A 72,089-nucleotide genomic window follows, 5' to 3' on the forward strand; every position below is an offset into this window, starting at 1 on the left:
TATTTTATGTAATCACTGAAGATGAATAGGGAAGAAAAAGCTTAGTTAATACATCCCTCCAGTGTTCGTTTTTAATAGCACCCTTGCAGACTAAACCTAATTTCTAAATATATTTCCACTCAAATTGATTTAAATATTTTTCTTGCTCACGTAAAAACAGTACAGCCTTTACAATTTCCATTTATAAATGCACTCTAATGTATATTTTGTTAAGCACCTAAATGTTAGTTGCTATTCAGTGCTGATTAAGAGCTCAGCTCAGTAGCCACAACTATAGTAGCAATTCACCAAGTTCTACTGATACGCCATTTGTAGATATCAACAGAACCAGAAGATTGACCATGTTATTACATGAGTGGTTTTATATAGTTTAAAAAGAAAGTGAACGCACAAACATTTATTTTTAATTAGGTGTTTTATACATGGCATGCATCTGAAAAGAATTGCTTCGTCACATGTATAACAGTATCACTCAAGTTTCCTGATCAAAGGTATACAATCTCAGACATGAATAAAAGGGCACCATCACCTTTTACACTGGTATATACAGAGATATAAAAATATACACAACAGTTAATTTTACAAAGCAACAGAGCTGAGTGAATAGTGTGCACACTGCACTCTCTCTGAGTTTGGATAGCTGAATATCCCAACTGCAAAGGCAATAATCAGGAACACTGCAGAGATCATTTAAGAGTCAGAAGAAACAGCAATCAGAACTCTGACACAGTGTAAAAATATAAGGCAGAAGCCGCTTTCTTCTGAATTCTGGAGAATATATTTTGAAAACCACATCTATCTTGTTTTTAAAAGGTAATTCCAGCAATGAGTTGTACATGCAAAGCATAACCAATTTGCATCAACAGTGCAACAACAAAAAAGCTCAACAGTAGCTCATCATACAAACTTAAAAAAAAATGTAACATGTATTTTATGCATCTCTGCTCACAAAATATTTAGGATTTGTCAGTGCATTAGTGTTAAAGTGGCATTAAAAAATTTCTGCTATTATAACAGATGCAGAATATCTTGGAAATGCATAGCATCTACATTTTTTTATTGTCTTTGTAAATATTTAATTGGCATAGGCACCATTATAGTCACACCAGTGTTAAGAATTCTTGGTGGAAACAGCCATTCCACTGAATTTCCTATCAATTCACACACAGCTATTTTTGACTGCTTGTCTCAATTTTGATTTCAACAAATGCTTTTTAAAATTCAAAAATATACCCTATGAATATTAAAAGAATTATATACAGCATATCTAAGACACAGTTAGCTGACTGCCATAGATGTAACACACTAAAGAGAAACATTCAAGTTTGACAGATTTTGAGATGAAAGGCCTTTGGGTTGGAAGCATATCAAAAACAACAGTGCGGTAGGCTGAGAATTCCTTTAGCTCAGTTTAGAACTAAGGCATTGTATGATAAAATATACATTTATATTTGGTGCAACACTACATCAATTTTAGAACCTAGATCATGTCAAATACTATATTTGTGTCATTCCAGTAAACGTGTTAATATTTATCATTTTATTGTATCACAAACTGAAACCTCTAAGGAAAAAGTTCAATATTAAACTGTATTGTTTTTATACTTTAAAACAATAATTTTATTTTCTACTTCCAGAATTTGAAAAAAATTCCTAAACCAAAACTTCATATTTAATTGCCAAGAAACTTAATGCTAGGACTAGGAGTTCGTTTCCCCCTAGGCCTTACTTTGAGGTTACAACTGTACCCTACCTTAAAACAAAACAAAAAACTGGGAAGATTTTAGAAGTTTCTCCTTGAAATTTGTATTGGCATTTGAAACTTTCTAGTAAGACATGCTTATGCTAGATGCCCCCTCTGATTATCTCCCATGATTGCCCTCCTTCTATCATTTCTATATGGCCTCCCTCTAAAATTTCGGTGATACTGGTAACCTTCATCTCTGCTTCTGTTAGGTGGTCCTTTCCAGGCTTCTTCATTTCTTGAGTACTGGTATCCTCCCCTACTAGACGGGTAGCCCCATTCATTTCTTGGCCTTCTGCCGCCGCCATAAGTCTGATTATAAAATTGCTTGGATCTACCACTTCTCAGCATATCAGACACCTCATTTTCATCTTCAGAGCTCTCTTCCCTTGTTCTTTGTGCCCTGCTTTCTACCAAGTTGGCCTGTAAATTATCAGTAGCCTTGGAATCTCTGGCTTTCTCTGGCTTTTCCTTATGAGCAGGAATATTACTTTTCATTTCATTTTTTGGTGGCTCTGTTACTGACGGTGAAGCATGTGACACCACTGTCTGCCTCTCGATCCCCTGCATCTGTGTAGAACGATTTTGTAGTGCAGCCTTCGCTTGTTTAGCAGGAGAAACATCAGTACATATTTGCTCGGTCTTAGGCATCCTGGTTGAGGTTTCATTCAGTACATCACATTTGCTGCTCAAACTAGCCATAGGGAGAGGTATGGCACTGGAGTTACTTTCACTCTCTACCTTCTGAAGATGCTCCACACAGCTTGCTACTGGAACTGGAGAACTGCATTCTTTAGCCAGATATACATTTGCTGAGGGGCTAACAGCTGCCCCTTTGTCCTCAGGTGACATAACATTAGGTCTCACTACTGAATTTTCCATAAAACCCTGAAATGGGTACCCATACCAAAAGTGAGGGAAAAAAGGAGGTGCTATTGGAACAGCTCCTAAAAATTGATTGTGTCCAAATGGTGGGTGCAGGAACATGTTTTTTCCTCTCACTGACTCATCTTGATCGGACTGAAGAGCTTGCACTGGATTCTCAGATTCTACACAGACCTGTCCTTGACTTTCTGACACCTGAGCTGTAGATATAAACAGAGGCAATGATGGAGACCTAGTGTCAACTTGCAGACTCTGATCATCAGATCTGGCCTCATTCTGCATAGAAAAGTGTCTGTCTGTTTGTGCAGTTTCATTTTCATTCTCAGTTGGTGGCGCCTCTTGGAACCAAGGGTTGTGAGGATATACAGGAACAGAAACTTTTGGGTACATTCTACAAGAAGCTAGATAGGCCTGATGCAGAGGGTACAAATAAGAGTGTGGTGCCCACATGGGACAGCTGTATGCCTGTAAAACAAAGATGTTTCAGTCTACTAAGGAATTAAAACAGATATAAAATATCACACTGTAAAGTCATTTGTCAACTTGAAACCCGGTTAATTTATTTTAAAAGAGATAAAAGTAATTTGATATACAATATCTGCCCTCAAGTCCCTTGACCTATTTTTATGGTTTTACAATCATTTAAAAAAAAAATCCCTATTGCTATGTGAAAGGGGAAACAGTTTAACTATACAGAAAGAACACTGTCAAAATGCTTAAACACAGACCAACAGAAAGCATAATAGAGCAAGTTAAGTTGTAGCTATGCTTTTTAAGTGTGTTCAGGTTTTCTAGATACTCTTGAATCATAGGTGTTAAAAGGACACTTAACCCACATATCCATTCTCTCAAAATCCTGAGGAAAAAACAGTGTTACCTCATCTTGAAACATGCACATACAGATCTGCAGACATCTGAAATGAGGCTCATTCCCACAAAATTCAAAAGCCATATTTAAGTGAGGTCACATTTTGCAGCCCATTAACTGAATTTATGTCACCACCTAATATGCACTAACAGAAAATAGACAGTTTGCACTTACTGCAAGTACGTATTCTCCTTTGGTCTGGGAGCTGCTGGATTATCATGTCCACTATAGGTGCTGATGTTTTCCAGGCCTATATGGAAGGAGCCTATAGGACACCAAGAATTTTACCAGTGGCTACTTCTGTGGCATTAGTGGGCATGGTAACCCAACAGCCAGTTTCCAGACCAGGAGATTCTCTATATGAGAGAAAGACGTATCTGTCCTCAAAGGTTGTCAGCAATTCTACTCTTTGGTTAGTAATCTATGGTACTTCAGCCAGTAGATAGTTCTTACGCAGAAGATGACAGACGACATCCTAAACAATGCACACTGCCAGCAATGGAAATCATATCATGAGCCACAAAGTGAGTTTCAAACTTGGGTCTATGAAATGAAAGCATATTTTGAACATACATAGCAACAACATTGACTAATGGCCAGCTAATTTTCTGTTAGCCAAACCAGAGACTTTGACTAGTTATACAAAGTTATCAAAACCACTAACTTCTCTCTTTTCATTCTTTAAATTATGATAGCCAAAGAGATCTTTTTTCCAGATTTGGTAATTAAAAACCCCCACAAACCATCTGTGGAGTAAAATGAAGTCAGGTGTACCAAGTTTGAGACCAGAGCTAATTTTTTTACAATAAAGTTTGAAAAATTACCTTCCCTAAAATTTTAAGTGCAGAATGGAAATGCTTATATAGCACTTACTACAATGGTATACATGGTGCTTCTCTAGTTAAACAAAAATCTTTATTTAAACTGGATTTAAAATTGAGAGAATATGTCATTAACTTAAACTGGGTAGAATAGGCAGGCGTGGGGGTGATTTAAGGTTTGAATATATGGGAAAATTTACTGAGATAAACAGATTAGATAGCGCTGTATAATTTCCCATGTGGGCACTTATTCCAGAACAATACTGCCTTTTTCTGGTTTAATTTAAAGCACTTCCAAAGTGAAAGGCTAAACCGGAAAAAGGCAGTCTTATTCCAGAACAAATGTGTTCACATGGGCAGTTATACTGGTATACAATTATGCTAATAAATTTCCCCATTTAGACTAGCCCTTACAAGAATGCTCCAGTTAAACAACCACAGTCAGAAACCCAAGAATATTTTAGAGTATGGAAAGAATAAGTTATGGTCACACAGCATTGTTAAATCTGTCCCAATAGCACCACCAGTCTCCTATCTTCCCTTCTTTGTTTCTTTCAAACCTAAGTTTCATTATTTTTGAATCATGAATTTTTCTAAAGGATTTGGAAGTCTGCAGCCTATGGCTGTAGATATTGGGAAAGTCCACTGTACTGGTACAGTGACAGTAGAGTCATAAACATCCTCCCATTTCCCCATAGACATCCTTTTTCATAATAGCTTAAAGTACTTTGCAGACAACAACTAGAGACATCTTAAATTTGTAGATGCACTACACTTAAAATGCTTGCAGATGAACTATTGAATGTATCTCAACAGAGAGCACTGGTTTTATACATATATATATATATATCTGATATCATGCTTCACCACCACCCTCACTTTTGCTCTTTTATGCAAGTATTATGATTTCCTGATCTTGGCCTATGATATTTGCATATATTGACACACTAACATGTAATGACACTGATATAACTGGTAGCATGTGCAATCTTAATGAAGAGTGGGGAATGACTGCCTTTTCAGTAGGATACTGGTGTAACTGTCAATTTGTAAAGAATGTCTTCTGTGGGCAGTTTATGGCCATGATAAAAAACTAGAGCAAGTTCAACCAATGCAGTATTCAAATCAAAACTTTCTAGTGTTTGTGGACACCAACAAGATGAATCAGTTTTTTGAGGGATACAGTTCAGAATTTTTGGTTGTTCCTCAATACAGGAACTGAATTTTGTTTGGATGTCTTACCTGCGCATGTCTAAATTTTAAAAACATTTTAAATTCTTTTAATTTAAGATTAAAGTTTAAATTCCCTTTGTTTCTAACAATTGCTTTTTAATAAATGGGACCCCAATTCAGATTCATGCCACTGCAATACAAATCGTCAACAACGTTCTTATAACGTGTTTTACTTGTAAGTTACTGGCACATACTTGCAGTCTTAACTTCAGCTAAAAGATAGACTTTGAAAAGAAAGAGAAAAAGAGCTCATGTCTTCAGTCTTTTGGTTCCCTTTTCATGTTCAGCACCAAATGGATTATTCTGACACATTTAATTGACCAAGAATTAATTTCCCAAATATAACTTCTCCGGTCTCTAAAGTGGAGCTGTGCATGAGATCTCAACAAAATCTTTCAAACTATTTGATATAAAATTTGAGATAAGAGAAAAGTTTTCAAAACATGGTAAAGGAGAGAGAGTAGCCTATTCTTATTTGAGGCTTACTTTCAATTATATGCCTGATTTTGGAGTCACCATTAAAAACCTCAGTGAACACCCCTTTTACTTCCAAATTTTGCACATGTAGCCTGCTGCCAGCAGAGAACATCTTGCTCAAATTTGAATGATTTCAGCTAGCCATTTGTGAGATAATAGAATTCAAACAAACAACTAGCAGAGGCAGAAACCTGAACATTAGTCTTGTGTGCTACATCTCATTCACCAAAATCTTTTGAATAAATCTTAGCTGAAGTTTCTAAGAAGTTATATTTGAGATAAGACATCCAAAATCAAACAAAAACACCTTTCAAAACATGATTAACACCTATTTCTCCCACCCCCCAGTCCCGTATTTAAGAACAGCTTGTCCAGGTCATTTCTAATTTAGGTAAAAATAGAGTCTGTTGCCCAGAGACAACTTGAAGAGGAAAGGACTGAGACTTTTAGAAGTGGGGGCATGTGCAAAAGAAAAAGCACATAATGGAGAGCAAAATCTTAGCCTTACTTATGGATAGAATATAGCACTTTCATAACAGAGGGCCCATCCCCCTCCCCCCAAATTAACAACTTGAACAAGTTGTAGCGTTCCATATCGATTTTATATATCTGTAAGAATTTTGTTTGCTTATGAAGGATTTCCAGTTGACAATCCTAAAGACTGAAATCCTCTAACCACACAAATGGTACAGCATAAACAGCAGCAGCACAGCTTTCCTCCATGCTGCCCTGTCAATATGTCTCACCATTGACATAGATGGACCAGTTCTAGGAGTGTCAGAGCTCCATCCCCATGATCTATTCAATCTTTGGTCTCTCAGCTGCCAGCCAAAAAAGTCACAATTATTGTGAATTGTGATGGTGGTGACTTGTGACATGAACATCTGTCCTCCAAGAACTGTCCACCAAGCTCCTTTCCACACAGGTCACCAAACAGCCATACAATGGTAATGCTATTTAGTCACTTTTGATTTGGACTGGTTTTAAACCAGCAACTCAGGGATAGCAGATCTATGTTTTTCATTACCAGTACCCTGAGCCACTCAATCCCCATATAAAGTAGTATCATTACTATTAATTAAAAAAAAAAAATTAATCAGTTTTTGATTTTCCCCTACTTAAGTTACCATTTTGGGATGTGGGAGATGGAAATTAAGTAAAAAAAAATCTCACTGATGAGAGTTTGGATAATTACCTTCACACCAAGATTAAAGAAAAATCGAAGAATACTTTTATCTAGAGAAGAAAGAAAAAAAGTCAATTAAAACTTTAAGAAAAATGCACATGCACGCACACACACAGAAGGGTGACCAGACAGCAAGTGTGAAAAATCGGGACAGGGGATGGGTGGTAATAGAAGCCTATATAAGAAAAAGACCCAAAATTCGGGACTGTCTCTATAACATTCAGGACATCTGGTCACCCTAACACACACTTTTTCCTCCCATCCAGAAATCAATCTCATCCTGTGCAAATTTTCAGCTACAGTTCTAGGAGAGCAAAATTCAACACTTTATATTGCTACTTCAGCTGGTTCAACTCTCCTTGGACTGAGATAAGATGATCTGAAACTCAACTGCAGTTTTAAATTCCAGTTTTAATAGCTCAAGGAACCAAACTCAGTTTATAAATGTAAGAGAGAACGTTACCAAAATGAACACACCATTCAGTCAGGTGTGGTACGTTCTACATGAACTCCTTGTATTTTTCTTTTTTAAATGCTAAAATATGCTTTTTCCCAGACCAGTAAGAAAATTGCTGATTAAAATAACATGAGATTCCATCTGCTATTTTTCACTACCATAACAGGGAACAAATGTCTATAATATGGTCAAGGAAATCTTATTTTTTTTAAATATATGCTACATAAAACAAAACTCTCTCTTATGCAAGAAAGTGAATTGGTGAATCAGACTATGAGTGATGAAAAGTTCACAATAGAGTTATGAATATCACCACTTAAAATAATTACCATTAGCAGCACAAGCTAAAAATGAACAGTACAATCTACTTATTTTTTATTCAAAGAATGGTAGCACAGCAACTGTTAAATCTTTCCACACTTATAGAAATAAATTAAAGGAATACATTTAATTCTCCTTCATCCAGATTTTAAACAAAGACATTCCATTAGAAAGAATGTAAAATATAAAGGTTTCCTACCTTTAGGCAGATCATCCCCAGTATTACACAGGGAATAAGGTGGTGCAATGGCTCTCTCCCCCTTTTCATTAAAAGGGAATCCAGGGAACAATGGGTCCTGATAAGGATTCAGTGTCTGAGGCAAAGGCATCAAAGGCTGGTTAACTGCTTGTATTGACACAGGAACTCCGGCAACTGGAGCAGATGTTGCCTGGGATACAACAGAATCAGGTCCAGTTGTCAGGGCCGGCATCAATGAAGAAACAGGTATTTGGGTTGGAATACCTAAGAAAGAGGGAAGAGTGAAAGAAATGAATGCACAGAATTTGGCTAAAGTACATTATAGAGAGAGATGAGAGCAAGTAACTGAAGGATTAAATCATCAGGAAGATGAATTATGTAGCGTGATACAGAAGGGTAGGAGTCCAGAAATGAAGCTGAAGGAAAATGAAGGCTCAATTCAAAGAAAAATTTTCAGAAAGGGACTGAGTCTATCCAAAAGTGGTAACAAAAATCTTATCACTTGCATTAGTTAAAAATACCCTTACAGAAGACAAAAGGGAATTGAATCTTACAGCTGAATCTCTAAGTGACCCAGGCTGGAATGGAATAGTAATACTCCCCCAACCCTCTACCCCTTAAGAGGCAAAGGGTCATGTGAACTATTTTAATTAGCAATGACACATTTATACGGATGACTGAAGCTAACTGGGATTTTCAAAAGCAACTAGGAGAGATGAGTATCTAATTATCTTTCAATGTCTGCTTTTCAAAATCCCACCCACAGACAATTTGAAGTCATTTTTATACACAGACTGTTCTGAACATGGTACGATAAGTCTCTGAAGTAGACCAAAGAAGATTTCTTCAAACCTGTTGGTCGATAAGTTGGCTCATTTTGCCAAGCTGGCACAATGGCTGGAATAGAAGGCACTGTAGGAGGCAAATGCACCTCAGAGAAGGGAGGAGGGGGAGTTGGATTTACACATGGTAAGTGTTCTGTCAGTTTCTATAAAGCAAAGAGACAAGTGAAGTTAGTACGGCTCACAGATATGCTTACTTTGCCTAGATCTACGCTACCCGCCTGAATCGGCGGGTAGAAATCGATCTCTCGGGGATCGAATTATCGCGTCTCGTCAGGACGCGACAATTGATCCCCGAATCGACGTGCTTACTCCGCCAGCGGAGGTAGGAGTAAGCGTCGTCGACGGGGAGCCACAGAGGTAGATTTTGCCGCCGGCCTCACAGCGGGGTAAGTCGGCTCCGATACGTCGAATTCAGCTACGCTATTCGCGTAGCTGAATTTGCGTATCTTAAATCGAGTCCCCTCTGTAGTGAAGGCCTGCCCTTAGAATAAGAGCCTAAATTCTATTCCATTCACAAAGGTTTAACAATCTAGACTTAACCAGGCTGCCACTGTCACAGTAGCAAAACACCATCTAGTAACATTAGCTAACAAGCTACTGGCAAAATAGGAATCCTAATTGCATAGCCACCTTTGGTCTTATTCACTGAATGTGCATAGACACTGAACTACCCTCTCATCCTAGGGGTGACCTCTTCAGAAAAGGTTGTACTGATACCATGAATAAATATCAGGCTTCTGTCTCCAAGCAGTAAATTCAGCAACTCTCAGAACTATAAATGGATTTACTGTTTTTCACCTCCAAAAAGAAAAGCCACTGACTAAATGAAGCAAGTGGGCCTGCTCAGATACTCATCTTGTATGATACTGTGCTACAATAGCACAGATCAGAGGATGGTAACAACCACAAAGCCTGTTGGTGCTATCAAAACATAACCAAGGTTGTTTAAACAATTTTCTAGACCAGCAGGAGCTGGGAATATTGTAGAAGGAAGGATACTGGTCTCTGGGAAAGTCCCAGAAGGTGAAATAGCTGGAGGGGAAAAAAAGAAAGTGTTTAACCCAAGCAGCATTAACTTAAAAGGTGGATGTGGATTAACCCCTTACTCAAACTCCTGGAATGACCCTTACAATTAAATTGCAAGATCTTTCGGATACAGACGAGGTTTCATATAGCACCTAGCATAATGGGTTTCCAATACTAACTGGGGGGCTTTGGGCATTACCACAATACAAAGTAATTATCTTCAATAGCTACATGGCTGTGATGGCAAGAATGCACTGAGGCCTCATGACTGAAAAACTCAAAGGTTAAACAAACATTCCTTACTTGTTCAGCAGGAGACTGAGATTGTGTCTTTCCTTGTTTCAAAGGAGATGAAGCTTTTGGATACTTGTCATCTCCACCATTCACCTATTACAAAGTTAAAATGAAGAGTCAGTGCTATTCTGTTTTTTTTTTTTTTTCCACTTTTTTTTAATGCCATTAAAGATATTAAGCACATAACACTTTGTTAAAAGGTGGGCTGGCCATCAGATGAGTGTTTGTCAGATTGCTACTATGGCAAGCCTACTGTGATGCCTGTTGATGACCTGTTGGCAGCAGGGATCACAGTGAGAACCTCTAGATCCTAAACCATGCAGACTCAAACCTGTGAAGTACAACCACTAGAGGGGAACAGAAACCCACACTGCGAACATATGGGGTACACTAGCAAATAGAGTTCCAGGTTCAGAAGCACTTTTAATAGCCCAAGTTGTGGAATTTACATTGCAGAGAGAGACTACATACACAGACGTTTAAAGGTTCTAAGGAAGGTTGAAAATAAGACAAGTCTCCCTCCTACAATAATCTAAAAAAGTACTAAAGCAGCAGCAGCCTTGGCTCTGAAGACATCTACCTCTCTGCTAGCCACCTTATGCTGTGCTGCTTACTGCATATACGGAAGGGAGGGAGACAGGGCAAGAGAGGGAGAAAGAATTGGTTTGGTCTTTTCTTTAAATTACCTCAGATGAATTTGACTCAAACTTCTGACTGAAGTGGACCTGCCTGGAATTTGAATCTGTAATACCAAAAGATATAACATTGTAAATGAAGCATCAAATCATTTATAATAGTCACAACTTCTGTCAATATAACAAGTTGTCTTTCCAAAGTTAAATCTTCAGATTTATCATGACCTTTCTACTTCAGCTCAATTATACGTTACTTCAAAATAGCATAAACGTGGAAAACAGAATAAGCCAAAATAAGTAGGGCTGGCCAGAAAACAAAATTTCTGTTTCACAAACATTTTCAAGGTTTCGGAATCTGTTTTCATTCTGCATTGGGATGAAAGCGAGACCTTATGAAAATTTTCACAAAAAAGAGAGAGACCAACTCAGCTTAGAAAAGCCAATAGTCCAGTGGTTAGGTCACTCACCTTGGATGTGGGAGACCTAAGTTCAGGTCCCTGCTCTGCCTGATGCAGGGACTTTCAAAAAATGTGAATCAGATGTAGGCGCTTCAATGCCTATTTGTCTTTATCAGAGCAGAGGAGAAAAGGGGACAGAGGTGAAAAGAGGCAAAAATAGGTACATGGGGAAGGATAGATTCTTGAAGGCAAGACCAAGGAGCTTCAACATGATGCAGTAAAGAAGAGGTAAGCAGGGAAAAGACTGACAGGCAGAAAGCAGATTAGCAGATGCATTTTGTGTTGACGCAACAGTTGCCTGCTCTCCCACTAGACAACTGCAACCTTCTTCCCCCTCGCCACCACAAAATGAACCTCACCAGAAGTAGGAGAGCTTAGTTACCCTATCTTTCTTCCAGGAGATATCTTACAAATATGCAAAGAATTGTGAGGAATATGGGAGAAGGAAATCTCACACCTCTCACCCTTCTCCAGCACTACTGAATTGCAAACATACTTTTAAATTAAATCTCTCACTCACACACTTTTCTTCCAATTTCTTTCCCTGCCCTTACAATTTTATTAGATAAAGTCACTTTAGGCACCAACCCCTTTTACTTGCTTTTTCTTAGATTAACCCTCTTTCCACTTGAGCAAGTATCTCAGGCATTTCTCGCTCAGCAGTTTCTGCAATGCTAATCTGGCACTAATTTCAGTATGAGCCGGCACCTAATTACTTTGATGTGGATCAGAAGACCTAGCTTTTCAGCAGTTAACTCCTGTTGTGTGCCCTCCCACATAATTTGAAAATTCCTATAAAGTTGTTTGACCCAAAGACCACACCCATAAATCAAGAAAACAAGCACCTTCTCCCCCAAAGCATACAACTACATTGCACTTGACCACTGTCACAAAACTTACCCTCATGTACCCAGTCAGGTGCATAAATCCACATATAGGCACATCCCCAGCTTTGAAAATCCCAGACTTGGTTACTTAATATAAAAGCTAATAATGCTTAGTCCAGAAAACATTTTCTTTTACCCTACCTTTATCCTTTCGCTCTTCCATATTTCCCTTCCACCTGCTGTTTCTTTTCTCAGTAACAGCTTGGAGCTTTACGCAAGTATCAGCAGTCTGCGTAGCAGCCTGACAAACCAAATGGTTCTAAAGAAATTAAGAGAAACAAAATTCAGCATTTCACATAAAAAGGCTTGGCTATAGAAATGTATAAAACAATGTGCCATCATCTAAAATTACCACACTTGGCCTCCATGAATGCAAGCTTATTTTCAGCAGGCGGCAGAGGAAAGAATTCTAATCTCAAATTTTCTACCCACCCAATTCACTGTTGCATTCTGAGAGGGTGGGGCTCACCTTTGAGTCAAGAGCTCAGGTTATTAGGCTACATGGACAAACTTTGGAGTTTTATTCCACTTCTAGAATCTATAAATTCTTCCATTTTAAATTCTTAATATTCCTCCATATTTGAGCAGGAGCATCACAGCATTTGCCACACTGCAACGAAGAGATGATGGTCTCCTCCAGTCTAGTTCTGCTCTTTACTCACCAGGAGGTTCCAGAAAGCTCTCCTGGGCCTGAGTCTCTTCTCATGAATAACGATGGAAGTCAGGAATAACTAGGGTTACATCTTTTAGTTTTTAAAAAGGAGGACACTCCATGGGGACCCGGCCCCGCCCCTTCCCCGCCCTCAGCCTCGCCCCAACTCTGTCCCTCCCCTGAACGCTCCGCCCCCTGCTCCTCCCCCTCCCCTGCTTCCCACGAATCAAATGTTGGCGGGAAGCCTGAAACAGGGAGGCTGGGGCGGGGTGCGGCGCGGCTCAGTCCGGCCCTCCTGCCTGAGCGGCTCCCTGCGGCAGCCGGCCCCGGCCAAGAGGCTCTGGCCCCGGCGTCTCCCACCCGGCTTGGCTCGGGCCCTGGGCCACTGGCTCCCGGCCCGGCCTCGCGACCCCGGCTCCCGGCTCGGACCCCAGCTCCTGGCCCGGCCCCCGGCCCCGCAACCCCGGCTCCCGGCCTGGCCCCGTGACCCCGGCTCCCAGCTCCCTGCCCCGCAACCCTGGACCCCGGCTCGGCACCGCGCCCCCGGCTCCCGGACCGGCACTGTGCCCCCGGCTCAGCACCGTGCCGCCGGCTCCCGGCCCGGCACCGCGCCCGGCCCGGCACTGCGACCCCGGCTCCTGGCCCGGCCTGGCCCCCGGCCCGGCACCGCGGCCCCGGCCCCAGCCCCGCACCGCCAACCCTAGCCCCAGAGGCCCCGGCCGAGCACCGCCGAGCCCTCCCTCCCTCCCGATTTTCCCGGACATGTCTGGCTTTTGGGGATTTCCCCCCGGACGGGGATTTGAGCCCCAAAAAGCCGGACATGTCCGGGAAAATCCGGACGTATGGTAACCCTAGGAATAACACCATTGAAAAGTTTAAGATAAGCAGAATCAGGCCCTCTGCCTGGAAATTGTCGCCCCAAAGAGCAAGACACTCAAGGTCTCTCTCAAATCCCATTACCCTCACAATCTAACACCTATTAGTATTTCAGCCTGTCTCCCCTACTTCTGTTTTCTGCAGGACTGAAATACAAAAAAAATCAAACTACAAACTCCAAGGACTGATTATGTGAAGACAACAGCTTCTTATCCAGCAGATCTGTTCCCTGTATGTATTAAGAGTTATATCTGCTTACTTTAGAAAGCAAAGCATGTTTTTTATACTCCTATTAGTTCAGCAGAGGCAACAAGCTACTGGAGATGAGGCTGAATTCCATCCTGACTTATACATCAACAGAAGGGACAACCAAATTTCAAATGAAGGACTAAAATCCACACTCAGTTAAACCTATTCAACTCCTCTGAAGATAATTGAGTTCCTCGTAAGTAAGAGCAGAATTCAACCTAAGGAATCTTCATTACTCATGACGATACATGAACAAGTTAGAGCTCTGCTTGATTTTCAGATCCCAGCTTCAGTTTGCAGAACTGGCAGTTAGGAAACCCACTGTTTTACTTCTAAGTAAACAGATTTCACTTGGACAAATTGAGACAGACAGTCTTATAACCCACACTGATATTTTTATATTCAGAGTAGAACTGTACTTCAGAACAAATCCTGCTCCCACCTCTGTCTGTACAGAGGGCCCATAACAGCAGAACTAGAGTAGTTCTACACAAAGGAAAGGCAGGATTTGGGTAATTGTACAGGGGATGTACAAATTCCTTGCAGGAAACTGAGCTGAGCCTCAAGGGTCTGCTGGAACACGGTTCGTTTCTACATGGATGGAGCAAGGAGCTCTCTGGCTTCAGTGACCACTCTAGTCATTGGTTTCAGAGTAGCAGCCGTGTTAGTCTGTATCCGCAAAAAGAACAGGAGTACTTGTGGCACCTTAGAGACTAACAAGCATAAGCTTTCGTGGACTACAGCCCACTTCTTCGGATGTAGTGGGCTGTAGTCCACAAAAGCTTATGCTCTAATAAATTTGTTAGTCTCTAAGGTGCCACAAGTACTCCTACTCTAGTCATTACATCCCAATGCTTATATCTGTAATTCTCTAAGGAAAACTGCTAAGTGTCTTGATCTATGATCTACAGTTCTATATATTGTACTTATTTAACTTTATACAGAAGAGATGCAAGACAAGACATTTAACTTTTCAACAGTAATAAGAAAAGTTCACAAGTGCAGAGAACTAAATTTCAAATTTATAATTCACTGGCAGGTTGTAAATACTACACTAAAAATACCTTATTACCTACAATTACTGAAGCATACATACAGAAAGAGCAGGAAAAGCTTGTTCATCCCTTTGCTGAATCTCATAAAGTGAGCGAGATTCTTCTATGGCCTGCTTCTCTCTGCGTTCCTCTGGAGACAGGCCAAAGTAGTTACAATCTCTGCTAATGTAGTCCAGATCTTCAGCTCTCTCCCGGTCTGGTTTTCTGTAGGGGAAGATGACCAAAAAATTGTCACCGAAATAGTCAAATGGATACCAAGTGTGAGAGTCCAGCTACCCCAGAATTACAATTGGGGAAAGCTGAGAGAATACAGCATACTGTACTAGCTATTCAGGTCCCATGAAGCCTATAGTAAAATAGTAACTGCAAATATCAGGATTAAGAGAAAAAAGTGTGTTCCATCTACAACATATTCCATTTTAGTTTCTTCCTAGGTAGTACTATAACAGAAGTTTGGATCATGTGCATTTTCTCTTATAATTTATAAGGTGTTCTCCCTTTGTTATTTCACATGGTATTATTATACATCCTAACATAGGGCAAATATATACATTCAAGTGCTAATAAATGCATTTCAATAAAAGAATACACAACATGTTTTTCTTCTTCATGCTATTAAATTTATTTTGCATTATTCTGAACTTCTGATGAAGCCATATAAACAAAATATACTCCATCTCTCTGTGAAATGCCAGATAGTAAAAGACTAAGTACTCTTAAAAGACATAAAACCCTCATAACTTTTCTTTCTTGATTAAGTCTTCCAAATTTTCCATAGTCACTGCGACACCACAGCAAACATAATGGCCAAGAACATGTGATCTGTTGGTGCCTCAAGACAATGGCAAATCCACAGGAGAATGCAGAATGTTTGTCTGAGAGACAATTTCAGAGACACTGTAAAGCTGGGGTTCTCAACCTTTTTCTTTCTGAGGCTCCCCAGACATGCTATAAAAACTCCATGGCCCACCTATGCCACAATAACTGGTTTTCTGCATATAAAAGGCAGGTCCGCGTTAGGAGGTAGCAAGCAGGGCAATTGCCCAGGGCCCCATGGTACAGGAGGCACTGTGAAGCTAAGTTGTTCAGGGCTCCAGGCTTCAGCCCCAAGTGGCAAGGCTCAGGGCCCCTGGCTTCAGCCCCATGCAGTGGGACGTCGGCTTTCTGCCCTGGGCCCCAGCAAGTCTAACCCCGGTCCTGCTTGGCAGACCCCTTGAAACCTGCCCCGGACCCCTGGTTGAGAACCACTGCTATAGAGGATGCTTTGGTTCTTTCTTATAGTGGTTCTGCACTTATACTGGGATAGATATTACTCAACTATTATTGTGCAACATGTGGAAGTTAAGTGACTTGTGAACAGCTCTGTAAACCTGTTCTTGGCTAAAAACTTGAATACTTGATAAAATATAAAGGTTGTGATCATATATGATTGAATATGACCATTTATATCATTGATTTTACCAATTGTTATACAATAGCTACAAGTCTTGTACAACATATGTCATGCATGGTGTCAATGGAAAAAAGTTATGATTTTCTAATTAGGATTATCCTATTTATATGCCTGTTTCATTTTCATATCTGAAGTTATTAATATTGGCTATATACAGGCATCATACATATGTGCTGTATTCCTGGGTAACACCCACCAGGTAAAATTTAAGGCCAGACAGCTATCTATTGATGGCCCATCAAGGACACTTAGCTCTCACTATAGGCCATAGAAGAAACTCTTTTTGCCCAGATAGCTCTTCCTGTGGATGCCTCAGCAAGAACGTGGGCAATGGCTGCCCTGTGAGTCAAAGCATGTAATGACATGTGATATGCTCATGTGACTCTGGACTCCATCTTGGGACAGTAACTTTCCATACGCAGGGGCTCTGGGCTTTGTTTGGGACAGTACATTTCCAGGCACATGCCAGAGGCTAGAGATGACCCCTGAGATACACCTCTACCTCAATATAACACTACCCGATATAACATGAATTCATATATAACGCGGTAAAGCAGTGCACCGGGGTGAGGGGGGGCTGTGCACTCCGGTGGATCAAAGCAAGTTCAATATATCGGGGTTTCACCTATAACGCAGTAAGATTTTTTGGCTCCCTAGGACAGTGTTATATCGAGGTAGAGGTGTATCTCCATTTTGCCTCTTTCCTGTCTTGATTCTCTGGACTGTGGATTTACAACTAAAAGGAACATTTTGAACTATGGACTGAGGACCTTCTAATCTTTTGGAAGTTATCAGAGACACTTTACAAGCCAGCAGTCTATTCAATCACTGCTACAAACCTGATATAAGGACTTTGCAATTATTTGTATGTATATGATTAACAGTTTAATTCTTTTTTCTTTTATTATTAAACCTTTAGTTTTTAGTTACTAAAAGGATTGGCCTCAGCATGATTATTGGATAAAATCTGGGCTAAATATTGATGTGGCTATGTGGCTGATCTCTTGGGATTAGAAGAACCCTATGTTTGATTAAATTGGTTTTCAGTAACCACTCAGAGTCTAATGTCTGGGTGGTGAGACAAGGGCTGGAAGGCCTAAGGAGACTGCATCTTTAGCTTCTTGTGTGGTGAGACAGAAATTTTACTTTTATTACTGGCTTCGTATAATCAAATGATAGAATAACCACCAGGCTAGGGTGAGGGTGAATTTCTCCACAGTTGGTCCTGAATCTGGCATCCTCAGCTGTGACCCACCAAGGCACGGTGACACAGGTAAAGTAGATTAAGAAGTCCACCAAGAGGAAAGAATTAATGGCTATTGGAGTCTAAGTTTTGACTGGCCCCATTAACAATTTTATTTCTACACCTAATAAGCTACTTTAGATGGTCATAAGTGCCTAATCCAAACTGAATATTATAGCCCTGAATATCCTGACAAACTGCTTCCAGTTCAACAGGCCCAATTTCCTCTGTTCATCCAGGGACACAAAATGGGGGAGGGGAGGGGAGTACCTCTCTGTTAATATGTGGGCCGTAGCTTTCACCATTCTGAGAAATGAAAAACACTTACTTCATATTTTGAGTTGATTAAATGTTTTTACTTTTAGATTGGTCAGAAAACATTGAGGACAACTAAGGAAAAGCAACTGAGCACTCCCATATTTGAGAAAAGCTTCATATTAAGCCCTTATTTGATGGTCATGAACAGTAAGAGAATATTAGTTTGTTTTTCGGTAATGCCTACCACCTGCTACATTTCTGGCCAATCTGTGCTGTGTGCTTTTAAAAGAGGATGACTTCTCTCTCAGATACCAAAATCAAAACCCATAGAATCACAGACATTAGAAATTCAAAAGGTGGATTAGATTTATTAAATCTCAATGCCAACTCAGAATGGTCTTTTGCCCTTCAGTATTTTTGGGAATCCCACATTGTCAGCCAATGCAAGTTACATAAGATTGCTGGCAAAAGCAGAGCAAGATTGAAAGAGATTCAGTAAAGCTGAAGGACTAGACTCACTTTGACAATTCTGATAGTGAGGATAAATATAAAATTAATTGAGAAGGTCATTGGACTACAACACTACTCAAGTCCAACTTTTAAATGGAGAAAACTTAAGAATCTTGGAGAAAGAGGGCTTCAAAATATTTTCTAAATTATTCTGAAATGATGCAATACCAAAGGCTTGTCCTAGATGCACTGCTATCTAGGCACTGATAGAAATGAATGCCCCTCCACTGCCTAAATAACTCCCATCCTCCCCCAACTCATTTCCCCTTGAAAAAAAACATCTGTTTCTGCTCAATCATATGCAAGAAGTGCCTATAATTCCCAAATATTCATCTGAGTGCTTTGCTGTAGCTGCAGTTGTGCTCCAAAGAGGGTACCAAGAGAGAAAGAACAAAGGATTCTGGGGCATATCTGTGACTAAAAGCTACCCACTATATCCAAGTGAGAAAAAAAGGTGAGCAGAAACTCTGCTGTAGAAGAGTGGTTCAGAGCTGGCCTGCTGGTGAGTGTCCCCTGCGGCTGAAATGCTAGTTTCACATCCCCTAAGAAGGGTGGAGGTATATACTATCCTTTATTTAAGATAAAGGCAGCACCGGAAATGCTATTTATTAGTGTGATGTACTTTTCTTCACTATATAAAAGATACAGAAACCTTCTTTTCCAGACTACTGCATAAAAATGTAACATAGCAAACATTTCACCATGTCAAAGCTCTGTGATGAACCTGCACACAAGATTCGCTTTAGAGCAGTGATTCCCAAACTGGGGTTCGTGAACCCCTGGGGGTTCGTGAAATGTTACAGGGGGTTCTCGGGAAAAAATTCCCTAATGGTGGACAGAGCTGTCCCTAGGGACCCGGACCCCAGGCACCATGGGGCCAGCAGCCCGCAGCCCCTGGACTTGAAAGAGCTAAGCATATCAAAGCAAGCATATCTATCACACTGAGGAGATTTAAACTTCAAGACTCCTTATAAGAAATGGAAAGGGAGGTGGATATTTTTTGCTGTTTTTAAAATTAAATAGGCAGCTAGTATAGTTTTTAAAATTATTATGAAGAACAAGTTTAAGCTTTATTGTAACGTGCATTGTTTGTCTGGACTGGTCAAGACCTGAATGCTTGTGTAGGAGAAACTCTAAGTTGGCTTCTTAAATACCTTCTTGCTGGTTTCACATCTGATACTCCTTGATGAAACATAGCAGCCTTGTCTTATAACAGGCTTATTCAAAGTGATACAAGCTACGAAAGTGAGATCTTGGAAGATGTAATAAATGTAATAAAAATACTGTAATGATTAATAATAATAAATAGTGTGTAATAAGCATAGCATCAAAACAAAATTTTATATTTCCAAGATCACTGCTTTGATAATTTATACTCAGGTAAAGGAGAAAATCCCTGGAAATATTCATATTTAGGAGGGGGTTCACGAGAGTTGACATTTTAGTGAAAGGGATTCACAGGTTGTTAAGGTTTGGGATCCACTGCTTTAAAGCAAGATTTCGTAACCTAATAAATTCAGTCAAATAAAGATGAATAATAGTATACAGAACCAAAAGTTAGAAGTGCTTCTAAAAAGATTCTGTATTTTGCAGTTTGACAACACTATCAAATTAAGAATTTTTACATTTAAGAATCTGAATCAATGTCATAAGAACCGGGGGGAAAAAAAATCTTCAGGAAACAAAGCCACATTTCCTATTAATTCTTTCCATATGTTAAGATTTATATGCGTCCTTGCTTAAGTATACGCATGTACAGTTTGACAGTTACAAGCTTATTTTTACTTCTCGGTAACAGAGTACTGCTCGGAAACAATATTGACAAATGCAGAATATTTTCTAAAGATTGTTTTATCCTTTGCACTTTTTGAATTCATCAAGTGAAACTGCTATTTAATTACAAAATAAAATCTGTATGTCTTGTCTCTGGATAACATCTGAAAACAGTCGTCATAACCCAAAAGAAATTATCTGCCAAGTACCTAAATCTATAGCTAGAGTGTGATTTTAGACATTTGCTGTCAAAAACAAAAGCAGATCTGGGGATAGTACATGTGCTCCTCCACACAGTAGCAAAATCAAAAGACCAGGACAGCAAACAATACACAAGTTAAGGAACTGAAAACAACTTATGTAAATGCCATTAATCATTTTATTACTGTTTATATCTTCCCCTACCCTGTGTCAGTCTTGTCCTATTTAGATTGTAAGCTCTTTGGGGCAGGAACAGTCTACTGCTCTGTGTTTGTACAGCATCTAGCACAATGAGACCCCACGCTTGATTGGCCCTTAGCACTACCATAAACTTTTAATAAAATAATAATAAAAGTGCCAGCAAAAACAAAACAAAACAAAAATAAAAATAAAAACACTAGCATCCTCTTGAATTCTTTGCCTTAATTAACATAGATTCCATGCAATGGGTTCTGAAACTGACACACTATATTCCCTCCCAGCCCATGGTCCTCCAAGGGCAGCCATTTTAGGCTTCCAGTTCCCGGCCATCACCCCTATATGGTGGAGACCCACATCTCATTTCCCCTTGACCAGAGATTTTAAGGCTACACAGCTCCCTGCCTTACACTGTGATGTCCCCAGCAAGCCAGACAGCCTAAAAAAGCCAGCACCTGTGCTCTGCTTTCTCTCTGAGGGCTATGACCACTATATTGCCTGCAGTTATACGATACCACACTTCTTCTCCTAAGCAAACAAATTTATTCTTAAGGTAAATGCATTACAGAGAAAACAATAAAAGAGCCTGCACGCATGCTAAAAAGTTTACCAGACATCACACCCAGCTCCAACACAGGGATCTGGTTGGTTTCAGTCCTTCAAAACCCACAACTGGATTTTCCCCATGATTACAAGCCCATCTATTTTAGATCCAGAAACAGATCCCAGACTGAGCAGATCAGCCATTTCTTTATGCAGCTCAGGCCTTTGATCTTGGCCTTCTGTAACAGGTAATCAGCAGATAATCACCCTCTCCTCAGGAAGTAACTTCAAAAGGCTACATTTTTGCATAATCAGAGTTGGGGAATTTGCATTAACCTCTTTAGAGGTTCCCCGGAAAATCCACTTAACACTTATTGTCCCAAAAGTCCATACTTGCCTGGCACAATTTCAGTATAGTCTGTTGAACTCCCAACATCTCCCCTCTAAAGAAGTTACATACAATTCCGGCCCACAGTAATAAATATATATATTTTTTAAACTTAATACAGTAAGGTCTTTCAAGGATATTGCCATATCTGTCACACTTGATATTGAACATCAGCTGGGATGCACAAGAAACAAGCCTTTGAGCTGTAAATGGCCAAGGCTCAAGATAATGGAGATCTTATTTCTCATTTTACCTTACAGACTGGGAGGGATTCCTGCCCGGAGTTTTGTGCTCAGTAGATGTCTGCTGAGACTGTGAGAACTGATGCAGTCTGGTTCCCACAGCATACTGTTGTCGAGGAGGTAGCACTGACTGGGTTTTTATTGGCTTGCTTTGATTCTTTGGCCCTCTGCAGTCTGCATCTGTGTCACAGAAGCAGAAACATTTCATAATATTTTTCTCACAATTACTAGAGACAATGTTTCTGCAATTAGAAGAGGGAAGAATCCTACCAGGCTGAATATTTTGCCCACATGCTGTAGAGAACTTTTTTATCTTCTTCCCTGACACAGTATTCCAGCCCTCCATAGGGGATGCCTGTGGAAGTGGTTTAAGGCTTTTCAGTGAGACAGCATGCCTGCATAACAGAAAGAGAAAAAATATAGAGGTCTATAGATTGGACTGGGGTTAGTATAAACAACACCAAATGTTTACTATGACAGAAGGCTCTTTTCTGTTTCTGGGAGAAATACATTGAAGTTTTCTTTGCTCTTGTGTTTAACATGTTGCATGAGCTTAACGAGGACAGTAAAAAAAAAAAAAAACAGTTAAAGGTCTTATAGTTTTGAGTTCTCAGAAACAGAAATAAGCTTCTAAACTGAAACAGTTTTCAACAATTTGTACAGAACATGCACAATTTTAACTCATAACGATGCTATTTTGTAATGAAAATAACCCAAAAACAAGTTTTGTTAAAAAAATATATTTTTTTTTGAGGGGAGGGAGAATAGCTTATTGATTTTTACGTATAAAATAGATATTTTAATATCCTGACACAAAGACAAGGCAGAGGGATAGTAAGAACATTCAATTAATGAGACCAGTGACTATGTCTACTTTCCTCCCTTGACTAAGTAGTCATTTTAAAGCAAACTAAAGAAAATATCAAGTGAAAACAGACAACTTATCAGCACTTTCTAAAGCTTTGTGGACAAACACGTACATATGTCCTTGATTTGGAAACTACAGGGCTTTTCCATCTTAATCTTTACAGAATGTCACAAAGAGCAGCACACTGGGCAGATTGCAGAGTAGCAGCCGTGTTAGTCAGGAACATGACAACAGATTTAGGGATATAGCCAGGGATATAAACGAACTTTAAATTACAGAGCATTGATTGCTTTTATCTAGGCAGGCAGCATGAACTGAAAGTGGCATTTGAATTATCGGATATGAAGATATTCAGTTTGGTGGGGAGGGTGGATGAGTACTGGTTTAAACTTGAACTGTAACTGACTGTTACTCCATGCACCTATTAAAGGCAGTTCTAATATAACTATAGCAAATTTGCAAAATAAAATACAATTTTGCAAGATGACATCACAGTTGCCAAGTGTCTTACTCCTTCCGTCCCAATGCTATGACTGGAGAAAGTGTTCCCTGTCTGGATTCCTCTCTTCAAACCTTAGCATTGGAGAGATTTCCCTCAACAACTCTCTTCAACCCTTATCACATGATCAGGAGTTATTCTGTGAGAGAGTGAGGAAGAAGTTACAGCACCTGCAATACAACTTAAGGGAGATGGCTCAGATAACAGCCATTTTGTTGCCTTGATATCTGGGGATAAAGACATGAGTATTAATTCAATCAACACACAGCTCTTTCTGTATGAAATCAGGCAGACTAAAGAGTTAATTAGCGATTACATAAGTCTGCTATTCCCTTTCACAACACTTTGAACGTAAAAGTTAGCCACAGTTCTAGCATCCAATTACAGAAGCATTACCAGTAATTCCCTAGTGGGAAAATATCATGCTGTCTAGGTTTGGAGTTTGTACAGAAAATGCTCTAATTTGAGTTTTTTAAAGAATAAATATGTCAATTAATCACAGTTAACTCATGCGATTAACTCAAAAAAATTAATTGTGATTAATCGCACTGTTCAATAATAGAATACCAATTGAAATTTATTAAATATTTTTGGATGTTTTTCTACATTTAAAAATATATTGATTTCTATTACAACACAGAATACAAAGTGTATAGTGCTCACTTTATATTATTTTGTATTACAAATATTTGCACTGTAAAAATGATAAAAGAAATACTATTTTTCAGTTCACCTCATACAAGTACTGTAGTGCAATCTCTTTATTGTGAAAGTGTAACTTACAAATGTAGATTTTTTTTTGTTACATAACTGCACTCAAAAACAAAACAACGTAAAACTTTAGAGCCTACAAATCCACTCAGTCCTACTTCTTGTTCAGCCAATTGCCAAGACAAAACACGTTTGTTTACATTTACGGGAGATAATGCTCTTATTTACTTCTTATTTACAATGTCACCTGAAAGTGAGAACAGGCATGGCACTTTTGTAGCCAGCGTTGCAAGATATTTATGTGCCAGATATGCTAACCATTCGTATACCCCTTCATGCTTAGGCCAGAGGACATGCTTCCATGCGGATGATGTTCATTAAAAAACATAATACGTTAATTAAATTTGTGACTGAACTCCTTGGGGGAGAATTGTACATCTCCTGCTCTGTTTTACCCACATTCTACCATATATTTCATGTTATGGCAGTCTTGGATGATGACCCAGCACATGTTGCTGTTTGTTTTAAGAACACTTTCACTGCAGATTTGACAAAATGCAAAGAAGGCAGCAATGTGAGATTTCTAAGGATAGCTACAGCACTTCGACCCAAGGGTTAAGAATCTGAAGTGCCTTTCAAAATCTGAGGAGTCTGGTGGCACCTTAAAGACTAACAGATTTATTTGGGCATAAGCTTTCGTGAGTAAAAACCTCACTTCTTCGGATGCATAGAGTGAAACATAGTTTTTCACTCTATGCATCCGAAGAAGTGAGGTTTTTACTCACGAAAGCTTATGCCCAAATAAATCTGTTAGTCTTTAAGGTGCCACCAGACTCCTCAGATTTTGAAAGGCACTTCAGATTCTTAACCCTTGGGTCGAAGTGCTGTAGCTATCCTTAGAAATCTCACATTGCTGCCTTCTTTGCATTTTGTCAAATCTGCAGTGAAAGTGTTCTTAAAACAAACAGCAACATGTGCTGGGTCATCATCCAAGACTGCCATAACATGAAATATATGGTAGAATGTGGGTAAAACAGAGCAGGAGATGTACAATTCTCCCCCAAGGAGTTCAGTCACAAATTTAATTAACGTATNTTATGCCCAAATAAATCTGTTAGTCTTTAAGGTGCCACCAGACTCCTTGTTGTTTTTGTAGATACAGACTAACACGGCTACCCCCTGATACTTTCAAAATCTGAGAAGGACGAAGTGTGGACCATGCTTTCAGAAGTCTTAAAAGAGCAACACTGATGCGGAAAATACGGAACCCAAGCCACCATCTGACTCAGATAATGAAAATGAACATGCATCAGTCCGTTCTGCTTTGTATCGTTATCAAGCAGAACCCATCATCAGCATGGGCACAAGTCTTCTGGAATGGTGGTTGAAGCATGAAGGGACATATGAATCTTTAGCACCTTTGGCACGTAAATATCTTGCAATGCTGGCTACAACAGTGCCAAACGAAAACTTGTTCTCACTTTCAGGTGACATTGTAAACAAGACGTGGGGAGCATTGTCTCCTGCAAATGGTAACCAAACATGTTTGTCTGAGCGATTGGCTGAAGTAGGACTGAGTGGACTTGTAGGTTCTAAAGTTTTACATGGTTTTATTTTTGAATGCAGTTATTTTTTGTACATAATTCTATATTTGTAAGTTCAACTTTATTATAGAGAGTTCATTACAGTACTTGTATTACGTTGTAATGAAAAATAAATATAAAAAGAGCACTGTCCACTTTGTATTCTGTGTTATAATTGAAATCAATATATTTGAAAATGTAGAAAACATCCAAAAATATTTAAATAAATGGTATTCTATTGTTTAATCGCAATTAACTTTTTTAATCATACAATTCGTTTTTTTAATTGCTTGACAGTCCTAAAATATACCATAATTTACAGAGGTACACAACTACAAGATGTTTTTATGCTGTGTGTAGATAGGGTTGGGGAGTAAGTTCACACTTTTAGAATAGCAACGTAACTGTTGTTCAGACAGTTTCAGTTACTGTAGAAATGCAACCAGCCCTTTATCTGAAGTACTGCTATGGTAAAATGATCAGCAGATGATAAACACTAAAAAGGGGGGAACCTGCATTAATAAAGTTCTACATGATAAACTTATATATGAAAAGTTTACTTACTTTTCTCCAAGCTCTTCTACAAAAACAATAACTGGTCCATTCTCAGAGCGAACCTCTTGGATATGGGCATTATAAAATTTCCCATTGTGGTCTAAGCGCACCTGTGGAAAAATTATCAGGGAAAAAAAGACGTTGTGAGTAGTACATAAAGAACACTCAAAGAAAAGGGACGACAGATTTTTTTATCTCAGTTCCCTAAATGGCCCCCTCAAGGGCTGAACTCACAACCCTGGGTTTAGGAAGCCAATGCTCAAACCACTGACCTATCCCTCCACCTAAGTAGTGCTATGGCAAAATGGGGGTGGGGGGAGGACAGATAGCTCAGTGGCTTGAGCATTGGCCTCCTAACCCCAGGGTTGTGAGTTCAATCCTTGAGGGGGCCACATAGAGATCTGGGGCAAAATCAGTACTTGGTCCTGCTAGTGAAGGCAGGGGGCTGGACTCAATGACCTTTCGGGGTCCCTTCCAGCTCTATGAGATAGGTATATCTCCATATATTTTTCCTTTATTTTTATTTTTTTTTTTTTTTAAAAAGGGAAGATTTAACCCTTGAACACCCAGCAATGTCAGCAACTGCCCCCTTGGCAATAACAGAAGTCCTGGGGGATATCAAGAAATGTTGCTTCCATGATAGTGTTAAAAATAATCAAAGGTAAACTTTAACCCCTACTACTTATTTGAATGACCCTATACAAAAATCAAAAGATTCCCCGACAGCATTACTCTATACAGTGTTGGAGAAATCACAGCCTTCAAACCAACCTGGAATAACACTTAAAAGCAAGTAATGCATTAGAGAACAGGATAGCAACATACTGTTTTGAAAAGTATGCTCAGCTTGGTTAAAATTCTAGCACAGAACATTTTTTGACACAGATGGAACTTTATTAATGTAGTCTCACTAGGGATATTAATACCAGTCCTTTCAAAAGTTTACCTCCTGAAACAATCATTTTGTCAGTGATTTTTTAAATAAAAACATACATATTTCATTCTTTTGTAAAAAAAAAAAGTCATGATAATGATTAATTATGGTTTCTGCAGACATAACGTTTACATTCCTAAGATTAAGGAACAATAAAACGTGTATAGGCATTTTATGTGCTGAGGCTACTCAACACACTAATCACATATGTTTCACTGTTTATCCTTATCCTGTTGTCCCTTTCCCACTTGTCTGTTGGGTTTTTTTGGTTTGGTTTTTAAATGCAGCTATCATTATCCTACCATATACAGAGACTGTAAAATTGCAGGAGCATGGAGAGTCTGTGTGTGCATCCATGTGAAGTACCTATCACAATGGGGCCCTGAATCCCAAATGGTCCCGTAGGCACTACAATAATAATACTGGATGCATAATGAAAATACGGTTAAGTATTACGATTTTTCCCCCACTTTGTTTTATGTCAAGATTTATTGTTTTTAAGCATCCTATCACTATTTTTTCCTCATCAAGAAATTCAGAAGTACGGCTGTCATTTTTCCCCTTTCCAATAACGTGATGCCTGGATATTAAAACATTTAATTAAGTTAGTACAGAATATAATAAAAAAAAAAAACATAAGGTGAAGAAACTTTCCATTACTTGCAACAGAATCCAGAGGGCATGGTTAGGAACACTGCTACAGTAAAATCTCCATCTTTTTAACTCTGCTTCAGTGTCTTCTTCCTGTTTCACTTGGATATCCCTAGCGTTCTTGCCCAAAACAGCACTACTTTATTCCTAGTTAGAAACTGATTTTTTTTTTTAAATAAAGCAACTTATTCTACAATAAATGGCCTAAAATAAATCATAAAATTAAGACTGGGTGCAAAAGTTTGTGAGACAGGCACAAGTGTTAGTTTTTGGATGCGGACTCAGGCCCTGAGCCTGCAAACACTTATGCATGTGATTCAATTTAAGCACATTAACTGTCCTACTGAATGTAACTTGGGACATTAAGCACGAGTGTCTGCAGGACTGAGGCCTTTTTGCATAATACATTTTATCACACTTTATGCTCCCCAAGCATATCCTACTGCATCTTTATTGGCAGAGTTTCCAACTAAGGGTATTCACATAATAAATGAGCATACTCATTTAAATGTAGGCAAAAAAATTTAAATAGAAAATATTAACAATGCAGTTAAACCAAAAGCCAAGGAAAAAATTGGTCTCCAGGACACAAGGCATAGAAGTTATTATTTCAACTAACTACTTACTTTACATTTATCTCCAACTGAATATTGCATGCCAGCAGCAATGGAAAAATCCCGTTTTTGCTGATCTGTAAACAACATCAGTATATAGCAGTCAGATTACAATAATTTTCCACCTATTATAAAAATTGTTTAGGCACTGCAACAAAGAACAATCTAATTTAATTTAATGTTTGTCCCATTAGTATCTTGGGACTGAAATAACTATTTAGGCCCCGAATCTGCAAGCTAACACATGTGGGCAGATCCCTGCACTTGCTCAAAGCATTTTTGGGACTTCACAGAGCCCACCCTTATAGATCAGCTTGACAAAGAGGGGCTCTGGATGGGGCCTTAAATACTAACTTACCCTGTTTTGACTTTAGCCAAACTTCATATTCAACATTTCTGTAAACCGACGGATTGAGTGACTGAAGTACTTTTCTAGGCAAAAATGAGGTGGGATTTCCATTGTTCTTAAGGTGCTGTACAAAACAGAACAAAGTAGCAAGTGACCAAATACATACAGATTTACAGCCGCTCATTTAGTATCAGATCACTCACAAGTGTCAAACTGGAATGTAAAGCAGTTAGATGCTTATAAAAGCATTAACAGCTATGAAAGGGAATTTCCTTTCAACACACAGCAACAAAGCTAGACACTAAGCAACAGTAAGGATGGCCCCTAACCCGTGAGATTTCTAATGCAAATTTGAATATAACTTTAAGAACTATATAGTTCTCCTAATGTACCATATTTAAAAATGAAGAAACTCAAGTTACTCGAGAAACATTAACCTTTGTAAAATACAGCCAAATACAACTAAATAGGAAAGAAGGGTTAATGTAAAAATACCTTGTTGCCGGAAAGAGACTTTAATCCATTCATATCATTAACTGCAGCAGTTTTACTTCTGTAAAGAATAAGATGCTTTAAATGACGTAGTTGAAATTAGGATTCATAAACTGATCAGAAATACCTTCCATATTGTACACAAGAATTACCCCTAACCTTCATAATGAAGCTAAAAAATTTCACACTATATGCACTGGTGAATATATATTGCTCTTAGAAGCATAATTATGAAGTTCCACAAAATGAAAGTTATTCTCTTGTTATATTCACAAATAAAATTCAGTACAGACTGTACAGTTCCAAATTAGATTTAGCAACTCACCCAGTAAAAATTTGAAACAGGAAATGTAAGTCCTTTAGATGAGACTTTAGCAATCAGGCCTGAGAGAAAACAACCCGACTCAACTGAAGAAACAAATGAGGCCATTTAATCAACTCATATTTATTACCTAGCCTGAGTCTGGTCATTCTCATTTTCCCTCATCTTCTACACCTGCTGCTATTGAAAAGTTTGCTTCCCATGAACAGAGGGTAAAAAACATCATTTGTTTCTAAGAACAGCTGAAGGAGATCTTCTGCATTTGAAGATTACTGCTTTCTTCATTACATAATAGCAGCTATGGCAAAATTTTAATTTCTAAAAAATTAAATTCACTCTTCCTCAAAAAAAATATAAAACTTGCTCCAGATAAATAATTAAGAAAACACACACACACTAATCTCAACTTTTCCCTAAAAACAAGAAAAATAATTTTAAAATACTGCTTAACGAAAGCAGCAAAATGTATGTAATTTGTGTTGAGACAGGAGTAAGGTTACTTGTTCTAGCTTTCTCACATTGGTAATGCGTTTGGTGGTCTCAATCTAGTCTCAAATGACTATATGCCCTCTCAGTTACAAAAATGCCTTATTATTTAGCATCATATGCTCATAAGGATCCAAAAACTGATACATTGCAAAAGCCATGCTGCCAGGGGCTCCCCCAATTGCCCTGGGACCCCCTCCCAGTGGGCAATCCACAGAGAAGGAAGCAGCATAAGTTGAAGCAGATTCTTGTCTAAATTCTGCTCTCAGTTACACCAGTGTAAATCAGGAGTAATTCCTCTGTAGGCTATGGAGATACTCACTATTTACACACATTTAAACAAGATCAGAATTTGACCTTCTTTCTGTAGTAGCTTCCACCAGCTTCCTCCAATGATTTTCAGCATGAGGAGAATCCAACAGAGCCAGCCCCCATACCTCATTACATTCCCTGCCTCACGTATGAAGCTGGAACACTGTCAAATTCCCCATAGAGCGGCTTCTGTGGTTTGACAGGAAGAGGGAGCATGCAGCAGTGATAGACCTTCCTCTACTACAGGTGATCTAAACCTGGAATGCAGGCAAAACCATCCCTCTGATTGCAGAAGGCACCACAAAATCCTATGTAAGATCTAGTGAACAGTACAAATTTCATACTTTCATGAGAATTACAATTCACCCTTGACCTTTTTCCTCCCTCTTGTAAGTAAACTATTTTTAAAATGACACGTAGTCAGTAGAGCTCCTGGCAGGGAGCAAAATACTATCTAATCACTGTGAATTGCTCAACCATAATTTAATAATTAATTTTAAAATACCCCTTACTTGCAGTTGTCGTCTTCTGAATCTGAATCAGACACTTCACTGCTACCATTATTTTCCTCTGTCACACCTAGTTCCACTAGGATTTTATTCACATCAGTACAAAACACTTTTTCATACAGCAATTCATAAAGAAGAGCTGGGGGGAAAATCAGTTAGGATTTAATGACTGCAAATGAGATTTTACTCAACATCTGAGAGGTTATTTTAAATAGTGTCAAGAAAACTTTTTGAAATGTTAGGTGAAGAAGAAATAGAGTTACAATTTACAGATTATAAACACCAGATTTTTACAAGTGCAGAGCCCCTGAAGTTCCCACTGATTTCAACTGTGGGGACTCAGCACTACTGAAAACTAAGCCCTCAACTCTTTGGGATAGTGACTTTGACCCCAATCGCGCAATTGAATGGGCATGCACACTGTGCTCGATTGAAGAACCAAGGCCTATGTCTGTAGAGTGCCTAGCACAATGGGCCCTCATACCTGACAGAGGACTTTAGGCACTACTACAACAATAAAAAATAAACATCCAGTAAAAAAAGACAAAAAAGTTTATTTTACTTTGGGCCTAACCCTTCAATTCTCATTCATGCTCATTAACACACCTGATTTCAGTGGAAATTCAGACATGCAAGAACTCCACAATTAACACTGACAAACTTTCTCTTATTGTTTAGAGTACAGATATAAAACTGGCATTGTGGCCAAGTGATAATGCAATTACTGTGAATTAGGAGGTTGAAGTCTCAATGATAGAATATCCAGGCCCAATAAAGAGGAATTAAGCTATCCTTTTCTATTTCTTTTGCATTTAGCTTTACAAATCATAAATACTGGTCTCTCTCGTTTCTTTACTATATGCAATCAATTTCATCATGCCTCAAAAGATGACAAGATCATAATCCAAATCTCTGGTCAGGATGACGCAGCCTTTGTTGACTAGTTCTACATGAGTTGAAAACCACATCACTACAATGGTAGGTTCAGGTACAACTATACTTTAAGCAAAGGAAAAGAGCTCTAGATGAAGATTTGTTAATAGTGCAAAACAAAGAGCAATCACTTTTTTGGGCCTTTGGTGAAACCATATACTTTACTGCAAAGCTTACCAACCAAAATAGTACTTACATTGGCACAAAGCAGCTCTTTCTGTATACTCTATAGGATAAACAATATCATAGTGATTTCCATTTGAAAAACACAGTAGTACCTAGAGAAGAGGAGAGAAAGGATATTTAAACAAGTGATTTGTCATGTGATGATTTTATAAAGTTAACAGCATCTTTTTCAATGCAATTCTATGTGCCCACATACTGTGCTGCAAAATTTTCAGGGCTTCATAATCACTAGAGAGAAAAAAAGATACTACAACTTTCTGTGGATATATACTGGATCTAGTCAACTAGAAAAATTCTGCTAATACAGAAAAATGTATGTAAGAGGTTTGATTTGTAGCAGATAATTTGATGTTATAAACATGTACGATAATAAGGAATTTAAGACTCCTTTTTAAATAAACCAACTACATATTAGTACCTAACAATAGCTACCAAATATAACATACAACATATTACAATATGAGTTATTTCTGTAGACATAAGTTATTATTTCACTCTATTGTTCCATTTAATGTCCAAAACTAGGGGCCACACTGTTTTATACATTTTATTGTTGTTTCATTTTTCATTACAAAGAGAAGACTGTTGTGACATTCTCAAACTGTAACAAGTCCTAGGCTATTAAAAATATATATTACTTGTGTATTGAGTAATGAGAACTGTGATTACCTATTTGCTTTAAGAACATTTTAATTGATAATTGCATCTTATATTAGTCATAAAAATATTTTTGTTTGGTTTTGTTTTACCTTGTCAGGAAAGTCATTTTCAGTTACACGTGAAGGAGAAGCATTTGGTTCCTGATATATTATAAAATCCTTCCTAGAAAAAACAAGAATTCAAGTGAAAATATATTCAGAGTGAGAATTCAAGTGAAAATTCAAGGACTATCTAAGCATAAAAAAAAAAAAAAAAAAAAAAAAAAAAAAAAACACTCCTTAAAAAAAAAATAAAAAAGAATAGTGATTAATATCAGTATAAGCAGAGCTAGTAAAAAAAATTGGCTTATTTTCCACAGAAAATTTTTATTTTCTCAGCAGAAATTCAAAAACCAAAATATTTTGGAACTCCTGGTGCAGTACCTCATGGGAGCTGTAGTTTGGTTTTCTCATGTTCTTATTTTCCTCTATAAGCCAAGCTCTCTGGTTGGACTACATCTCTTATGGTGCGCTATGGTCCTTCACCCCCCTGGAGAGGGAAAGCAGTGCATCATGGGGATCCTAGGCCATGGTACGTCTTGGGGAAACCCAGGCCATAGAGGACAATGGGGTCACGAGGCAACTGAACTATAACTTCCATGCAGTACCACAGCAGTATTTCTAAGTCAAAATGTGTCAGTTTTCAGGTTAAAAAAAAACAGACAAACACACACACACACACACACACACACACACGCCATGGAAACTAGGCACTAAAGAAAAACAAACAAAACAAAAACAAAAAACCTCAATTTTCTGCCCAAAAACACATTCAGAGAATTTCGACCAGCCCAAAGTACAAGTGAACCTTGCAGATGGATACAATACTATTCCTCTAAAGAATTGACAGGATATATAAATCCATTACACACAGTTAACGCAGAATCTCTCTGTACAAAACCAGTAAAAGTTAAACTTAGAAACATCAGACCACAAAATTCAGTGTTATAAATATCAAAGCATTAACAATCTCGACAAATGCAGAAGGTAGTTTAAGTCAGGATGTTTCTCCCTTTCTCTCCCAAGTAACTATTCAAAATTCTCATAGAACTTCTCACTCCACTAGTTTACAATGGTTCAAGTACTATAGTCAAGAAGTAAAAATAACAGTGTAATTTTGTTTCATTTCTTGTCAAATGGCTAATGAAATATGGTAACCAGTTGCAACTCATTTGTTGCTTTGCATACAAATAATAATATATTAACGGGCATGGAGACTGGGCTGCTTCCCTATTCCTATAATAGAGTTGAAGCACATTGGTGAGGCAACATGAGGAAGCTTTGACTATCTGTGCCACACTGAACTGTTGTGCAGTTCGAGGATTTCCATCTCCAAAGCTGTCAACCCAGCATGCTGCATGAGCACTGAGATTCATCTTTTACAAAGGCATGTGTTGCTAAGTAGATGTTGCACAATTGCAGGGATGGCTTTTCAAGCAGAAATAATTCTGCCATATCACACTTAGAAGGATTCAACACAAAGAGCCTATTCCATATTATATCTTAGCATATTCCAAATTTGCATTTTAAAAAAAAAAATTTTATTACCTTAAAAAGTAGCACATAAAATGTCAAATGTGATACAAACTAACAAGAACTTGAAAATTCACAGTTAAAACCCACATGCTATCTTATTTGCCTTTTCTATTCCACAAGAGCACGAGTGAAAGAGAATATCAATCTTCATTTTTTATTTCCAAGTTGTTATCAATCTGTGTCATCATAATCTTAACTTTATTTTAATCATTATCTTTGTATTTATCCTTTGGATAAAATTCCCACCTATTTTAATTCTTTGTTCAGTAATCACTATTGTTTTTCAATTTCTTCGTCTCTTAGTCTAATCAGAAACACTAATAAACTCTGCAAGATTAAGTCATGTGTTCATAGGTAAATTTTTAGAGATAGAAAATTATTCTAAAAACAAATCTAGAAGAAATCGTTTGGAAAGGAAAAATGTATTCTAAATCTCCTTGATTGTTAAGTTCTTCTGTCTTTCAGGGGAGCCATCTCTTTTCTGGAGATCTAGAAAAAATTACCAGACACCAGCCAACAAAAGGTCAGTAACAAAGGCTGCAGTGGAGCACAAACTGATCTGGTCTTCCATTTTTTTCTTGACTAGTGCCTGCCAAGAGTAGCCTGTCATCCCTCCCTATGCCTGGAAATTTATACCTCCTCTTGTTTCCATTTCTTCTCTCAGAAAGGGGGAAGGGAAACACGATTTTTCCTCCCACCTCCTCCAGAAAGAGGAGGTGGTGGTTTCCCCTCTAAACATGTCATTGCCTCTGCTACTGCCCCTTTCCCAGTAGGGGTGCAAACCTGAAAAGATTCTTGCATTTTTCACTCTGCAGGGAAATATAAGCACCACACTCCTCCCACCACTTGCTAATGAGAAGAGGAGGTTCCCTTATATGTGTCTGTCTTGGTGTTTAATTACCACTTGGGGTCCTGGATGCAAATATATCCTGCCTTCAAAGCAATTTATCTATTTTTATTTCACCACTAGACTTCCCCCTCCAGCTATGAGGGCTGGTAAGTGGTTCTGCCTAGAGACACAAGTCCAGATTTAGTCCTGGTGCAAGCAAATGAAATGACTGACTTCAATGGAGTTACACCTGTCTACACTAGCGCTAAATTTGGCCCATAACTAGCCAGCAAAAAGTAATGAAGCAACAAGACCACCAGCAGCCTGTCCTTAGAGATTAAATATGACTACTTCAATCATCTTACATCTGTCCAGAGTTCATGGCTTTAAAACCGAGTCTCACTGACAGACTAAAATGTAAACTGCATAGAACCTCACACAAAGTAACATGCAACTTCATGCATCTATAGCTCACCTAAGTACTTTGAAAGTAATATTTCATTGACAGTTTGGTTTTTCAACATGAATGTTCCATTATTTTAAGAGCTAATATTTCAATTAATGTTTAAATTAGCCAAATACTTTATATAAGCACCTGATTAATTGAAATAGGTTACATTTTTCCCATTATATGACTCATTAAATAGTATTCAAATTTTGCTTACTTGTACATAAGAGAAAGGGCACTTATTTCCACTTGTCCAACCCACTCCTGTATTGAAAAAGTAAAACAAAGAAATTCTTTCAAATAAACTAAAGTTTTATTGCACATTTGGATAAACAAAAACAAAAAAAAATCATTACCATGAGATAATACGTAACATTCTAAGCCTGGATTTCAGCCAAAGGTTTTACTTTGTGTAGTCACACTCATTTTGTAATATGGAACAGCAAAACCATAGATTTTGTAACTTGGAATAGTGTATAGAAACGGTCTTTCATAGTTGTTCTCTACTCAAATTTAGAGAATGAAAGTTTATCATGCATAAGAGAATGTAATCTGGCATCAAAATGTAATAAAAATAAAGTTGTAAAGGTACGTCAACCTAGGCAAGCAGTGGGTAAAATTTTGAAAACTGACTTTGAAGCCTATTAGGTGCTTTTGAAAATTTTACCCAATACCTTTAAACTATCCTTGCAGGTCTTAAATTAAAAGCACCTATTCTGAGAGGTGTTGTACTGTTATTTTTAAATACAATGGGGCACGAAGATATTATGGCCTAGACAGTGTGAAAATCTTTGCCTTTTACCCTGAAAGATCTTTTGTTTCCTAACCAATTATTACTGCCACTGAGAGGTGGGAAAGAGGACAGACAACTTATTGTATGTATCATAGCCAATTATTGCCCATTTGCTATTGCTGCATACATTCACCTATAAGTATCACAATGAGAAAAGAATCTGCTGTCTTCCATCCCTGCCCCTTAAGCTAATCAGCAAGAAGAAAGAGTACATGACTTAACAGGACTTTGGAGTGGAGCCCGGAGCTGGAGCAGCTCCGGAGCAGTGGAGCTGCAGGTTTTTGCCTGGAGCTGGAGCGGAGCCAGAGCACCGCTCCAAAGCCCTGCATGATTATTACCCTAAAGATAAGAAAATCGTGTCCATCAGTGTTTAACTAGTAGTTTCATTTCATTTTTCCCTGCTATGCCTTTCTTTTTTTAATAGATGTTCTAAATTCAGTATCATATGAATATGCTTTAAAAAGCGTAACATAATAGGAATTCACATAACGTCCATTTGTAAAATTTGTTCCCATCTAGTGTAACTGCAGATGTGGGCGATCTTACCACCGCCACACGGGATGTAAAGAGGATTAAATCGTACTCTCCACCTACAAACCATTTCTCCATCCAGTCTGGTATCTTGTTTGCAAGCATCAAGATGCTTTACAAGAAAGTATAAATCACCCATACTGGACAATTAGGCTACGTCTTCACTACCCGCCTGAATCGGCGGGTAGAAATCGATCTCTCGGGGATCGAATTATCACGTCTCGTCGGGACACGACAATCGATCCCCGAATCGACGCTTGTACTCCACCAGCGCAGGTGGGAGTAAGCGCCGTCGAGGGGGGAGTCGCGGAGGTCGATTTGCCGCCGTCCTCACAGCGGGGTAAGTCAACTCAGATACGTCAAATGCAGCTATGATATTCGCGTAGCTGAATTTACGTATCTTAAATCGACACCTCCCCCCCCCCATAGTGAGGACATAGCCTTACACAATACTGCTGCCTATGTAGGCAGGGAAGAGTCTTCCTAACTCCAGGCAGTTAGGACATGAGCCACATCCATTAAAATCAATGAAAAGACTAACATGGACTTCAGTGAGTGTTGGATCAGGCATTTAGGGGCCTGCTCTCCTGCAGTGCAATAGTTGACATCCCTAGTAAAATGTGTTCCTATCTAGTGTAACTGCAGCTTGAGGGTGATCTTACCAGAGCCAGACAGGATGTAAAGAAGATTAAATCATACTCTCCACCTTCAATCCCCTGTACAGCATCCCTGGACCTTGGGTCCATGTGAAAGAGGGACAGTAGATTCTGTGCAGCCATTACTTCCCTGCCACAAATAACTGGAGAGGGGGCACATTTGGATTTCAGTAAGTTACCAACTTCCACAATTCCCTACCCAATGCAAGAGGAAAGCAGAGAAGCAATTCTGACTGTGGCGACGACACAGTTTCCAGTGAGAAACTTTACAAAGACTTTTTGAAAGTCCAAATTAATTCTAATGGCTCTCTTTAATCCACCCTTGATTATTCCTTCAACAAATCTGAACAGGTTACCAAGATTCTCCTTTAGAGAAGTAGTATCAGAGCAACCTGGCACTCAAAACCCGCATTTTAAATTCTGTTCTTTAATGTAGTTATTAGGAAAGGTAGTGGAATGAGTGTCCTGGAATTCAAGTCTTCTGTTTAATCAAATTCCAAGTAAGACACAGAAAACAAACACAAGCTTCTTCACTATGACTGGTGGAGTGCCTTAATTCTTAACTGGAGGGACCATTTCAGAGATAACCATGTAGTTCAGGTTTCCCTGCTGAGTCACTCCCTTGGCTTATCTGCAGAGATTGCCAACAAAAACAACAATCATTGTTCCGTGGTGTTATTTTTATGTGTATATCTATCCAAGCCCTAAGAAGTGAAAGTTGCTGTATTCATTACCACTCTAATGCATTGTCCAATAACTCTCTCACATGACATGTGACTGGACCTTTAGTTTTTCTTCTTCATTTTTTTTTTTTTAAAGTTTAATTTCATACTAAACCAAATCAACTGAAATTCATTTAGGATTGAGAGCTGAAAAGGTATGCAGACAGAGTTGGCACCAGGGTTTGTTCCAGGACAACAGAATGCCACTAGCCGTCACCTACAGCCCCCAACTAAAACCTCTCCAGCGCATCATCAAGGATCTACAACCTATCCTGAAGAACGATGCCTAAGGGTACGTCTTCACTACCCGCCGGATAGTAATCCATCTATTGGGGATTGATTTATCGCGTCTCATTTAGACACGATAAATCAATCCCCGAACGCGCTCCCCGTCGACTCTGGAACTCCACCAAGGCAAGAGGCAGAAGCGGAATCGACGGGGGAGCCGCGGCCGTCGATCCCGCGCCGTGAGGACACGAAGTAAATCGATCTAAGATACGTCGACTTCAGCTACGCTATTCTCATAGCTGAAGCTGCATATCTTAGATCGATCCCCCCGGGTAGTGTAGACCAGCCCTTACTCTCACAGACCTTGGGAGACAGGCCAGTCCTCGCTTACAGACAGTCCCTCAACCTGAAGCAAATACTCACCAGCAACCACACACCACACAACAAAAACACTAACCTGGGAACCAAACGCTGTAACAAACCCCGGTGCCAACTCTGTCCGCATATCTATTCAAGGGACACCCTCATAAGACCTAACCACATCAGCCACACCATCAAGGGCTTGTTCACCTGCACATCTACCAATGTGATATAAGCCATCAAGTGCCAGCAATGTCCCTCTGCCATGTACACTGGCCAAACTGGACAGTCTCTATGCAAAAGAATAAATGGACACAAATCTGACATCAGGAATTATAACATTCAAAAACCAGTAGGAGAACACCTCCCTGGTCACTCAATAACAGACTTAAAAGTGGCAATTTTTCAACAACAAAAACCTTCAAAAACAGACTCCAACATGAAACTGCAGAACAGGAATTAATTTGCAAACTGGACACCATCAAATTAGGCCTGAAAAAAGACTGGGAGTGGATGGGTCATTACAAAAACTAATTTCCCCCATACTAATTTCTCCCTACTGTTACTCACATCTTCTTGTCAACTGTTTGAAATGGGCCACCCTCATTACCACTATAAAAGTGATTTTTCCTCCCTTGGTATTCTACTGTTAATCGTTAGACTGACACCCCCCCACACACTTGATAAGGCAATTCCCATCTTTTCATGTACTATGTATATGTACACCTGCTACTGTATTTTCCACTTCATGCATCTGATGAAGTGGGTTCTAGCCCATGAAAGCTTATGGCCAAATAAATGTGTTTGTCTCTCAAGTGCCACAAGGACTCCTCGTTGTTTTTGTTGATACAGATTAACAGCTACCACTCTAATCTAGTAATGTAGTTACTGCACACTTTCTTTTTATTTTGTTTTCCTATACTCTGGAGAGTTCAACATCAGATTTTCAAAAAACAAATCTCCTCACCTCTTAGATAACAAACAGAGAATTTCCATTTAGGTTTTTAATTTACCACTTGTACTTCCTTAAGCTTGTATAAAGAAAAACTGGTCAGTTTCATTTTCTGATGCTTGTCCACTAGCACAAGGCAGCAAGGTTTGGGTTTTAAAAGAATATTTAAAATCAAAACAAAAAACAACACAACTGTTTTGGTTCATTTTTAAAATATAGGTTTCCCTTTCAGGGTTACATAACAATTGTACTATAGGTAAGTTAATACTCCCTTGAACAGGAGTCTCTCTCACTCCATAGGTATCACACACCATCAAGAGAGATACATCATGTGGGAAGCAGAGGCCTAGCACATGTGCCAACAGTGGTACCACTGCTGGTGGTGGTGACAGAGACTATGACAGAAGAAAAAAGGAAATGCAGCCAGAGACTGAAACAAAAACTGCTTCAGAAACCATGGTCCTCTTCTTCCATACACTGTTGTCACACAAAAAGAAAACAAATACAGAAGTGAGCATCTAGCCCAGGGGTCGGCAACGTTTGGCATGCGGCTCGCCAGGGTAAGCACCCTGGCGGGCCGGACCAGTTTATTTACCTGCTGACGCAGCAGGTTCGGCCGATCGCAGCCCCCACTGGCCACGGTTCGCCGTCCCGGGCCAATGGAGGTGGCGGGAAGTGGCGCGGGCGAGAGATGTGCTGGCCATGGCTTCCCGCTGCCCCCATTGGCCCGGGACGGCGAACCGCGGCCAGTGGGGGCTGCGATCGGCCGAACCTGCCGCGTCAGCAGGTAAATCAACTGGCCCGGCCCGCCAGGGTGCTTACCCTGGCGAGCCCGTGTGCCAAACGTTGCCAACCCCTGATCTAGCCACATGTAATTTTATGATCTTTCAAACTGTCATTTCTGAAAGAGAATTTTTTTCAAATAAATTCAAACTCCAAAACAGTGTATGTATATATCAAATGTGTCTGTACACACATTCTATATAGCCGCGTATAATGCACTGAGATATTTAAACTAATTTCAATCAACCAAAATAAATAGATATTATATTCTATAATGCAAGTTTAATTAAAGTAATACATACCTGTGGGTTTTCCAAACATTTTAAATACTCTTCAAATGGCCCCTCTATAAACTGTAAAAATATGACAGCAAGTGGTTTATTAGATTATTAATTACCATAATACCTAGGAGCCCTAGTCATGGACCAGGACCCCACAATCCTAGAACAAAAAGATGGTCTCTACCCCAGAGACCTTACAGACTAAGCACAAGACAAGAAGCAACAGATGGATACTGAGAGACAGATGTAGGAGTACAAAGAAACAGTGAGACAATATTGGTCAGCAGGATAGGTAGAGGTCTCAGCATATCAAAGTCTAACTGTTGTCAAGTTTTTTGTAAGCATCTTGGCAAAGGAGAGTTTAAGAAGAACAATGAGGAAGATCTGTGAATGTCTGCAAGGAGCAACTCCCAAGCACATGGGGCAGGATGGAAGAAAGCATAAAGGTATTTGTTTGAAAATTGAACAAATGGGCAATGGAACCTTTGTTTTTAAGTGTTACCACTGGGGACCTTTACACATCAATAACAGCATGAACAGAGTGTACTCTTTCCTGCACTGACCTATCATAATAAGTTGTCAAATATTTCTCAAATGTAAATGAACTCTAAATGCCACTGACACCACCTTTAATTACAATAATCAAATGCTACTATGCTCCATGATTTTTTTCATGCTCCATGATTTTTTTCAGGGATTTGCAATTACAGAATTTACATCCACAGACATGTCATTCCTTATAAAACGATAAGCTGCTTGTAAGAATTAGACTGTAGGCTCCTTACTGGGGATCTTTGTTTCTTACATCTTTGAAAAACTCCATGTAACATGATCATACCACATAATAAAATTAAAAAGTCACTTAAAAATCCATTAATATCAATGACATCTTATTAATCAAATCTCAGTCATAGTCATGGTAAAAATCTAATTTTCATCAAAATGTGAGAATTTACTTACATAATTATATTATGACTGCTATAAAGTAAGTGGTAATACTCTTCAGCAATCTATTAATAGTCTGGAGCAATACCACAGAAAACCTACAGCTCAATAGCCTTTTATTTTAGTATGGTAAATACACATTTTTTAAAAGGGGGGGGGGCACTTCCAAGAAATGTAGATCTTCCAATAAGCTCATGGAGTCTAGTTATTAGTTGTAAAGAAATGTATAATGAACGGTGTTAGAAAAGTAGATATTATATATTTAACAATGTTACAAGAAAACATAAAGCAAATTTTTCTGCTTTCTGTATATGTTTTGTTGGCACAGCTCTCAAATCTGCTAAAAAAAAAAAAACACACACACTTCAAATCATAAAGATGGTTTGTGCCTTATCTTCCACAGATTCTTGGTCTGTGTAGATAATGAGGCAAAGCGTGATTGTGATTTACTAGCCGGGTGTGGAACTCCCTAGTAAGACAGACTAGGGAGGATGGATACTGACTGGAGAAAAATAGCCAAATAGCAACTCCAAGGCCACAAGAAACAGATACGTAAGAATAAGACAACTGTTTTAAGAAATAACGGAACACATTAAAGCATGGAAAAGATGGTTGGATTGAGTAAGGAGGAGGGTAGCACAGGTTAAAAAAAAAATGGCATCTTCTTATCTATTAGAGTTCTAGCAGAATAAGTAATAATGTATTAGAAGGATTTGGGGTGAGTTATGATACATGTATGACAATATACTTAGAACAGAATATTCAAAGATACGGAAGATTTAATAACTTGTGCCTGAATGATGTTACAAGATATAAAGAATGTATATATAACAAAGGGGATGGGGGGAGGGTAAATGCAGAACATTCCCCAGATCCAACCTGATGACAGAAAGCCTGCTGGCACCCCAAGACTGGATAACTGACCATTACTCTATCCTGCTCTGTTTTATTTATGCTTCATTAAGGTGGTGGTATACTGCCCTAAAATTTTCTTACTAGTTAAGCTTAGTAATTGGTGGGTGGAAAGCACAGTCCACCCAACATAGTTAACAAGCAGCAATTCTTTTTTAGGGTCACTTGCTTTATACACCTACCTAGGTAGAATCTAAGTTATTAGAAGCCCTGCTACAAAACAGCAGTGCAGAGCTAGGAAAATAAAGAGAAAGAATATAATAATTAATGGAGATATCCCATCTCCTAGAACTGGAAGGGACCTTGAAAGGTCATTGAGTCCAGCCCCCTGCCTTCACTAGCAGGACCAAGTACTGATTTTGCCCCAGATCCCCAAGTGGCCCCCTCAAGGATTGAACTCATAACCCTGGGTTTAGCAGGCCAATGCTCAAACCAGTGAGCTATCCCTCCCCTTTCTACTTAGGAAGAAAAACAGCATTTACTCACCGCTTCAAATTTTTCTCTGTTTTTGCGAATGTAACTTATACAGGCGTTCCTAACATCAATATGCCGAGATTGTGAGTGTAACACCTACAGGAGGGGAAGGAAGAGAGAAGCTGCAGTTTCTTAAGACTCTTGATGGAAGTTAATGATTGGATGATGTAATGAATATAGGTTAAATGTGAGCTTGGAAAGAATCAATTTGGATGAATATTTATTTCAGAACTGACAACTGTACAAAATTAAATTGGCTACTTATTGAAAATTAAATGACAAGTAAAAATTTACAGTAAATTTAGAAAATATTTAATGTGAAATGAATATTTATTGACAGAATGACAGCATAGTAGCTGTCCATCAGACTTTGTTTCCCCCTTTTCCTGTATCATCACCTTAAAAGAAAACTCCCACTATCAGAATAACTTTAAACAAAGAATTAGAGTCCAAATTTTAGTTTAGTGGAAGAAAAATTATGTGAGTCAATGTACCAACACTCAAAATGAGCAGGAAACCTGGGTCAGAATCTGCAGCACTAGTCCTTCCACTGCTATTTGTATGTAAGACACTTTTTTCAAAATGCTGTTTCACTGAAGTGAGGGGGGGAAGTGTGACATGAAGATATGATCATCTTACTCCAAAACTTCAGCAAACTCATTCACACAATCTAAAGCAGGGAAGAGCTTTAAAGGACTTTCCTGGATGGTTTTCATACCAGATGGCTAATCCCAGTTTTCACTAATTTTACACTAAAAATGTACTGCGGGGGGGGGGGGGTTCAAAACTTCAACCTAAATTTTCTATTTGGAACAGGAAGATTGTGCACACATACCAATATGTCGAATTCCTCCCTCTCTAAGATGTGGTGCTTTCCCATGGCAAAACTAGTGTTCCTTTAATCCCCACTCGCCCGTTTTTCACACTCATCATTAACACCCACTAATGGGATTCATTTCCTCCAGATATCGCCATCGTTAAAGTGCTTCTGGTTACTTAAATTAAATAACTACTTACCTGCTCGGCCACAGCCCTGAAAAGACAGGATCCATCCTTGGCAACCCGCTTTCTATATAAACCCTGAGATCGCAAGTAACTGTCCATAGAAGCGTCCCCAGGAGCCTCCACGCCGCTGCTGGGATGACTCTGCTCCCCGCCATCTGGCTTGCAAGCAGCCTCCATATTTACTGCTTAATACTGCAGCGAATCCTAGCCCCACATGGCAAGACTGCCCCACGGGTAGGTAAAGGAAACCGCCGCAGCCGATAGGGTTGAAGAGCGCTTCCCTCCGCAGCAATCGGGGCAGCAGCAGCAGGAACAGCAGCTGGCCTTACGTTGTCAAATTGCATGTGGGACTCATGGGCGGATTTTTACTGCATAACCTGGATTGTTAGCTGCTTAAAAAGAGTCGCTTTCTGGCCTCCCCAGAGGGCCCGACAACTGCTCCTGGAAAGTAACTCGAGGGGTCCGGATCCGACCCCTTCTTCAGGGCGATGATTACTGCTGGCTCCTCTTGTACACACCCAAGCTGCAAGGCGGAAAACAAAAGAGAAAGGACATGTACTACTGCTACTACTACTGCCAAGAAATAGTAACCTACAGTTTGTTTTCACTTTCAAACCGCTGCCACAGATGTTACTGGGAGTTGTAGTTCTACAGAAGCAGGAAGTAGAAGCACAGTGGTTGAGGAGGGGAATCCCTCCGAGCCACAGAGGCTCCTGTAGGAAGGGGGAGAGAAGGGACGTACTTGGTATGAGCAGGTCAGCAAGCAGCCCTGGCATGACGTGCGGAGATAGCATACAATCCCCCTTTCCGCTGCAAAACGCATACACCAGTAAGCGAACTAGACTTTCGTATCAAACTCCTACCGCCCTCTTTCTAAATAGGGCTCTAGTTTCAGTATCAGGTCTAGCAATCTGCCTAGTGCACTTGAGGTTTCGATTCTTTTTGTTACTCCTCCCACATTAGTGCTGGGAGCTATTTGTGTCGTTTCACAGGCATGTATCTTGTAGCAGAGAGACTTTTTTCCTTGCCTAGTTTCTGCCTTGCTTTTTACAGCAAAACGCTGCTGGGACTTCCATGCACATGATTATCAGATCAATCAGAAATGCAATATGCGTCTCGGGCGTTGTCATACAAGCTGGGTATAGTTCCTCAGCTAAACTCCATTACAATTAAATGGCTTAAATTTCATCGGGCATTTCACGAGTCTTTTATTTAAAAAAAAATAGAGCAGAAGCAAGACAATTGGAAAGGTCAATTTTCTTTTCAGTTCTATAACTAGTATACGGTAGCCTAGTTGGAGAGTAAGTATTGTATCAATTAACCTGCAATGTCAACAATTAATGATATTCCAAGTAGGGTGCTCTCAAAAAGCTGTGCAAATCAATCAATCAGTCCTCTACCAAAAGGGTCCGTTGCATTTTTGCTATATTGTACTCTACTCTGACATTTCAACTGGCTTGAGGCCTAGCAAATTACAATAACAACCCATAAAGTTCCTTGGGAGTTCCTTCCATTTTATTTGGCATTCTTCAGGACCAGTATCCTACCTTTTTTCATTCCCCTGAAGTGTTTTCACTCACATTCGAGCTTTGCCTTAAGGAAAGGCATATCCTAGCCAGCACATCATCATCTTAGTGGTATAGAGACCAATAAAAATATTTGAGAACACTCGGGGGGCGGGGGTCACAAGAAACAGAAGCAGCTCTGGAGTCACAAAGGTGGCAAGGTATCCTACATTCAATAGGAATAAGTAGATGCACTGACCCAGAACAGCCAGACCATCCAAGTTTCAGTTTCACTAAGGCTTGCAATCCATCGAACTAGGCACCAAGGCCAATAAACCCTGTCTGCTGCGGGACCGTGCAAGCAGCAGCCCGCTCTCCCTACAACGGGAGGCCTCTGAACTGAATTAACTTAACGCGGGAGTACCCAGCAGACACAGCGGTGCGAGGGACACAACACCGGCTGAAACACTGTGACACCCCCAAAAAGACACACGACTACACTCTGCTTTATTGGTCAGAGAGGCCACCCGCTCCGCGACGGGCCTGGGCCGCCCTGGAGCAGCGCCCGGCTCTGCCTGCAGCGATCGCTGAGGCTGAAGGCGCGGCTGCACGCTATGGCGAGGGGCAGGGGTGTTAGGCCTGGGACACAGACGGAGCGCAGGAGACGCGGCGGCCGGGCTAGCGGGGGTGTCCCCGCAGCGGGCCGGGCGGCTGGTGCCGTGTGTGTCACTGCGGGGCCCTGGCCGCACTCAGCAGCAGCAGGACCCGCATGCGGGGGGGGGGGGGCGGCCCCAGTTGCGGGGAGCCGCCGGGAGCCGCCGGGCGAGGCGCTGGCTCCAGCCCCCTGAATTGCCCCTGCGCAGTGACTGGCACTTACCGAGGGAGAGGCGGGCGCAGCAGGCTCGGACTCTCCTTCCTCCTCCCCTCGCGAGGGCCCCTGGCTAGCGGCGGCGCAACCACTTCAATCTCCCGCGTCGCCTTCCTATGATGCTGCCGGCACCCCTGTCGCCTGCTGTTGGTTTGTTCCACCGGTCACACCTGTGCTGGTGGCTATAGCTTGCACCATGGGTCTGCGGGGCGCGGTGGCAAGTCGAGTCGTTCCCCTGTAAGCGTGGGGAAGCGGGTGTTTCACACGCACCCCCACGGAAGCAGCTAATGGTACAATCCGCAGACTGCTTCGCTCCCTCTGGGTATCGCTGAGCGCTCCAGTTAATGCGGAGTGCCGGGTGAGGGGCGTTAGATGGAGCGGGGAGTAGCCGGAGCTGTCCCTGGAGGATTAGCCTGGCCTGGGATATTACTGGGGGGGGGGGGGGCTCTTTACACGGCACATGTTACAAGTTAAACTGGTATAGTTGGACCAGTATAATCCCCTGGGTGCGCGCTCTTTTTCTGCACTTAAAGTACCTTTTGTTGTTTTGTTTTGTTTAAATCCCTTCCGAAACAACATAAACTGAATGGGAAAAAGTGTCTTCCACCAGAGACTGGGTGTCCGCCTGGGGCTTTATTCGTTGTTGCTGTATTTAAGCTTGGCAGAATTTGATTTTTATTTTTTATAACTTTAACGGCTAATAATGATGTTTATTTTAAGCATTTTTTAAAACAATATTTATTTAAATTGTCTGACTTCCCTTCCCTGGGACATTATGTGTAGTCAAACAATAATTACTTAATGACAGTAGATGTTGAGATTCAAGAAGTAAAAGCTTGGTAACTATTAAAACACAAATTGTCAACATCACATGTCAAAACATACTAAGTAAATAGCCTTAAATCAAACTAATAAGTTCTCAAGCAGCAGTTCTCTTACTTTGCCTATTTGTACATTTAAATGATTATTATAGAAATATATTTTTTGTTTATATGGATACAGTGGAATTCATGTTTACCAACAAAAATCTAATCCTTCCGAGCCTAACTCTATTGATTTCAATTCACACCTTAGCTTACATGGTATGACTTTCCTATGTAGACAAGCCATTAGTGAAAAACAGTAAGAAAACCTTTAGGTTAATCAAGGCTAGAGAAGAGTATGAATCTTTCCAGAGGGATGGAACAAAGCTATTTATTATTACTTATTTGTGTTACAGCAGTACCTAAGGACTCCAGCTGAAATCAAGGCCCCTTTGTTTAGGCTTGGTACAAACATACAGAGAGAGAGAGAGAGTCCCTGCTGAAGGCAAAGAGTTGTGGGGAAGGGATATGACCTACAAGCAGAGTGAACAATTTGATGATCTACAAATGTCATTAGGTACCAAATTTTTGTTTTTGTTTCTTTTGGGGACAAGGCAACTGCAGATGAAATTCAATGTAGATGTGCAAGTAACGTGTATTGGAAAGAACAATTTGAACCATTTATACATATTGAGATATGCTAAAAAAATATTCACACAGGAAAAAGACCTGGGTATCACTATGGACATCACAGTGAAGTGAGGAAGACTGTGACTGGCTGGGCAAGGAGCCTAGGACTGAGATTGTAGGAGGAGTGGGAGATATGGGAAAATTGAGACAGACTGGGGCAAGGATGCTTGTGGGAGACTGAGATTGTATAAGGAGGTAGGGGATAGTATGCAATTATGTAATTAATGTAACAATGAGGGAGCAAATTAAGGTTGCAAGGATAGCCTTAAATCTGGCATTTCTTACTTTTGAGAACCTGACTTTGCAACCTTAACTTTCTTTTCTCATTTTAAGTGTAATTACACAAATAGACAGTACCTTCTTATCCTGAGCACTCTGTCTAATTTTGGTTGCCCTTTCTCAGTAAGAATGTGAGAATATAGGTACAGTTCCTTTAAATCTGTAGTAGGAGGTCAGGAAGAAATGGAACTAGGGGAAGTTCTAGACATGAGATCAAGAGACTATCTTTAGTGTGATAATAGTTTTTTTTTTTTTTCTTGAAGTGATTCTTTGTGAATCTTTATCTTTGTATGACAAAAAATAATAGGAAAGATCCAGAGAAAGGCAATGAATATGATTAGAGATTTGAAAAGGCTTCCTTTATAAAGAGAATCTAAAAGACCCAGTCTGTTTAGCTGAGAGGAGACAAATAAGTAGTAGAATATATAAAATAATGAATGGTGTTGAGAAGGTCAATTGGACACACTTATTGTCTCGTAGCACAAGAACAAAGGGCCATTTGATTAATTTAAAACAAACAAATTTAAAACCAGTAAAAGGTTGGTTGTTTTTTTTAAAGTGTCTTTAACCTGTGAATTCACTACAAAATATTAATGAGCCAAAGAGTTCAGTAGGAATCAAGAAAGTAGTGGAAACCAATATAATCATTTAAACTACCTAGGAAAATGTTAATAGGGTTATCAACCCTCATGCTTTAGAATAAGGGATTTCTCAATGTGAGTAAGGGTATCACTATCTAGTCATATGTTTCTAGCAGGTTGAGAATGCAACAAATAGCAAGCAAGGGTTTTCCTAGAAACTTTCTCCCAAATCTGAAGAGTTCGTTTTAAATTTTGAGTGTAATTCTTCCTTTTGAATACTGACCCTCAACAGAAGACTACATGCTGATGAATCAGGGATCTATCTGTTCATTGGTTTTAATGTCTAGAACAGATTCCAAAAATTTGTTGCTCTGGGTGAACTCAGGATGGCATAGAGATCCTCTACTGAAAAAAAGCAGTATTTTTCTCCCCATACAATACTTTGAACTGGTGTACACACACGCTGTGATAAATGAAGGGGAAGTGGGGTAACTCCCTTTAATGGACACCCAGCCAGCTAGCTATAAAGTCCCTCTTGGTGGCTGTTCTCTGCTTGCTTTACCTGTAAAGGGTTAACAGAGTCCCCCAGGTAAAGGAAAGGGAGTGGGCACCTGACCAAAAGAGCCAATGGGAAGGCTAGAACTTTTTAAAATGGGGGGAAAAAACTTCCCCTTTCTGTCTGTTTTTTCTCTAAGAAAGAGGGGAACAGGGAGCAGTTATGCTATAAGAAGCTTTAAGCCAGGTATGATCATAAATCATTACAGCATACCTAGAACTACTTATTTGGAACGCCCAAATGTGTAAGTAGATCAGAAATGGTTAGACTCAATTAGGGTTATTTCTGTTTATTTGTTATGGCTAATGGACTCCTCTGTGCTAACTCCAGATGCTTTTGTTTGCTTGTAATCTTTAAGCTGAACTCCCAAGAAAACTATTTTGGGTGCTTAATTTTTGGAATTGCTCTTTTAAAATCTAGTAAAAGCCTAAGTTCCAAATGTATTTTCTTTCCTTTTTGGTTTTAATAAAAAATACCTTTTTTTTTTTTTTTTAAGAACAGGATTGGATTTTTGGTGTCCTAAAAGGTTTGTGCATAGGTTGTTTAATTAGCTGGTGACAACAGCTAATTTCCTTTGTTTTCTTTCTCAGCTTTTCCCGGGGTGGGGGGGGATGGGCTTGAGGGTACCCCATAAGAAGGAATTCCCAAGCGTGTCTTCCTGGGTGGTGGCAACGTTTACCAAGCCAAAGTCAGAGAAAAGCTGTAACCTTGGGAGTTTAATACAAACCTGGAGTGGCAAGTATTTTTAAAATCCTTGCGGGCCCCCACCTTCTGCACTCAAAGTGCCAGAATGGGGAATCAGCTTTGACACACACTCAAACCTTTCTGAATTGACTATTAACTCTAAACAAAATGGATGGAAAAGATTAAATCCTTTCCATAACTCTCTAAAGTAGAACAAATGGTTCACTGTGACACCCATTGAATGCAATGGGAAGATTCCCATTGCCTTCAGAGGGTGTTGGATCAGGCTTAAAACATGAAAGATGAGCAAAGCAATCAGTGTAGAGAATTTATTCTATTATTATTTATTCTTTGTGTTCACTGACATCTTCTGTAATTCTGTCAGAGAGGAAGGCAGGCCCTTGATAAAGGGCCTGGATTTCTTGCTTACATTGATGAAAACTGCATATTACTGGATAATAATAATACGGAGGATCTAAGAATAATTCTACCGTCTGCGGAGTCAGTATCCCATCCAGGTTAAAAATACTCTCAGTTTTGCATACCTTAGTTACTTCCAGATGGACAACAGCAGTGCTTTCTACCTGGATATGAAACCATCAGCCTTCAGAAAACTACTAATTGTATAACCTGCAGAAGTTTACCTCCTCAACATGGGCTACTGCAGGCACTGCTGACCTATTCTCATCTCACTACATTGGCTCCCTATAGAATATCAAAATCAAATTCAGGTCTCAGTTTTTATTTTTAAGGAGCTTCATGATCTGGGCAATATTTAAAGGATTACTTAAAGCTCTGAGACAAACACTGCAGTCAACAACTCTATTCCTCGGGCACAATGAAACTGTACTACAAGGGCCAAGACGTACAATGAACTCCTGTTAGAGCTAAGAACCACGACAAACATCATCACCTTCTGTTCCAAGTAGACAGGAAAAGAGAGAAGAAAAGAACTACATGAGACATGCTAGACACAGCATTTCATTCGCTTTGATACCACAGTGAGGGTGTAGTGTAAGAATCTGAATAGAATAGCAAGGTCTGATCCCATTTCATGATCAGTCCCTAATTTGGGGAAAGTAATTTTCTTGTATTTGAATTGTCAAAGGCACACTTACTTTTCTCATCTTATCAAAATCAGAAGCATCTGGTAATCAATAATGTGTCCATGTTCAGAATATTAATAAAGGGACGGCTCAAAAACTATGTCTTGAGTTTTAGTATTTGAAGTTTAGAAAAGTGATATATTCAGCTCCCTGAAAACTAAAAAGAAAACAGATAATTCCTTAAATATACTCTAACTTCATTTTTTCTCATGGAAAATTTTTTACTTTAGAGTTTAGGTATACATGTACACCATTGGCCAGGAAAAACACTGCCTTTTACTTTAGAGCATCAGAGGAGTCCAAACTTAGCATAGATCCGAACTTTTGTGCATGTCCTAAATCTAAAGTGACAAAGGTTTTGTTTGGCAGTTCTGCTGTTTGTGGTTATCTCACTTCCTCTTTTTTTTTTTTTCTTTGCTGATGTTATATTGGCTAATAAAGAGGGAAAGAGCATGTAGTATAAGCCCGAAGTAAAATCAATAACTATTTACTACTAGTTTTAAGCCATTATTTCTCACAGAAGAATAGGAAATAATTTCAAAGATGCACATTTGTGGCTATTTAACTTTTCAAAATCCCCAATAAATTAAAACTCAGACAGCATTTGGTTAGACTTAACTATTTTGGTTTTGATTGGGGCATATAATGAGTGGTACTTTCTTGTAGGTGGAGTAAGTACTATTTATGTTTTAATATAAATTAATCATTACGAAACTACGCACCATGTATTTCTAAAAAAATTACAGATTAATTGTAATACACATGTCCAGAAGCTCAGTGACCTTTTTAATATAACTTTAAAATAGCAATAATCCTGTGTAAAGTTGTCCTACTGCCATTATGAAATGGAATGTATTAATTAAAAAAAAACCTAACTAGGTGTTTACTGGACATGACAACTTCATGCTCATTTCTGTAAACTTTATTTTATGACCAGATTCTAGAGCCATTTCAAGAGATAAATGTTTATATTTATATAGTGCTAGAGGTATTAATGACACTTTAAACATAAAAGAAGACAAGTTTTCTGCCAAGAGATGTTTATAATCTATACAAATACAATGAGTAAACATGTAGTGGGAGGAGGGATGTTTATAAAGGCAATGGTGAAAGCCCAAGAGTTTGGAATGCTCCACAGTGTGTAGGCTATATTGAGGCCAAGGAAAATGAGAGGAGAAAAGGGAGGTAATCTTCAGCAAAATATTTGATCTTAATTATGTGGATTAAAACCTATTTCTGTTCCTGTTCAGAAAAAAATCCAGCTTGAATCAGTCTAGGATATTATTATGTGTAAGATCATAAGATAGAAGAAGGTTAGTTTTTCAGGTACTGTGCTAAGAAACAGAAGGTGAGAAATCTGGTAGTAGTTAGTGTTGAGATCAAGGGGAGAGTGTTTCTTCCCCCACGTACCCAAAGTTTGTGGACAGGGACCTATTTTATAGAGCAGGAAAGTTACCCGAGAACCAGGGCCGGCTTTAGCAAGAGCGGGGCCCGATTCCTGGGGGCGGGGCTTGCTGCAAGCCCTGCCCCCAGGACCCAAGCTGTGCCGCGGGGGGGAATGGGGAGACCCGAGCCGCGCCGCGGAAGCCGTGCCGGGTGGGGGGGGGGACCCGAGCCGCGGGGACCGGGCCAGGCCGGAGCCGGGCCGCGGGGCCCGGGCTGGAGCCAAGCCGGGCCAGAGCCGCTGGGGCCTGCGGGAACAGGCCGCGCCTCCCCGGAGCCCTTCTCCCGCCCCCACCCCAACCCCCCCAGCTTACCTTGTGCTGCCAGCCCCCCCTGCTTCTTTTCAGACTTCCCGCGAATCAGAGATTCGCGGGAAGCAGGGGAGGGGGCGGGGCGTTCAGGGGAGGGGAGGAGGGGCCGGGGAAGTGAGCTGGGGGTGGGGTGGACAGCTGCAGCGCGGGGCCCTCTTGGCGCGGGGCCCAATTCAGCCGAATCGGCTGAATCGGCCTAAAGCCGGCCCTGCCGAGAACTAACACATTTTGACAATTGTGGTAGTGTATGTAGAGAGCTAAGAGGGAGAAGTTGCTTTTCTCCACAGACTGGATATGATCAGGAAGGCTATAGATGAGTAGAGGAGACTTTCTACTTGGAAAGGCACAAAAATGGATTCAAATATATCTAATCATATTTGTGTCTAATGCCACTGCAGAATATTTATTGTTTTCCTGGTAATGTAATTGAACAAGATTCAAAGAAAATTTAAAAAGCGTATACGCTTGTATCATATTAGTGAGACATACAGAAAATGATTTAGGCACTTCTTAAGAGCCTTTCTTCTGAGGATTTCAAAGCAGTCTGCAAACTATAATTAAGGATCACAGCACCTTTAAGAGGCAGCTAAGAATTGTTATCCTTATTTTACAGGTAGGGAAACTGAGGGAAAGATTTTCATCAATTTGCCAGTGCTCATGCAGGAAGGCTGTGACGGAACCACACATAGTACCAAGATCTTCTGATTCCCATGTCTGTGTTCTGACTACTGTCCCATATCTGTCCTCTCACATCTAGAGCATATACTCTTTTTTAAAATAATGTATATGGTCTGTGTAGATGTTATTTCCTTTTAGTATTTAAATGGGCAGCAGTTAGTGCTAACACAGACTTGGTTGAATTAAGTGGGAATGCAGTAAAATTCACTAATACCTTTAAAATGAGGGTGGAGAAATTTCAGGCTGCTGATAAAGCTCTAGGGTTGCCAGGTGTCCGAGTGAGATAACACTCCAGTGAGGCAATCTCATTAGCTAATAAGAACTGTACTTGTCATCCCGTTGACACCCAGAGTCAAGTCTTTTGGCACTCATCCTGTTCTCCGCCACAGTAACAATCTCTAGTTCCAGGTAGGCAGGTTGCAGATATATATTCTTCCTTAGGGTCATGTGTTTCTGACAGTCTTTAATAGCACTGTATTTTTGCAGTTCAATCCTTTATCCTTTAGATGGCATTAGATCCTTTAACATGTTAGAAAAATAACAACACTCACCATATTAAAGTGTGAGATGAGGGTAAATGAGCACAGCAGTAACTTTAGACACTTTGCTGGAAGGAATGCAGCCAATACTTGTTGACAGGAAACCATAAGTATTAAATAAAGGCCTAGATCCTTGGCTACGGGCAAGAAGGAGGCAGCATGATTCAGGAGTGTAGGGTTCAGAGGAGGCAATCCTGGACTAGGTCAGTCCTCAGGCATTGCACCAATTGTTAACTATCCCAAGGAGCAAATAGAGCAGCTGGGGATTGCCAGAGTACAGGGAGGATCCACCTATACCCTGTTTTCCCCCCCGCCATTCTCCCTGTGTCTGCTGCAGGGAGGCATAAGATTGAGCTGTTATGCTGGATCTATGCCATCAGAGTTTCCTTGTATGCTAGAGTGATGCTTCAATGGCTGGTTATGCCATAGTAGGTTCAGATCTTCTGTTGGTGTGTAAAGTGGGTGCACAAGGTAGGATCCAAGATTAAGATGGTAAAAAGAAGTGTAACACACAAGACACTTTTGTTGAAAATACAGTTGTGCATCTGCACATGATCTTGTACGAACCACTTCTAGAAAATGGAGTTTTAAACTATTTTCCCAGTATATGACCTTTCTATTTAATTTTGGACTCATGCATGTTTTCTAAGCATAGGGCTCAAGTGTTCATTTTATGTAAATTACATCATACATGCAGTTGATGGAGCACTTAAGGGATTGTAATGCTGTACACCTTTCTACTCCCTTGAACACAGAATCTGTTTTAACGCTATGCTATTGTACATGCCTTAAATGTTGGGGAATAGGACTCCGACTATGATAGTTGGGAATGTGCCCTTCTTATTCAAAGATCTTTAAAACTGAAGCACACTGTTGAAGTGTTATCCCCACTTCACAGATGTGGAAACTGAAGCACCAAGAGATGGAGTGGCAGGTCCAATGTCACACACACAGTCTGTGTCAGATTTGAATATAGAGCCCAGGTGGTTTCCCAATTCCTAGTCCTGTGCTTTAACTGCCAGGCTAATTCTCCATTTAACATGGGTCTTCACGTACTACTGTAGTTGTTCTGTTCAATGGAGGAGTCCTATGCAGTGTTAAGAAATTCTCTCTCCTATTTCTAGGTCCAGGTTTGGAAGAAAGACCTTAAAATATTTTAAAGGTCTGAAATGACCTAACAGTGTTGAAACACACACACACAAAGAATCTGTGCAACGTTGTCAACATTCATTTCTTCTTTTATCTTTGTGTCACTTTGGGAAAATTCAGACTCCATGTAATCAGATGCTACTCTATTGATTTCATTGGGATACATGAAGTCAGTGAGGTTGCATCTGCTTACACCAGTCTGAATTTGGCCCTTTATTTCTAAAATGAGTCTTTCATAATAAAGTACAAATGAGAAGTGTGTATCTCTGGCTGGCTTTTGGCTCTCTGATATAAAACACTGCAGTTGTGTTGGCTTTCTTTGCAATTACATCTGAGTTTGACTTAGTAAGGCTGTTAAAGGAATGTCTTGTTCTAATGCCATGTTTAACTCTTTTTTTTTTTTGGGGGGGGGGGGTAATTTATTTACTCTGGAAAATTGAACCAGACTTCAGCATCTGTTTCTCAATGACATTTTGTGTGAATGTATGTTTTGACCTAGTATTACATCTGGTTTCACTAAGGAACATAGCAGTTAAGTAATTAGCCCAAAGTCACTTAGTCAATGGCTCACCCTGCCTGAAAATTCTCTACTCTTCTGGCTCCTTGTCTTTTTGTCTAGATCACATTGGCTCCCAAATTTAACTAAACCTTTATTGAGACTTTGACAGAACCTTTCATTCTGTATAATAAATCACTTTTATTTGGGAAGATGTCTCTTCACAAGTCCTGCATGAAATTTCTACAAAAAATATTTCTATAGTGCTATACAAAATGATAAGAAAAGCCCCAGCATCAGTTTACAGTCTGTTGATTTGGAGCTGTCCGCCACGGGAACCAAGACAAGCGTTGCAGGAAGTGTGGCTACTCCAACGAGACTCTGTCCCACGTCCTGTGCAGCAGCAAGCCCCACTCCAGAGCCTGGCAACTGTGCCACAACGCCATCCAGAACCGCCTGGTGAAAGCCATCACACCGTGCCTGGGCAAAGTTGCCGTGAACTGCACCATTCCTGGTACTGACAGCCAGCTGCGACCTGACGTCGTCATCATCGACGAGGCCCAGAAAAAGATCATCCTCGTCGACGTCACGGTCTCCTTTGAGAACAGGACTCCGGCCTTTCTGAGCTCGTAAGCTGGAAAAGTACGCTCCCCTGGCTGACACCCTGAGAGCGAAGAGCTACGAGGTGCAGATGGACGCCCTGATCGTTGGAGTCCTGGGCACCTTGCATAACTTGCAATGAGCGTGTGTTACGGACCTGCTGGATCAGTCGACGCTACGCACGGCTGATGCAGCACCTCATGGTCTCAGACACCATCCGATGGTCCAGGGACATCTACACCTAACACATCACTGGCCACTGACAGTACCAGGAGGCGTGAGCCGGAGCGACATCGTGCATCGACTACGAGAAAGGGACCGAGAGACTTTGTCCATTGGACCATATGAACTAGAACCATAAACTCACTGAACGTTAAATCTCACCAAATGAGGGTCAATCCATCCTCATCATTGTATCCACTCATTATACTACACACCTGAACATAGCATTTATATGAACAACATACTCTCATATCTCAATGTCTGTACTTTGGCCCATTAACCCTTTACCCCCAATCAAGAATATTGCAGATTATGTATTCCTTATGCCATCTGATTTTAAACTGAACTTCGCACCCCTTGATAATCTGTACGTTATTCCCTGATAACCAGAAACTTCTACACTTAAACTCTTTATTGGATCAGGGCCAAAGTGCTCAGTACCTCACAGAATCGAATCCTTTGTAAGCCATAACAGCATGTCTGATAGAACAAATAACGGGAGGCTAGGTGTTACCGCTAAGAGCAGGTTACAACTACAGATGGTAGAGAAATTGAGGAAAAAATCCCCCCTCCCCTAAAAAAAATTCTTGACCTTTTTTTTTTTGTTCATAGATTTCAAAAGGGAATAACTTTCATTTTTGAAAATTTGGGGGTTTTCTTTTTTCCTCTTTTTTTCCCTCCTTATTTCCTTTTATACCATTTCCCTCTACTTCCTTTTTTGTCACTGAAAAAAAGCAGGGGGGCGGTGGAAAAATGGAGAAAGGAGGAAAGTAAAAAGACACAAATTTTTCTTTTCCAGTTGAGTAAAAAAAAAAAATTCACAAAAAATGCTGACTCTGAGAGAGGCCATTTTATGTCCAAAAAAGTCACTTAAAATATTTTTACCAGCTCTAGTTACAAAAAATAAAAATCCCAGACTAAATTCATCCTTGCTATAACTCCACTAAAATCAATCAGAAATAAATCAGTAAACTGAAGTTATGCAAGGCATAAATTTGGACCCATAGAATTATTTTGTAAAGTTCAATGTGCATCTTTCTGATTTTTAAAATATGATTCTTACTATTTGAAAATCTTTCCTGTGCTTATGAAAACAAAATATTGTCTTTTAGTTACATAGTATATGCTGTAATATTTCTCTCTGATATAATGCTACTTTATCTGCATTAAATTCCCATTCCATCCCTCCAGTTAACATTTTTTTAGTACTTATAAAATATCTTGTGTAAACATAAATACTAATATTTTGTTGGTTTGTGAATGTTGTAGACAGTTAACCAGCATATTTGAAATATACAGAAATATATGTATTGTAGAGAGCAGCTTGAATGAAATCAGTATCCTTTAACTATTCCGAAATAACTCTCCCTTGTGGACACTTGATTCAGGAATAAAAGTGATTTTATTCTGGAATAATTATTGTGCTCACAAAACAGGTAATTATTCCAGAATAAAATCTCTACTATTCTAGAATAAGTGTCCACATGAGGGAGTTATTTCAGAATAGCTAAATTATTCTGGAATAGCTATGCTGGTCAGTTTCCTCTGTGTAGACAAGGCTAAACTCAGATTTCGAGATGTACAGATTTCAGCAAGCCTGGAGTAGCTGGGATTCCGACACATCCTTCGTTCATTGTATATTGGTTAACATGTCCATACAGACAGTAAAACCTTTAGGTAAATAGGGCTCAGGATATTCAGTTTAAAAAAAAACAACACACTCATTTTTAATATTATTTTAGCTTGATTTTTTTTAAGTGCCTTTTCTATCTAATTCTCTTTACCACTTTAACACCTTATCCTTATTCTTCTGGCAGCAACCGCACCTAGAATCTGTTTTCATCTTTGCACTCAGCTCACGTCATTGGAATTCTAAGCATTTCCAGAGGGGCATCCTCTCTTAGGGTACATCTACACTACAGCGGGGAGTCGATTTAAGATACGCAAATTCAGCTACGTGAATAGCGTAGCTGAATTCGACGTATTACAGCCGACTTACCCCGTTGTGAGGACGGCGGCAAAATCGACTTCTGCCGCTTTTTGTCGGCGGCGCTTACTACCACCTCCGCTGGTGGAGTTAGAGCCCCGAGAGGTCGATTTCTACCCGCCGATTCAGGCGGGTAGTATAGACCAGGCCTTAGACTGCTGCAGTGACAGCTTTCTGCTGACATAATAGGGACAATTAGATCATCCCAGTGGCTAGTCTGAGGCAGCAGAGTGGTGACTAAGTGAGACAGCCAGCATCTTCTCACTGCTAGATTAATCACTTAATTGTCTGTCAAATTACTCAATTTCCCTCCACCAGCTCTGGGATTAAGTGTATGTCTATGCTACAGTGGTACAGCTGTGGTGCTGCAGCTGTGCTGCTATTGCACTATAGTGTAGATGTCTCTTATATTAACAGAAGGGGTTTTTCCGTCATCATAGTTTATCCACCTCTTGGAGAGGCAGTAGCTAGGTCAATGGAAGAATCCTTCTGTCAACCTAGCCATATCTAAACCGAAGGTCAGGCAAACCTAACTACAGTGCTCAGGGCCCAAAATTCTTCCTTGTCCTGAGCAATGTATTTACAGTGATATAATTTGTAAGGAGTCTGCCAGACAACTCTCCAACACCACATTCTACAGGCCACTATCCTCCGATCCCACTGAGGAGTACCAAAAGAACCTACACCATCTGCTCAAGAAACTCCCTGCTACAGTACGGGAACAAATCTATGCAGACACACCCCTAGAGCCTGAGCAGGGGTATTCTATCTACTACCCAAGATCCATAAACCTGGAAATCCTGGATGTCCCATCATCTCAGGCATTGGCACTCTTACAGCAGGATTATCTGGCTATTTGGACACTCTCCTCAGACTCTACGCTACCAGCACTCCTAGCTATCTTCGAGACACCACTGACTTCCTGAGGAAACTACAGTGCATTGGTGATCTTCCTGAAAACACCATCCTGGTTACCGTGGATGTAGAAGCTCTTTACACCAATATTTCACAAGAAGATGGACTACAAGCTGTCAGGAACAGCATCCCTGATGAGGCCATGGCACACCTGGTGGCTGAGCTTTGTGACTTTGTCCTCACCCACAACCATTTCAGATTTGGGGACAATTTATACCTTCGAGTCAGCGGCACTGCTATGGTACGCACATGGCCCCACAATATGCCAACATTTTCATAGCTGACATAGAACAATGCTTCCTCAGCGCTCTTCCCCTAGCGCCCCACCTCTACTTGCGCTACACTGATGACATCTTGATCATATGGACCCACGGGAAGGAGGCCCTTGAAGAATTCCACCTGGATTTCAACAATTTCCACCCCACCATCAACCTCAGCCTGGACCAGTCCACACAAAAGAACCACTTCCTGGACACTACAGTGCAAATAAGCAATGGTCACATAAACACCAATCCATACCGGAAACGCTACTGATTGGTATACTTACCTACATGCCTCCAGCTTCCATCCAGAACACATCATACGAGCTGTTGTCTACAGCCAAGCCCTAAAACACAGCCGCATTTGCTCCAATCCCTCAGACAGAGACAAACACCTACAAGATCTTTATCAAGCATTCTTAAAACTACAATATCCACCTGGGGAATTGAGGAAACAGATTGACAGAGCGAGACGGGTACCCAGAAGTCACCTACTACAGGACAGGCCCAACAAGGAAAATAACAGTACACTACTGGCCATCACGTACAGTCCTCAGCTAAAACCTCTCCAGCACATCAACGATCTACAATCTATTCTGGAAAACTATCACAGGCCTCACAGGCTTTGGGAGGCGGGCCAGTCCTCGCTTACTGACAGCCCCCCAGCCTGAAGCAAATACTCATCAGCAACTACATACCACACCACAGAAACACTAACCCAGGAACCAATCCCTGTAACAAACCGCGTTGCCTTCTCTGTCCCCATATCTACTCTAGTGACACCATCATAGGACCCAACCACTCCAGCCACACCTTCAGAGGCTCATTCACCTACTAATGTGATATATGCCATCATGTGCCAGCAATGCCCCTCTGCCATGTACATTGGCCAAACTGGACTGTCTCTATGTAAAAGGATAAATGGACACAAATCAGACATCAGGAATGGTAACATACCAAAGCCAGTAGAACACTTCAATCTTCCTGGACACTCAATAACAGATTTAAAAGTAGCCATCCTTCAACAACAAAACTTCAAAAACAGACTTCAAATAGAAGCTGCTGAGCTGCAGTTCATTTGCAAACTTAACACCATCAATTTGGGCTTGAATAGGGACTGGGAGTGGCTGGCTCACTATGAAAGCAATTTTCCCTCTCTTGATATTGCAAATCCTCATCAATTATTGGGAGTGGACAACATACACCCTGACTAAATTGGCCTTCAACATTGTATTGATTCTCCACTTGTAAGGTAACTCCCTTCTCTTCATGTGCCAATATATATTTATGCCTGTATCTGTAATTTTCACTCCATGCATCTGAAGAAGTGGGTTTTTTTACCCACAAAAGCTTATTCCCAAATAAATCTGTTAGTCTTTAAGGTGCCACCGGACTCCTCATAAATTGTAAGTGTAGACCAGGCCTAAGACTGACTCTGTTCTTGGAGTATTCCCCATTCTGTGAATATATTTTTAAGATCACTTGAGAAAAAATTGGCTCAAGCCTTGTGCAGTCTGTCTCTGTCTATTATTATTTTTCTGGCTATCATGCTGTCTGGAGTGCTTCATGACTCTGAGTGCCAACCTCAGGGCAGACTGTCAAAAACCAGGGCAGAGACCCCATACTGATTGATTGTATGTTCTTTAATTAGATTTCACCAGTGCAGTAACAAGTGTGAACTCCTAAAGCACTGTAACAGCCTTACCACAGAGTCACAGACAGACTGGAATGCATTAGGGACTATCTTGCCACCTAAGCAAGCTGGACTTAGGGCTAGTCTACACTGGCAACGCTAAAGCACTGCCACAGCAGCGCTTTAATGTGCCTTGTGTGGTCACAGTCTCCCAGTGCTCTTAAAAAAACCACCTCCACGAAAGGTGTAGCTCCCAGCGCTGGTGTACTGTCTACACTGGTGCTTTTCAGCGCTGAAACTTGCTGCGCTCCGGGGGATGTTTTTTCACACCCCTGAGTGAGAAAGTTGCAGTGCTGTAAATTGCCAGTGTAGACAAGCCCTTTGTGATAGTTGGTTACTATACAACAAAGATCACAAAATATTCAGGTTACTACCACTCCCAAAAGACCAGTCATTTACCCCAGGTCAATTTGTACCTTAGATCTTTCACCAAAGATGCTTGTAGCCAATCCCTTAATAAACTAACTAAAGATTTATTTACTAGAACAGTAGTTCTCAACCTATTTATCACTGTGGGATGCTATGCAGCCCACAATGTGTTACATGGGTTGCATGTTGAGAACCACAGCGCCCCTCCCTCAAACCCTCCACAGACCCCTATGCCCAGTGTCCCGTCCACAGACCCTCCACAGAGTGGGGCCAGGAGCGGACCCCAGCTGTGCCAAGTGGTGGAATAGCCCACACTCCCGATCCCGTGGGCCCAGCAGCCTTTAGCACACAGCTGAGCTGCAGTTGTGTGCTAATTGGGCCATGGGTTGAGAACCACTGAATTAGAAAAAAGAAATGAGAGCTACTACAAGGTTACAGCTAGCAAACATATATACACAAATGAGTCAGTCTATGGGTTAAAAGGTGACCGAGTTGTAGTAATCTGTCAACTCGGAATGTCTTTTAGGGCTAACCTGTGTTGACCCTGGGGATCTCTGCTTCTGTTTCATAGCTCTGGTCCTGTTGGTGTCCTTTATAGCAAACAGAAGAAAAATTTTCGTGTCAACTATCTTTATTTCCTTCTTCTAGAATTCAAGCTTATGGGACAAGCCCTTTTGCACATAGCCTCTTCATAGGTGTGCAGGGGCGAGTAGCAAAGTCTTGGTATTGTGGTGTTCCACAATGGCCATTTAGTTTTGGTAGTCCTTCCCGATGGGCAAGAGTTGCGTAACTTAGGTCGACATAGCCCCATAGTGTAGACCTGTCCATAGGGATTTAGCATTTTGTATAGGTAATGTTTTTTTATTTCTTGTTTGGTGAGTTACATAGTTCATTTTACAGCTATATAGCAAACATTTAAGTATTACCTTATAGTGTGGGCTACAGATATTATAAGTAGGATTAATACATGTAGCAACTTTCAAGCATTTCAAAAAGTCTAAACATAGTTATAAGTTCAATACCCATCTTAACCATACTAACACACAGGTGAGCTGGACTGGGTTCCAGCAATGAATTTGTCAGTGTTTGGCTGAGGCCTAAAGCCTTGGCAGGAGCTGGCACTTGGTCTGCCAGTGTCACACTGACATCATAAATTGCATTTCCAGTAATCCAGTAACACACAAATAATTCGTTTTCATGTCTATAGCTTTTGCCCCAGATTCAAGTAAATTGTTGCACTTCAGGTCTGATCCACTGCCTGTTGAAGTCAATTGGAGTCTTTTCAATGACTTCCGTGGGTTTTGGATCAGGGCCTTAAGAGAGAAACCCTGCAGAATAATTTTTTTTTTTAAATCATTCTTAACCTGCTGCAGTAATGAGAAATGGCAAACCAGGTGAAATGATGTTTATAAATATTCCAACAAATAAGCTTTGTTAGATAATTATTCATTAAAAAGGTATTATTTGACAATAAAGAACTTGATTAAATGTCACTGTTAAAGATTTAAAAGGACACTTGTTTTATTATTTCTTACTGTTTTTAATAGGAAATAAAGTGCAGTGTTTACATCCAATTAACATAAGTAAAGCTCTTTGAAGAGGGAAAAAGCTACATAAATGTTAAGTATTAGTTTTATCTGCAAAAGGCCCATATTTTCATGGCAACAGTTCCAGTTGAAGGAAGAGTGGTGTAAATAACCTTCATGGCATATATGTCACTTAGCATTATAAACGCAGATAGACGATAGGAAAAGAGAAAATCAAATGGAAAAGTTTAAAAAAAAAAAAAGGGAAATAAGAGGGTATTTATTCATTCTTCCATGGAATCTGTAGAGTATATCCTCCTTCTTATTACTTGTGTACACAAGGAAAAAGAGACTTTTTCTCCTAATAGTGCTAAATATTGCATAAGATGTTAAACATCTCTTGGAGGAACTGGAGTTGAAGTGTTAAAACAACACATACAGTGGGTCCCCTGAGGTTCAACAAACCATGTAAGGCAAACAAGTTTTAGTTTTCTGCTGTGGGTGCAGGTGGCTAATTAATGCTGATCACTGCCTTTTGTCTCAGAGGAATGGAAGAAACATTTTAAGTCTCTGGGAAAAAGAAGGTGAGCAAATTGGAAAGGAAGTCAAGAGACGGGTAGGCTGTATGGAAGCAATGTGCACACCCAAATCAATTTCTAATCCAAGTATCTGTAATGTACAGTTGCAACTGAAAATCTTTGTGCTGGGGCTTAAATCAATATTTGGTTTCCTAGTAATTTTATTGTTAATATTATTATTGAACTAACAAAATAGATATAACTAGTCAGAATGGGGGGTGTGTGTGTGTGTGTGTGTACAGCTCACTAAATGAATGAGGGAGGAAGGATGGTCCAGTGGCTAGAGCGCCCCAGAGACCCTGGGTTCCAGGCTAGAATCTTGAACAAGTCACTTAGTCTCTCCGTGCCTCAGTTTCCTGTCTATAAAATGGAGATAATAATACTTCCCTACCTGACAAGGGTGTCACAAGAAGAAATGCATTAAAGATTAGGAGGTTCTCTGCTGCTACAATAAAGGAAGCCCTATAAGTGCCTTACTACACATTATTAAACACTAAACAGACAAAAGGGGATTGATTGAGTACAGTCTTTTTTTATTTAAATAATAGGCCCAATCCTGAAGTCCATAGAATTCAGTGGCATTACTCACGAGTGAAGATTTATATGATTGAATCCTATGTTAGTAACCAATGTATTTCAACCCAGATATCAAGATGACCAGCAATTTATTTTTTTAAATATTTTTGAGAGTAGTTTTCCTGTTGTCACCTCTTGTGATTTTTATCGTGAGTCTCGAAATTTTTGATGCTTTTCTTAAAGCCAGGATCCTGGTATCAGGTGATTACAAGAGAATCTCAGCTTACTTTTATTTTTTAAATGAAAGATTCTGGCTCTCATGGCTGTGGAGAAAAGCTTGAAAATGTGAACCCTGAGGGATAAAAACAAAAGACGAATGAAAAGAATGCCAAATATTTTTTCAATCATTATTTTTACACCAATTTTATGTTTATTTTGGGACCTGATTCATGATTTTTGGACATATGGGGTCAGCAATAATCTAGTTTATTTTTATTTCTGTGACAAAAAGTAGCATTCATCTGCTTAGATTCTTCTTACCATGAAAGACCTATGAAAGACCCAACAGATGCCATGATTAACTTTATATCTTCTTCCTCAATCTGCATTACCTCTGCTCCCCCGCAACCCTTTGGTTTTTCGTGGTTTCAATCCTAAATGAGGCATAACATGTGTATCTAAGTTTTGCCTTAAATATTTTTTATACCACAATGATGCACATGTTACAAACACTTAGCTAGATAGAATCCAAAAAGTATAATATGGGACTCTCTGGGATGCAAACCCATGCAGATGGAAATAAGCAAAATAAATGGATGCTTAAATCCACTGAAAATCAGAAGTATCAAATTTTACACAGATCTATTATTATAGATTAGAGATTTTAAGACCAGAAGGAGTCATTGGATCATCTAGTTTAATTTCCTATATATCACAGACCATTACATTTCCCCCAGTTACTCCTATATTGAGTTCAATAGTTTGTTTGATATCTTCCAGCAAGGCACCCAGTCTTATTATTTATTTGTATTACTATAGAATATGTAAAAACCTTGATTTGAAGACAGCAAGAGATGGTGAATCCATCATTTCCTTTAGTACACTTCTACCCCGATATAATGTAGTCCGATATAACGCGAATTCGAATGTAACGCGGTAAAGCAGGACTCCGGGGGAGGGGGCTGTTTTACCTCATTGTATCCAAATTTGTGTTACTGCAAGCGGTTCTGCTACGCCCCTCCACCCCCCGTTACTTGCTGTGGCCCTCCCCACCCCCCCCCCGCCCCAGCTCCCCTCCGCTCCGCCTCCTCCCACGAGCGCGCCGCAGCTCCGCTTCTCCCCCCCCCTCCCAGGCTTGCCACGCCAGTCAGCTGTTTTGCGCGGCAAGCCTGGGAGGGAGGAGAAGTGGAGCTGAGTGGCGTGCTCGTGGGAGGAGGAGGAGGAGGCAGAGTGGAGGTGAGCTGGGGCGGGGAGCAGTTCCTCTGCGCCCCCCCCTTACTTGCTGCGGCCCCCCCGCCTCAGCTCACCTCTTCTTCCGCCTCCTCCCGTGAGTGTGCCGCTCAGCTCTGCTTCTCCTCCCTCCCAGGCTTGCTGTGCCAATCAGCTGTTTTGCACAGCAAGCCTGGGAGGGAGAGAGGAAGCGGAGCTGCGGCGCGCTCATGGGAGGAGATGGAGCAGAGGTGAGCTGGGGCGGGGGGGGAGGGCAGGGAAGGCCGCAGCAAGTAATGGGGGGGGGCACAAAGGAACCACTCCCCGCTCCAGCTCATCTCCACCTCCTCCCCTGAGCGCACCGCCGCCACTTCTCCCCCCTTTCCCCCTTCCAGGCTTGCTGGGCCAAACAGCTGATTGGCATGGCAAGCCTGGTGGGGAAGGAGGAAAGAAGCTGGGGCGGGGAGCGGTAAAAGCGGTTCCTCTCCCTACCTCAGTGTAACGCGGTCTCACCTATAACATGGTGAGATTTTTTGGCTCCTGAGGACCGCGTTATATCAGGGTAGACATGTAGTTGGATCACCCACTGGTTAACCACCCTTGCAGGCTATTATTTTATTTACAATATTTTCAGTTTTAAATTCTCTCTGCACTGTAGATGTAACTAGGCTCCCAACCTAGTTTTAAATGGTTGCCCACTGTAGTGGTTAATGTGTGGATCAATCCAGTATATCTAGGTGCTTTAAAAGGCCCAAATTCCTGAAGCTGAAAACTTAAACTAAATTGATATGACACTCTTAAATTGAAATAAGTGTGCCAAACAACAGAGTTGCGCCTATTTAAAACAGTTTCTTAACCAATTTAGACAAATTGGTACAATTTTCTCATACACAATATCTTTCCTCAGGTTTCCCTATCTGTCACAGTAACCATTGGAGTGAGTGGATGCTAATTTTTGCCATTTGACCAGGAGTATAGCCTTTTGTAATCCTGACCCATATGACTGGTACCAGCTAATAAAAATCAGTTTCTTACTAGTACTCCTGTATGTCACACTTTGTTCCAGAAGTATGCTGGAGTAAATCACTCATTTCAGTGCTGAGGAAAGTAACCAACTTACCCACATAAACCACAGAATCCTGCTTGTTTCACAGTTTTTCACAGTGCAAAGAACAAAGTATTTATCATTGTTAGCTCTTCATTTTGAAAGTGCTCTACAAATTAAATTTTATTCCACAATTACATTATTTCATGTCTTCTCATGGAGATGTTTTATCACTGATGCTAAAGGAACCCCAAATTCTATTAGGCCTGCCTTGCAAGATACGTTTTGGGGATCCTATCAAATTAATTGGCTCATTTTCAATAAAAAAGGCTAAAGGAAAGATCTGTGGATGACTGTCAACCTACTCTTTCTTTCCAGCCTTTTTTTACAATGGTTCATGCTACATCTTCACCCCATTTACTAGCAACCTGAAGATAAACCATCACCTCCACTATCCTCCCCTCTCGATGGCTGTAGGGCATGTTGGTAACTAAGGGTATGTCTACACTACGAAATTAGGTCAATTTTATAGAAGTCGATCTTTAGAAAGCGATTTTATATAATCGATTGTGTGTGTCCCCACTAAGTGCTTTAAGTCAGCAGAGTGCATCCTCAATATTATGGCTAGCATCAACTCATGGAGCAGTGCACTGTGGGTAGCTATCCCACGGTTCCCTCAGTCTCCTCTGCCCATTGGAATTCTGGGTTAAGCTCCCAATGCCTGATGGGGCAAAAACATTGTCGCAGGTGGTTTTGGGTACATGTTGTCAGTCTCCCCTCCCTCCCTCCCTCCCTCTCTTCCTTTCTCCGTGAAAGCAACAGCAGACAATCATTTCGCACCTTTTTGCCTGGTTTACCCGTGCAGATGCCATAGCACGGCAAGCATGAAGCCTGCTTAGCTCACCGCTGCTGTTGTGAGCATAATAAACACCTCACGCATTATCCTGCAGTATGTGCAGAACCTGGCTAGGAGCCGCTAGCACGAAGACAATTCTGAGGAGGACATGGACACAGACGTTCCTGAAAGCACGGGATGTGGCAATTGGGACATCATGGCGGCAGTGGGGCAGGTTGATATAGTGGAACGCCGATTCTAAGCCCAGCAAACAAGCACAGACTGGTGGGACCGCATAGTGTTGCAGGTATGGGATGATTCCCAGTGGCTGCGAAACTTTCGCATATATAAGGCCACTTTCCTGGAAGGACAAGGCCACATTGCTTATTGTAGCCACACTACAAATCAAAACTGTTTGAATGACAGCATTCTGTTGCTTGGGCCATCCTCTGGTGTGGAGTGGCTGGGTGCCCGGGCCCCCCCGTGTTCTTGGGCATCTGGGTGAGGAGGATATGGAACTTGGGAAGGAGGGCAGGCAATTATACAGTGGATGCAGCGGTGGTCTGTGCTCTTGTTGGCTTTTCTGCAGCTCCACCAGACGCCTGAGCATGTCCGTTTGCTCCCCCATTCGCTTCAGCATCACCTCCTGCCTCTTCTCATCGCGCTCACTGTATGCTTTCCTGGCCTCTGTCACTGTATGCCTTCATGCATTCAGCTGTGCCCTATCAGTGCGGGAGGACTGCATGAGCTTGGAAAACATATCATCGCGAGTGCGTTTTTTTTTCCACCTTCTAATCTGCGATAACCTTTGGGACAGAGATGATAGGGGGAGCATAGAAACATTTGCACCTGCGGGGGGAGGGGGAACTGATAAAAAGGGAGAATAGAATTTAAGAAGATACATTTCTGAGAACAAAAGGGAGATTTTCACAGTGAATCAAGCAATTCACAGGAGACAGCACATGTGCTTTAGGTACAAGGTCGCATTTTGCCTTTTATATTGAGTGCCTGCCGGTATGGTGACACTTCACACACGGCCAGGCAACAGAATACGGTTTCCAGACAGCCATGGTAATCCAAAGGGTACGCGGGGTTGGCTTCTTCCGCCTCATAACATGTGGGAATGGTTTCAAACTTCAGTGCCCTCCTTTCCAATAGCAAGCAATGCCGGTTGGGTTTGCCATTTAAAAGGAGGGGCTGAGGTTTTCGGATGGATGTGCAGCACACACCTCCCCCAACCCCTCCGCGTGGCTTTTTGGGATGATCCCTTCACCACTCCCCCCCACCGCGTGGCTATTCTCAGGGATGATCCCTTTTAGCCAAGTGCAAACAGCCCAGCATGAACGGGATCCTTTTACTTACAAAAATTCCCCTATTTCAACCAGGTGACCATGAATATCACATCACTCTCCTGAGGCAAACACAGAAAGATATAGACCGAATGTTGCTTGAATGCGATCAAAACCCAGGACCATTTCACTACATGATTCCAGACCACTTGCTACTGGCTTGGCATGGAAAAATGTCCTGCCGTGGAGGACAAAATAAGGCAGCCCTCCCAAGAAACCTTCTGCAAAGGTTTTCAGAGTACCTCCAGGAGAGCTTCATGGAGATATCCCTGGAGGATTCCCACTCCATCCCCAGACATGTTAACACACTTTTCCAGTAACTGTACTGGCCGCAAATGCATCCCAAGTCTTCAGGGCAAATCAAACATTAAACACTATTGCTTTTAATCCCTGTACTGTAGTAGTTACAAATGTGCACTCACCAGACGTGCCTTCTCCGGCTTCAGGGTCCGGGAACCCACCTTGAGAGGGTATTGGCTTCAGGGTGATGAAAAGATCCTGGATGCCAGGGAGAATGGATTCTCCGCTTGCCTGCTGCACATTCTCCTCCTCCTCCTCTTCCTCATCCACAAAATCCTCCTTCCTGTTGCGTGAGACTCCCTTCTTGCAGTGTCCATGGACAGTGGTGGGGTAGTGGTAGGGTCCCCCCCTGGAATGCCATGCAGCTGATCATAGAAGCGGCATGTATGGGGCTCTGACCCAGAGCGACTGTTTGCCTTCTTTGTCTTTTGGTAGGCTTGCCTGAGCACCTTAACTTTCACGCGGCACTGCTGTGTGTCACTGTTGTAACCTCTCTCCACCATGCCTTGTGCGATTTTGGCATATATATTATCATTTCTTCTTTTTGATCGGAGCTTGGCCTGCACAGATTCTTCTCCCCATACTGCAATCAGATCCAGTGTCTCCTGTTCGGTCCATGCTGGAGCTCGTTTGCGATTCTGGGACTGCATGGTCACCTGTGCTGCTGAGCTCACCACAGTGACCAAACAGGAAATGAAATTCAAAATTTCCCAGGGCTTTTCCTGGGTACCTGGCTAGTGCATCGGAGTTGAAAGTGATGTCCAGAGCGGTCATATTGGAGCACTCTGGGATAGCTCCCAGAGGCCAATACTGTTGAATTACATCTGCATTACCCCAAATTCGACCCAGTAAGATCGATTTTTAGCGCTACTCCCCCTGCCGGGGAGGAGTACAGCAATCGATTTTAAGAGCCCTTTAGGTCGACAGAACAGGGTTGGTTGTGTAGACGCATTGCTTATAAAATCAACCTAATGCGTGTAAATTCGACCTAACCACGTAGTGTAGACCAGGGCTGAGAATTCAGATAACCGATGGCCCTAACGCTGCCAGACCAAGCCTAACTGATGCTTCCCTACAAATTCCCCACACCAATAAAACCTCCAAAGACATATGGCAATGTGGCTTTGTGATTCCAAAAAACAGCCTTGGGGGACTGATCTGTAAATAACCAATAATTTTTAAGGAAAAATTCCAGTGACAAACTTTCAATCCTAGTGATAGCCTTCAAAGTATCAGAGTAACAGCCGTGTTAGTCTGTATCCGCAAAAAGAAGAACAGGCTTCAGGCCCAGACATGTACTGGGCTAGCTTGATTATCACTTCAAAAGTTTTTTTTCTCTTAATTAATTGGCCTCTCAGAGTTGGTAAGACAACTCCCACCTGTTTATGCTCTCTGTATGTGTGTATATATATCTCCTCAATATATGTTCCATTCTATATGCATCCGAAGAAGTGGGCTGTAGTCCACGAAAGCTTATGCTCTAATAAATTTGTTAGTCTCTAAGGTGCCACAAGTACTCCTGTCCTTCAAAGTATAAATCAAACTTTCTTGTGAAAAGGGAAATGCTGATCAGCACTGACACTGCAGAGGGTCGTCTCCCCCATAATTCAGGGTGAGCCCCAAAGGTAGGCCCTGCCAGCTCACCTGGTATTTCTAGGTGTTGCAATCTTATCTTAAATTAGGTTCTGCATATTTTGTACCACAGCCTTTCTGCCATCCCTGTAATTGTATTGGTGCACTTTGAAAACTAATATTTTATTGGTTTATATGCTACCACAGATTTAAATTCCTCTAAATTAAACTGTCAGAGATTTAAAATGGGATGATAAAGCTACTTTGTATGTTTTGTTTGTTCTCACTTGATGTCTATTGATTTTACACATTAGTCAATCTATTGTATGTCCTACTAATAAAAAAAGAAATTGAAAATTGCATTTTATATCTATATTAAAGATGGATTTATCTAATTTCTTTTGGACTGCCTGTATGTTCCTTCAGAGAATTCTAGAAGCCATTTAATCACAATTTGATTAATTCTGGGGTGTCAAAATATAGCCAGCAAGCAGGACTGCAAAACAACTTTTAAAAACATAAGGAGGTGAAGAAATATGTTGAATTTTGTTCTCATGCTGGAGAGGGGGATATGTAGCATATAGGATTGATATTTTGGTGCAAGTTTTTTTTATTTCCTTTGATAATGTCAGAGGATGTATAAAACTACTCCTCATAAAAGTATGAGGAATGAGCAATTTTTTAATGCCATGGGCCAAATTCTCTCTTTGGATGCTTTGAAGTATAGAATTTGTGTCTGTATTTTTAACTGTTGGTCTATTATATAAATACAAATGTCTAGAAATTTTTTGAATATACATGATCTGGATGATACGTTTTAGTCTAGGCTCTAATTCAACAAAATGGATCCCAATTGTTTGATTTTTTTAGGGGGCGGGGCACGCCATCTATCTCAGTAGTTGGAAAATCTCTTTGTAGAGAGGAGAGAAGTTCATGAATCACCTATACTCACAACATTCCCCACCATATTTTCTATTTTTTTCTCTACCACTGGTACTTTGAGAACCACTGGCCTATCATGTAAACCTACATTTAGAGAGTATCAACTCTTTAGTCATAAACCTCGTACACT

General features: G+C 40.5%; 1 protein-coding gene and 1 long non-coding RNA gene across 5 annotated transcripts; one reads left to right on the forward strand and one right to left on the reverse strand.

The window, feature by feature from the left end:
- Nucleotides 1-382: 382 nt before the first annotated feature.
- OTUD4 (OTU deubiquitinase 4) lies at nt 383-46,656 on the reverse strand. Of its 4 annotated transcripts, none has more exons than XM_034771271.1 (22): nt 46,517-46,637; nt 44,147-44,657; nt 43,142-43,225; nt 40,820-40,870; nt 35,710-35,756; nt 32,731-32,803; nt 31,992-32,073; nt 30,866-31,001; nt 29,237-29,294; nt 28,751-28,865; nt 28,405-28,469; nt 26,203-26,303; nt 22,248-22,372; nt 21,989-22,157; nt 15,210-15,372; nt 12,478-12,595; nt 11,043-11,098; nt 10,366-10,449; nt 9,044-9,179; nt 8,192-8,455; nt 7,224-7,264; nt 383-3,094 (listed from the first exon to the last, which is right to left on the reverse strand). In XM_034771271.1, exons 2-22 carry the CDS (start codon nt 44,309-44,311, stop codon nt 1,841-1,843), a joined length of 3,387 nt encoding a protein of 1,128 aa, XP_034627162.1. In that variant the 5' UTR covers nt 44,312-44,657; nt 46,517-46,637; the 3' UTR covers nt 383-1,840. The 4 variants fall into 4 exon arrangements, with proteins under 4 accessions (XP_034627162.1, XP_034627165.1, XP_034627164.1 ...); XM_034771274.1 differs by lacking the exon at nt 46,517-46,637 and adding an exon at nt 44,877-45,220; XM_034771273.1 differs by lacking the exon at nt 46,517-46,637 and having other exon boundaries at nt 44,147-44,850.
- Nucleotides 46,657-46,667: 11 nt separating this feature from the next.
- LOC117877788 lies at nt 46,668-57,241 on the forward strand. The gene is made up of 3 exons (XR_004645823.1): nt 46,668-46,797; nt 47,727-47,887; nt 55,772-57,241. It is a non-coding gene; the product is annotated as an uncharacterized LOC117877788 (long non-coding RNA).
- Nucleotides 57,242-72,089: the final 14,848 nt, after the last annotated feature.

Source organism: Trachemys scripta, chromosome 5 (assembly GCF_013100865.1).
Source record: "Trachemys scripta elegans isolate TJP31775 chromosome 5, CAS_Tse_1.0, whole genome shotgun sequence".
NCBI classification, from domain to species: domain Eukaryota; kingdom Metazoa; phylum Chordata; order Testudines; family Emydidae; genus Trachemys; species Trachemys scripta.

Bases quoted from the DNA above. Each gene is read 5' to 3' on its own strand.
- OTUD4 (XM_034771271.1), bottom strand. From the start codon at position 44,311: ATGGAGGCTGCTTGCAAGCCAGATGGCGGGGAGCAGAGTCATCCCAGC. The intron at 31,002-31,991 runs GTAAGTACTATT...TTTTCCCCCCAG, and splicing joins AAGAGCTGCTTTGTGCCAAT to CTCTTCTTTATGAATTGCTG. The intron at 22,158-22,247 runs GTAGGATTCTTC...TCTGTGACACAG, and splicing joins TGGGCAAAATATTCAGCCTG to ATGCAGACTGCAGAGGGCCA.